We start from the raw sequence: 72,089 nt of genomic DNA, 5'->3' as shown, positions 1-72,089 counted from the left end.
GCTGTGCCCTTAATAAGAATGAGGCATGGATCCAGGAGCCAAATATCACTTACCATCCCTCTTGATGACACACGGGGGCACCTGTGCTTCCTATTCCTACACATTGGGGTTCTGTGCAGTTAGAGCTCATGGTTCTACTCTTTCCCTAAGACCAATGGGGCATAAGTTATGGCTGCTGCTTGGAAGCTTGAATTTCACCTGGGCAAAGGTAATGGTGATCCTCAGCAGCAAGAAGAGGTAAAACTTTTTACACAATGAGGACTGGGAAAAATATGTGTGGACCCGGTGATCTGCTTGGTATCTTTGGTACCATTGTTTACTTATAGCAATGAATGAACACTAGCAGCAAGGCCTTGACTGAGAAATATGAATACGAAAGTCTTAGAACCTCAGGAGTAAATGTTTGTTTCCTACTGTGAGATAAAATAACAGGATGTGTAGAGGTGATGGATAAAGGTGAGACGCATTTTGGATGGATAGGTAAAGAAGGAGAAGGTTAATCACATTTGTGACGCTTAGACTAACTGCACTGGTAGAAGCTATGTAGATCATCCCGCTGACTTTCCTCTTCTGGGGGAAGAGAAGCCCAAGAAAGCCATGTAGAAGATATTTCCCACCCAAACATGAAAGGAGAAGTAGATCTGTGTGAGAAAATGGGTGAGCCGTGATGGTAATAATAGAACACAGTTGAGATTACCCTTCGGAAAGAACCTCTGCGGGGGCACGTTTGACTACTAGTGTCCAGTTCCTCCCTCTTCGGATCTGCCGTGCTGCTCTAATTGGAGACCACATTTCTCCAGGATTGCTCCCAGCCAATAACTGAGCATGGAAGGTATCCTGGACGCAGGCTTTTTCCACCCAGTATGGAATTTTCCTAATGAACAATATCCCACTGACCTGGCTGATAATGTCTCAGAACTGCACTTGAGTCAGAGGTTCTTCCTAGCCAGTCCCCCTTCCTTCCTTCCTTCCTCCTTCCCCACGTATCAGCTCTGCATTGCTGTCTGAGGACTCTCCCTACCTGCTCTTGCCCCCACCTCGCTCATCCTTCGCCAGTGAATCCCTCAAAAAATGTCTCGTACATCTGAGCCCACCTTACAGTCTGTTTTTTGAAGGCCCCAAATGGACATAGCAGGCTCTGAAAGATCTGGACATGAGTACTGAAATAAGCTAACGAATAAAATGCCCAGAGCAATGCTTAACATACAGTGGGCCCTCAATAATTTATTCCTTCTCATTCAGCAAATATTTATGAATCATTTCCTGTAGGCTAAGAGCCACGCTGGGCACTTTCACAGAGACCATAGTTTGTTAGAGCACACAGATAAATAAGGAGGCAATATCAATGCATGCTTTACTTGTTACAGGGGGCAGAAGACGGAGCACCTGACCCAGAGCTTGTGGGTCAGGGCAAGCTCTCCAGAAAAAGTGGTATATAAGCTGAGACCCAAAGGGTATTAGCCATATGAGGAGGATGGCGGATATTTTAGACAAAAACAAAAAATGGAGCTTATACAAAAGCTTCATGGTGAGAGAGAACAGAGAGTCCTGTTGGGCCTTCACATTATTCCTTTTGCCCGTTGATCTTGAAGCTGTACCAAATCCTTCTGGCTTCGTACCTCAAGAAGTACAAACATTCTGTTGATTCATTCTTAGCAATGGAAGGTCCCCTAACTCCGCCTGGACCAGAAGCTACGTGGACAATCATCTAACGTGGTAGCATTAGTAATTACATTTATTCGCTCTTCAAATAATTCAGTTGCTAGAAAAAGATGATGCCGCTTTTACTCCTGCATAGCTGGAAATTCCTCTCTTTTTCTTGACACAGGGATCAAGGTCATCTATTCCCTTCGTTTTTTTTTTTTTTTTTTTTTTTTTTATTCCCTTAGTCTTACAGGAAATTTCAGGCAGGACTCATTCAGCACATTGTATATTAAAAACCATCAGAGCAGCATTTTTGAAGAAATAAATCCCAAAAGGATTTCCTAAGGAAGCACAAAGACCAAGGATTTATTTGCCAGTGCTAGGTAATAAGTGCTACTCACAGACTTGAATAAATCTTGTAACAAAGGGAGCTGATTACCTCATTTACCCCTTCATTCACCAGAATCTTCAAAGCAGTATTGTGACAATACCTTATTTTACTATGAGATTAGTTAGATGAATGTATAAAGTGGAATACACATATATATACACACACACACATATGTGAAAAAATACGTAGTGGAATAGACACATGCTACACGCACACACACAACCCCAGTCTGGGTCCAGTCGTGTGGCGGTTTTGGTTATGTGTTATGCATCAGTTATCTTCTGTGCCTCATGTTAATCTGCGTTCTGACACCATCTGCATTGGTGGGACTGTCTATATAACACCTTTTCCCATACTAGTGGAAGGGGGTCCTTAGTCATTCTGTCTGCAGTTACCTGAGGTCATACATTGATTGCAGAGTGTTTAACATCTTTATTTGTATTTTTTTAAGTTTATTTTTAAGTCAGCTCTACACCCACCGTGGGGCTCGAATTCCTGACCCCAAGGTCAAGAGTCACATGCTCTTCTGACAGCCAGCCAGGTGCCCCCTTTACTTGTATTTTTAAAGTTAGTTTTCCTTCATTGGACATTCTCTAAAATTCCAACTGTCAGTTTTGAGCCCTCTTTGGTATTCACTGTTTCCATTTTTGTTGTATAAATGAGAAGGTTTTATTAATGCCTGAATTATTTTGAGGAAGATATTTCTTAGCAGTTTTGGTATCACCAGGAAAAAATATCTTATTGAATGACATTATGGAAATGAGGATCATTCGTGTTTCACTGTACACTCTTTTTCTCCTGACTACAAACATCTAATGGTTTCTAATTTAGCTCTTTTACGCTGACCAGCTATAGGCTACATATACTTGACACAGGCAAATTTATGAAGCAGAAAGGGCGACAAAACAGATTTGTTTGGCTCAGTTTCTAAAAGCCATCCAACAGCCCTTATTCTTTTTAAAGTCACCCTAGAAATATACGAAAGAAGCACCTCTTAAATTAGTGACCACTATGAGGATCTCTTTCACTTTTGATTTGTTGCAGTGAAAATAAGGCAGCAATATAAGGGAGGTGCACACTTTAAACCATACATCTAATTGAATGATCTTAAACATAATTGTTTTTATACCACTTCTCTAGTCAATTAAGGTTATCCTCTAGAAAATCTTATGTAACAAAAAAGGGTTCACAAAGTATCAACGCCTATACACCTAGCACTTAGCACAACCTCTGGTATATAGCAGATTGTCAGGAAAGTTTGTTCAATGAATGAATGTATGACAGTAATCTTTAAATTTTATGCTCCCTGGGCTGTCATTCTTTGCATTTACATCTTAGTTCCCTTGCTGGATTGTGAGCTCATGGATCATGAGGCAGAGATGTTTTTTCTGTGTCCCAGTCCAGAAGTCAATGCCAGGAACAAAACAGGTGTGCAAAGAATGTGGGTTGAATGCAATGTTGCACAGGTGAGTAGGCGAAATAATGGAAAAATAAATCAATACATATGTGTTTATAGTTGTCTTATTCGGAGCTAAACATACTATTTGGACTTACCTAAAACAATTGGGCATGATGAAACCCTGAGTTATAAATATACTTACCTATTATAATATTTTTTAAGGGGAAATTGAACCTGTATTGTCTCCGTTTGGTTTACAACCATACTGCAAAGGTTCTGTTACCCAACGTTGCACAGTTCTCAGAGGCCACAAAAGTGGGACAAGTAGGCCACTTTTTCAGAACTACTTGTTTTTCCCCCATTCAAATATTTTTACTGATGTATCTAGAAAGACTCCTGTCCAGAAGGATTACTTCAGGCTTCAGAGAAGAAAACAAGTTTGAAGTAATAGGTAAGGGATACAGTCATTATTTGTGGCAATATAGGCTTTTTACTCACAAGAACTTGGGCCAAAACCTTATACCTTACGTAAAAATTAAATCAAAATGTATCATAGATTTAAATGTAAGATTATAAACGTTAGAGGCTAGCATATAAGAAAGTTTTCAGGAGCCCCTGGGTGGCTCAGTCAGTTAAGTGTGCGTTCAGCTCAGGCTGTGATCCCGGGGTCCTGGGATTGAGCCCCGCCATCAGGCTCCCTGCTCAGCGGGGAGCCTGCTTCTCCCTCTCCTTCTCCTGCTCCGCCTTCTTGTACTCTCTTGCTCTGTCAAATAAATAAATAAAATCTTTTTTAAAAAAAGAAAGTTTTCAGAATCTAGAGATAGGCAAAGAGTTCTTGGACTTGACATGCTTAACATAATCCTTAAAAGAAAAAAAATAATAAACTGACCTTCATCAAAATGTTTAAAAGTTTTTACCCCATGAAAGACCCTGTGAAGGGAATGAAAAACCAAGTTATGGACCGGGTGAAAATATTTGTAATCCACATATCCGACAAAGTAATTATACAAAATAAGAATACATAAGAAAAATGCCCTCTCAAACTCAACAGTAAAATGACCAACAATCCAATTAGAAAATGGACAAAAGACATGAAGAAAAATTTTACCCAAGAGGATACACAGATGACAGATAAGCACGTGAAGAGATGTACAACATTACTAGCCGGTAGGGAAATGTGAATTCACGTTGAAATGTGAATCTCCACAAGGAGATGTCCTTACACGTAAACAGCCAAAATTGTGAAAAAAAGCATGGCAGTACCAAATACTATTGAAGATGTGGAGACACTAAATCTCTCATACATTCTTGGCAGGAATGTAAAATACTACAGCTATTCTGGAAAAGAATTGGGCAAGTTCTTTTATAAAACTAAACATACAGTTACTTCACGCCCCAGCAATTGCACTCCAAGTCACCTACCTTGGAGAAATGAAAATTTATATTTACGCAGAAACCTGTAGATGACTATACCTAGCTGCTTTGTTCACTGTAACCAAAAACTAGAAATAATCCAGATATCCATCAATGGATGAATGGGTAAATGAACTATGTGGTACATCCATACCACAGAATAAAGTTAACAGCGACAATGACAACTTGATACAATAAATTGAATGGGTCTAGGGGACATTTTGCTCTATGAAGAAAGCTAATCTCAAAAGGTCTGTGGTATAATAAAAGTATATATTTGTTATTTGTCCCTAGTTCCTGGCACAGAACTCCTAAAACCCTTGGAATTTCCTGAGTGATGGGAGTGTATTTTGTTATTCCTAAGAAGCCCTTTTCAATCACACTTGAAATTATGCCAATTAGGTGACTTAAGGTGGAGGCCCTAGATAGCCTCTGATGGGGCTGGATCCCAAATGAAGTGGTAAGAGGGCTGGGAGGTTTATCCCCACCCCATACCTGTGAGGAGGGAGCTGGAGATGGAATTTTATGAAAACTCTTTTTTTTTTATTTAAATTTAAATTTATTTTTATTTTAATCTAATTTATTTATTTATATTTGTTTTTTAAAATTTTAGTTAGCATATAGTGCAATATTGGTTTCTAGAGTAGAATTCAGCGATTCATCACATATGTACAGTACCTAGTGCTCATCACAAGTGCCCTCTTTAATGCCCATCCCCCACTCACCTCCCTCCATCAACCCTCAGTTTGTTCTTTATCTTTAAGAGTCTCTTATGGTTTGTTTCCCTCTCTCCTTCCCCCTCTTCCCATATGTTCATCTGTTTGCTTAAATTCCACATTTGAGTGAAATCATATGCTATCTGTCTTTCTCTGATTTATTTTGCTTAGCATAATATACTCTAGCTCCATCCATGTCCTTGCAGATGGCAGGATATCATTTTTTTTTGAAGGCTGAGGAATATTCCATTGTATGTATATACCTCGTTTTCTTTATCCATTCATCAGTCTATGGATATTTGGGCTCTCTCCATAGTTTGGCTATTGTTGATAATGCTGCTATAAACATTGGGGTGCACCAAATGGGTGTACTCCTTTACATCTGCATTTTTGTATCCTTTGGGTAAATACCTAGTAGTGCAATTTCTGGATCGTAGGGTAGTTCTATTTTTTAAAACTTTTTTTTTTTAAAGATTTTATTTTCTTTAAAGATTTTATTTGGGAGAGAGCCAGAGAGCCAGAGCATGATCAGGAGGAGGGGTAGAGAGTGAGGGAGAAGGACAAGCATACTCCCCGCTGAGTGGGGAGCCCGACAAGGGGCTCCATCCCAGGACCCTGAGATCATGACCTGAGCCGAAGGGAGATGAATAACCAACTAAGCCACCCGGGTCCCCGTATTTTTTTTAACTTTTTAAGGAACCTCCAAACTGTTTTCCAAAGTGCCTGCCCCAATTTGCATTCCCACCAACAGAGCAAGAGGGTTCCCATTTCTCCATATCCTCGCCAACACCTGTTGTTTCTTGTGTTGTTAATCATAGCCATTCAGGTGTGAGGTGGTATCTCATCATGGTTTTGATTTGCATGTCCCTGATGATGAGTGATGTTGAGCATCTTTTCATGTGTCTGTTAACCAGCTGGATGTCTTCTTTGGAAAAGTGTCTGTCTATTCATGTCTTCTGCCCATTTCTTAACTGGATTATTTGTTTTTTGAGGATTGAGTTTGATAGTTCGTTATCGACTTTGGGTACTCATCCTTTATCAGATATGTCTTTGCAAATAGCTTCTCCCATTCCATAGGCTGCCTTTTAGTTTTTGTTGATTGTTTCCTTCACTGTGCAGAAGCTTTTTATCTTGATCAAGTCCCAAGAGTTCATTTTTGCTTTTGTTTCCCTTGCCTGCGGTAACATGTCTCATAAGAAATTGCTATAACGAGGTCAAAGAGGTGGCTGCCTGTGTTCGCCTCAAGGATTTTGATGGTTTCCCGTCTCACATTTAGGTCTTTCATCCATTTTGAATTTATTTTTGTGTATAGTATAAGAAATGGGTCCACTTTCATTCTTTGGCATGTTGCTGTCCAGTTTTCCCAATACCATTTGTTGAAGAGACTGTCTTTTTTCCATTGGATATTCTTTCCTGCTTTGTCAAAGATTAGTTGACCATAGAGTTGTGGGTCCATTTCTGGGTTTTCTATTCTGTTCCATTGATCTATGTGTCAGTTTTTGTGCCCGTACAATACTGTCTCGATGATTACAACTTTGTAATATAGCTTGAGGTCCAGAATTGTGATGCCACCGGCTTTGCCTTTCTTTTTCAAGATTGCTTTGGCTCTTTGAAGGTCTTTTGTGGTTCCATACAAATTTTAGGATTGCTTGTTCTAACTCTCTGAAAAGCACTGGTGGCATATTGACAGGGATTTCATTAAATGTGTAGATTGTTTTGGGTAGTCTAGACATTTTAGCAATATTTGTTCTTCTAATCCAGGAGCATGGAATATTTTGCCATTTCTCTGTGTCATCTTCAATTTCTTTCATCACTGTTTTATACTTTTAAGAGTACAGATCTTTTACCTCTTTGGTTAGGTTTACTCCGAGGTATCTTACGGTTTTCGGTGCAATTGTAAATGAGATTGATTCCTTGATTTTTCTTCCTGCTGCTTCACTAGTGGTGTATAGAAATGCAACAGATTTCTGTACATTGATTTTGTATCCTGTGACTTTACTGACTTCCTGTATCAGTTCTAGCAATTGTTTTGGTGGAGTCTCTTGGGTTTTCTATATAGAGTATCATATTGGATACCTTTTATTTGCTTTTGTTGTCTGATTGCTGTGGCTAAGACTTCCAGCACTAAGGTAAATAGTGATGGTGAGAATGGACATCCCTGTCTTGTTCCTGAGCACAGAGGAGAAGCTCTCAGTTTTTCCCCATTGAGGATGATATTAGCTGTGGGTCTTTCATATATGGCCTTTATGAAGTTGAGGTGTGTTCCATCTATCCCTACTCTGTTGAGGGTTTTTATCATGAATGGATGTTGCACTTTGTCAAATGCTTTTTCTGCATCTATTGAGAGGATCATATGGACCTCCAAAACTTCAGACTCTGCACTCTGCTATTTATAGAAAACTGGCGTATTGTAACCCTCTCCTTTTCCCCTGCCAATGGTTTTGGGGAATAATTTTCTTGTGCGGTCCTCTGTGCAGGTTTTCATTTTTTTTTTCTTCTTTCTGTGCTTTCTCTCTCTCCTCTTCTCTCTCACCACTCCTTCCCCTGGGTAGTGCCCAAGGCTCTTTTCTCCCACTAATCAACTCTCTGCAGTTCCTACCTTCCACGGGTCATTTTTCTGGTTTGTAGACATGCAGCTTTGTTCTCTAAGACTTCTGATTGATTTTTCGGCTGTTCAGAATGATCTGATATTTATCTAGCGTTGTTTGAGGGAGGGGGCAAGCTTAGGGTTGCCCTACTCCTCCGCCATCTTATCTCTCTCCAGCTAAAATCTCTTGAACAATGAGATTCAGAGAGCTTCTGGGTTGGTGAACAGCTCATTAAGGCACTGGGAAGGTGGTGCCCCAGAGAGGGCCTGGAAGTTTTTCACCCTCCCTAGCCCTCTACCCTTACCCTATGCATTTGGCTAGTCCTGAGTTGTAGCCTTTTATAATAAGCTAGTTAACATAAGTGTTCTGAGTTCTGTGAGCCATTATAGAAAACTATTGAAACTGAGGGAGTGGATTTAGGAACTCCCAAATTTGTAGCTGTCTGGCAGAAGTTTAGGTAGCCTGGGCACCCCATTTGCAGCTGGCTTCGGAAGTGGGGGTAGTCTTATGAGAGTGGGCCCTGTAACTGGTGCGGTCTGATGCAAACTCCATAGTGTCAGAATTAAATCGAGTTGTTGGACGTGCAGATAATAAGAATTGCAGCGGTCTCATACTATATGACTCCACTTATGTAAAATTCTCAAATGATAAAATGGAGGCAGAGGTACATTAGTTGTTAGTACGGTTTAGGGATGGTGTGGGTCGGGGGGGTGGTGGTGACTATAAAGGTGTAGTGTGAAGATTTTTGTGATTGAATAATTCTGTATCTTGATTGTCAGGGTGGATTTTACACAAATTTACACGTGACAAAATGACAAAGTCCTATACTCACATTTCGTACAAATGTTAATTTTCTGGTTTTGATATTGTGCTATAATTATATAAGATTTAACTATCAGGGGAAAACTGTTAAGGCTGTGGTTGCATGGGACCTCCCTGTACTACTGTACTATCTTGGCAATTTCCTGTGACTCTACAATTATTTCAAAATTAAAAGCTGATGTACTCTGTGCTGGCTAAGTGAACATAAAAAAAAAAAAAAAACACCTAGATACTTATGAGAGTAAAAAAAAAAAAAAGTTGAAAAAATCCCTCATGATCACCGTGGACTCCTCCATCACTAAAATTGAATTGCTGTCTTACTTTCATAATTATTTATATGTTTTTCTCCATCCCCACTCCTACTGCCTCAATACAGTCTCCCAGAATTTCTTTCCTTACTTATTACCATACCTTTCCAACTGGGTTCCAGGCTTCCATTCAGGCCCTCTCCAAGCCAATTCCCATTCTGGTGAGGTGGAATTTCAAAAAGATGCATAGTATCATAGCATACTTCCTCGTAAACCTTGTAAGATTCCTCATTGCCTACAGAATTAAATGTCAGTTCCTCAGCGTGGCACCTCATGGAGCTTCCTTTTAAGTCTCATTTCTGATTCTGCTTTGTTACTACCACACGAGGCTAATCGCCCCTGCCTAATCTTAGCCCATACATTTGCTCAGGCTGTCTCCTTTACCTACATAGCCCTTTGTTTACTCTCACAGGCTAGCTGAACATCCACCCAGACTTCAGCTTCGGGCTCAAATGTGCTAGTCCCCAAAATGCTTTCCTTGGTTACTCTAATTTTAATTTTATTTACAAATCTGCATGCGTTTCTTCATTCAATATGGGAAACTGAGTATATGCGAGTCACTGTGCTGTATTCTAAGAATAATAAACACATATGTTCCTTGACTCCCAGTAACTCGTATTTTTATTTAAAAGTATTTACGCTCTGTATTGACACTCTGCCCCATTTGATAAAGGATATTCAAACAGTTATATTAAATGTATTTACCTTCAAAATATCAAGATACTGCAGTTAGAATCAAGGGACTATTGATTAGAATAGTGATAGGAGTAAAATAAACATATAAATTGACTTCAGAACTCTGGTAATAAGGTAATAAAAGGTATTTTACAAATTTGATGTCTTTTACTATCATTTTGGTTGGAGGTGCTTGAGACCATATGTTAACAGATAAATTATAAACCAATCTGGTAAATGTTCTAAAAATGTTCCATACCAGGAAAGATGCTGGAGGTGATGAGTTAATGCATTAAGAAAATCAGAATGTGGGCGCCTGGGTGGCTCAGTCGTTGGGCGTCTGCCTTCGGCTCAGGTCGTGATCCCGGGGTCCTGGGATCGAGCCCCGCATCGGGCTCCCTGCTCCGCGGGAAGTCTGCTTCTCCCTCTCCCACTCCCCCCGCTTGTGTTCTCTCTCTCTCGCTGTGTCTCTCTGTCAAATAAATAAATAAAATCTTTAAAAAAAAAAAAAAAGAAAATCAGAATGTGCTTCTGGTCATAGATGGTTGAATTGTGGTTTGTAAAAGGTAAGGATGGCCCGACGCTTTAAAGGCAGAGGGAATGGCGTGCATAATGGCACAGGTGTATGAAAGGGGGATAGGACAGATTTTAGTATAGTGTGATTATAAGATACAAATAGGTAAAGAGGCTGGACTGGTTGGAGTTAAAACAAGAGAGTTTTATTCCTGACTGCTACCCCCTTGTGTACTAGGTAAGGAGTTTTTATTCTGTCCTTAACTGGCACTCATAAAGGCGTGCTTTAACTCCATGATAACATTCATAACACACTCTTATATTTAGTCGAATTCAGTTTTTTTCTCTCCTCACAAGACTGTGGGCTCTTCAAAGGCAATCAACGCTTCTCCTTGATCTTTGTATACCCAACGATTAAAAACGTTTTTGATTATGTAGAGTCTGTATTTTTTGACTGGCTGAAGCAGAGAGATTTCTGGTCAGGTAGAACAAAAAGACTCCATGATTTTCCTCCCCTTTGTTTATAAGCATTTTGTTTTACCACCTGTGATTCAGGAATGCCATCTGCCAGTGTTTGTGATGGGTGCTAAGATAATAAGCATCTTTATCTGTGCTGCCAACTTCTATCTCTGCTGTGTCACAGAGTAACATGGTAGTTGCTATGGTAGAGAAAGGTTTCCTGCTGCAGAGCTTGTTTTTGAAACTATTTTTACAGATGACTCAGAAACTGAAATTAAATATTTATAACCATTCATTGCCTTGCAGAACTAAAATGGTCCATGTAGATCATCTAGTGTAAGCACCCAATATTTTAGAATTTGAAACTGAGTCTAAAAGAGGCTTAAAAAAAATCACCTGAGTTCATGCATTTAGAGATTCTGAGTTAAGACCCAAGCCCAGGACTCCTAACACTCGGTCCATAGCTTACTTCCAACACAAAGCTTTATGTTTCCTCCACTTTGGGGGTCAGGAAAGCATTGCCATTTATCATGTCCCACTATTAATATTTCTTTCACCAGTGAATTAAGGTCCCAAAGAACACAGTCTTTTTTAATTGGCTGAATGACAGTCAACATTATATTTTACAACCTTCACCCTTGATGCTATCAAACTAAATGAAAAATATCTACAAATAGGGATTTATATTACTTCAGAAAAATACTTAATCAAACTTTCAGGAGGTCTCGGAGGAGGATCTTTGACTTGGGGAGCAGAGAAATATATAGAATTTATTATCTCGGTATTTCTTAAGCAGTAACTGTGAGCCAGGAGTGATGCTAGTCTGTAACAATATAATGACATACAGAGAAGAGTGGTTGCAGGAAGGTAGAAGCAAGTTAACTTTGGAGAGAAAGGACTTGATATTCAGAGAACTGGGTAACAAGAAAATGAAAGATACCCTGCTGATTCTACTGTCAAAATATCATTTATATCTGCTTCCTATGCTGCAATTCCACAACCACCATGCTTGTTGAAGACCTTATCAATTTCTCACGGAATACAATGAAATGCTTTTACTGTTTTCTTTTATCGTCCTTCATATGCTCCATGATGGAACATTGTATAATTAGCATCTCAATCTACCTTTATAGGTCACGGGCATAAATATTGCTCTTTTTTGTTTGTTTTTCCAAATTGAGGTTCAAACCGTGTTCATACATTACTGACGTAGGAAAGATTTTATTACGCCCGAGTTGCACCAAACAACTGTCCTTCTATGTAAAATGAGGGCTCAAGACAGCTATTCTCTCAGAGCCTTTTAAGATCTAATAGTTTATGAGTTGCTAGCTCTCTTACTCTTTCTGGTGATTCAAGTGATATTAAATTCTAGCTCCTTCAAAATTCAAGTAAAAATAAATCCCTTGATGAGAGAAAGATGACTTCAGTCTTACTAAGGTAAGAAGGACCGTGAATATGTTAGGTTACATAGCAGAGGGGAATTAAGTTAGCAGATGGAATTAAGTTTGCCGAATACAAATTTCTCCTGGCAGTCCTTTACTGACTTGATTCCAATGGCTGGCATTCTATATTGGTCTCTTTGAAACTCTCTAAAGATTTACTCTCTTGAGATATCTTAAGGGCTAGGATCTTGGTGAGGGCCTAGAGATGAGGTACCTGACGTATGATTAGCTAGAACACTTTCTTTAGCCACCATGTTACCTTCTTTTGATAATAGCTACCTATTTAGTAAGCATTAGTGCAATCAAAATTTTCTATTATCTATTGACCATTCTTAATTGGGCTTTCTGCTGAGGACAGGAACATTATTTGTTTCCAAAGCATTCTAAAATCATAAACTATCCACAAAACCCTATCTGCTTCTAGAGTATGTATTTACCATTGCGATGTGCACCACGAGTCCTGCCACCTAGGAAGACTTTGCTAACGGAAAATGGTATTTGGTTTGCATGCTATAGAAAAGCAGAGTGACTAGTCTAATTATGATTCTAAAGTCCCAAACAAATCTACATTCCTGCCCAAAGGGTTTTCTGACTACAGGGATGGGAGTGTACAATGTGGACTCCTACCGAGTTTGGTGGGTCCTTTTTCTAACAGGCTCCTGACTATTCTGTACTTCTGGAGCTTATGGTTTATGAGGGTGTTGTATGAGTTTAGGTAGAGGTTTAGATAGGTCAATCTGAGCTTTCCTGGGTTAAGTCCCAATAATGCTCCCTATATCCGATTATTTTACCCACAAAAAAGTCTGGTAGTGGGCGCCTGGGTGGCTCAGTTGGTTGGGCGACTGCCTTCGGCTCAGGTCATGATCCTGGAGTCCCAGGATCGAGTCCCGCATCGGGCTCCCTGCTCGGCAGGGAGTCTGCTTCTCCCTCTGACCCTCTTCCCTCTCATGCTATCTTTCATTCTCTCTCTCTCAAATAAATAAATAAAATCTTTAAAAAAAAAAAAAAAGTCTGGTAGTACCTCTTTAAGGTCTTCTCTTTGGGTTTGATTTAGACATAAGGGTAGCAGGAAATCAATGTCTAAATTAGCAATAGTCTTGTCATGAATAAAGGAGTCCGGAAAGATTTTGAAGGAGAAACATCAGATCCTTTTACTGGGCAATTCCCTTTGCATAATAAATCCCTTTGCCTCAAGTTAGGCAATGTGTATCACAGAGGAGAAAATAATGTTTCTTGGTTAAAAGTCTGAGGGTGATTATTATGGGCTAGAACATGGGGAATGTGTGAATTATTAGAGATACTCACCACCTGAGAATTTGTTGATTCTGAGGGAGATGTTAACAGTGGTAGACTTAAGGATCATGTTATAGTGTTCGTATCAAAATAAAATCTATTCAGATTATCCTTAGATGTTCCGAGAAACTTCTTCTTATGGGTTTAAGGGTAAGAACAGGAAAGTTGGCGTTTTATTTCCCCTTGGGATACCTTTGTTGATAACTCACATCATAGTTTTTCTTTTGTTTTCTTAGGTAACACAGGATAATTTTTTTTCCAATATCTTTTCAGTTTAGAATTTGTATTAGTATCTGTTTTGAGAGACTTCCTCTTCCAGTGTGTCATGACTGGGGTGGGAGCATAATTTTGTTTTCTTCTGAAAGGTCATCCATTTATTTTGAGGCTTATTTTGTCTATATTCTAAGACTTGTAAAATGTTCAGAGAGATGTTGGAGGTGTATAAATGGACCTCTTTTCCATGCTAAAATTTGCTTGCCTTTTAATTCCTTTCCAGCTTCTGGCTTAAGACACTTCACAAAAAGCGAGGTGAGAGATGAGAACATGTATGCTTCACAGTTTATTCTGAATGCTGTAAAGGTGTTAAGATGCTTACCTTTGAAGTCTCCAATGGACTCATTCTTTTTTTCTTACAAGACTGAATCAGAGCCCAGTCTATTTTCATAAGGAAGACTGGAGATAGTCTACAAAAGATACAGTCTAATATTTAAAGCTTTTAAAAATTTCTCTGGGAATGGATTAGGCTTAAGGACTTGAACGGTTGATGTCACAGTTTAAGATTAGATCATCTCTACAGACCCCCTTCTCATAGACTTTGTATGAAAAAATCCTTGACCTTACCTCAGAGCTGCAAAAATTAACGGTTTATGTATACTTGTGATAAACTGATTTAAACTTTTTCTATAAGAAGAAAACTTAAGATCACTTATTTGAAAAAAAAAAGATAAAATCTCACTTTCTAATTTATTTTCTCATTAGTTCCTTCCAAAGTAAGATATTAAAGCTCTGAATGACACCTTTCTCATAGTGAATCCTCTCAGGACATTGTGTAGCCTGTGAAAAGTACAGAGGGAAAAGATGACATTTTTACTTTAAAAGCTTTATTTTCAGTATAACCCTCCCTAATTGAATGTTTTTCTCTTCCTGTTCTATTAAGACAAAATACAAATCCACACAACATTCAGTTTCCAGGATTTTAACATGTACTGTTAATTTATGAAAAGTATTTTGCATAAAGTTGCATGTGTATTGTGTATATACTTCAAGTTCAAGTCTTTATGTTCTAAGAAAAAGTTAATAACATGAAAATTAATAATATCTTTAGTTATAGCCCTAATGAGTTGAGTACTGGCATTGGTGTCAAAAAACGCAATTCAATCAAGTAAATTTGAAGATCTAATTGGCTTTATTAAGTGATTCATGAACCAGATAGCATCCCATCTAGCAAGCAGAGAGATGGTCCCAGGAGTTGTACGAAATGGAAAGTTGTTATAGCAGGAGGGAGGCGCAAGGAATGATTAGCAAAACAAAAGAAAGGATTGTTTCCTCTTCTTTTGGGAGAAGGGAAAGGCAGGTTTGGTTTTGTTTTGTTTTGTTTTGATCATACAGATGACTTCACTAGTGCTAATCAGGAAATGTCAGATTAACTCTTAAAAGGTGTGGTGACTAACATAACATAATAAAATTAAATTAAAAAACAAAGTAAAGGAAAAAAAATAAAATAGAGAATATATTTGCTTCACCAAAAAAAAAAAAAAAAAAAAAAGAAAAAGGTCACATTCCTGGGAGAGGTTGAAGCTGATTTAAATTTTGGTTTGTTGTTGTGGCCAATGACTCCATTTTGGGCTTTAAAACAGTGTTAAGTGCCATTTTATATATTTCCCTCTATATTCTCTGTATTATGCTAACCAACCCCTGAAGTAATGGAGCCACTCTTAAAAAGGAAGAAAGAAAAGTGAAGGGGAACCAGAATATGCCACCCAAAATAGGACTTTTTGTTATAAGGATTATTTTTGAACCAATTTTAGAAACAGCAGACACAGAGGAAGCTCTGAAAACTCAGTAAAAGTTACCATTTTGTTGTTTTTTTAAAAAAAAAAACAGTTGCCTTTTATTTTTTATTTTATTTTATTTATTTTATTTTTTTAAGATTTCATTTATTTTTCAACAGAGAGAGAGACAGCGAGAGAGGGAACACAAGCAGGGGGAGTGGAAGAGGGAGAAGCAGGCCTCCCGCGGAGCAGGGAGCCCGATGCAATGCAGGACTCGCTCCCAGGACCCTGGGATCATGACCTGAACTGAAGGCAGATGCTTAAGGACTGAGCCACCCAGGCGCCCAAAAGTTACCATTTTGTAAGGGACATTTACATTTATAAGAGAAACCTCCATTTGTAAAGATGTCTCCTCCTCTGTACCAGGAGGAAGAAGAGAACTCTAAATCTGTAGAAACTTATCAGTGGGGAAGGCCCCCAACTTAAACCTGCATAACAACCTTACCCTTATTTACCAGGCTTTTCCTGATAACCTCCCATGACTGGCCCCCCTACCCCCAACATCTTTTTTTGTCTTTATCTGGAGATGGTATTTTAGGTGGTGGCTTGTGCCATTTCAGGGAGTTACTCAGTTTTCCTGGGTCTCTCCCATGGATACAGGAGGGATCCATGTTATTAAGCTTCTGTTTGTTTTACTCTTGTTAATCTGTCTTTTATTATGGGCACGGGGTCTTAGCCAAGAACCTAGAAGGGTAAAGGGAAAATTATTTTTCCTCCCCTACAAAAGGAAGGGAGGAAGGGAGGAAGGAAGGAAGGAAGGAAAAAAGAAAAAAAGCTTGGCATTGCAAAGCTATTTTTGTTAAATCACATACAAAACTACATAATGAAACTGAATAGAAGAAATTTCAAATTCTTGAATTAGTATTACTAATGAGCAAAACTGTACAGTGAACAATTATCAGGTTATTCCCTTTATTGGTCTTTATGCTATTCATATTATTGAATAAATTGTTAACCCATTAATCAATTATGATTAAAATTATCAGGTGGTTTTTACCAGCACTAATTAAATACTGTTGTGTAAAACATGTCTATCCAGAGAAGTAATACTCTCTCTATATTATCAAATAATTTAGCTAGAGTATTTTAAGTAGTAAATTATGTGTCAAGCAGTCAAAATGAATTTGAGTTTAAAAGTAAAGCATGGGCGCCTGGGTGGCTCAGTTGGTTAAGCGACTGCCTTTGGCTCAGGTCATGATCCTGGAGTCCTGGGATCAAGTCCCATGTCCGGCTCCCTGCTCAGTGGGAAGCCTGCCTCTCCCTCTGACCCTCCCCCCTTCTCATGCCCTCTCTCTCTCTCTAATAAACAAATACAATCTTTAAAAAAAATAAAAGTAAAGCATATTTTCTGGGATGCCTGGGTGGCTCAGTCATTAAGCATCTGCCTTCAGCTTGGGTCATGATCCCAGGGTCCTGGGATGGAGCCCCGCATCAGGCTCCCTGCTCAGTGGGGAGCCTGCTTCTCCCTCTCCCTGCTGCTGCCCCTGCTTGTGCTCTCTCTATGTCAAATAAATAAATAACATCTTTTTTTAAATAATTTTTTAATTGTTATGTTAATCACCACACATTACATCTTTAGTTTTGGATGTAGTGTTCCATGTTTCATTGTTTGTGCATAACACCCAGTGCTCCACGCAGAATGTGCCCTCTTTAATAGCCATCACCGGACTAACCCATCCCCCTGCCCCCCTCCCCTCTAGAACCCTCAGTTTTTTTTTCAGAGTCCATTGTCTCTCATGGTTCGTCTTAACATCATTTTTTTAAAAAAAAGTAAAACATATTTTCCAAGCAATGAACTTCAATTTCTTATTTTGCAAATATCTTATTTTAGGAATTGGAGCAGTCTCAGGGTTTTTATTTTCATTACTTGTGTTTTATCTTTTTGTACCACATGAATAAATTCTTTTCCAACTAGAAAATTCAATTTAAAAAATTCTTTTAAGAATTTGGTATAAAAATTGATTGATATGGCATATTAGTTTTACTATGAAGTAAGCTGGCCTGTCATACCTTTAAAGAAATGCAAAGAATGGCAGAAAGTTTTCACAAATCTTGTATCTGATATGGAACTTGAATCTAGACAATATAAAACACTCTATAACTCAATAATAAAAAGAAAAACAACCTAATTTAAATATAGGCAAAGGATTTGAGTACACATTTTCTAAAGAAGATGCACAAATGCCCAATAAACACATGAAAAGATGTTCAGGATCACTGGTCATCAGGAAAATGCGAGTGAAAATCATAAATCACGCTCATTAAGGATTGCTATAATAAAAATGACAGATAATAAATGTTGTGAAGATGTGGAAAAATCAGAATACTCATACAGTGAGAATGTAAAATGGTGTAGCTTCTTTGGAAAACAGTTTGGTGGGTCCTCAAAAAGTTAAAAATGGAGTTACTATGTGACCTTGCAATTTCCTTTTTAGGTATATTCCCACGAGAAATGAAGACATGTTTACATAAAAACTTGTACACACATGTTTATAGCAGCATTATTTATAATAACAAAAAGTGGAAATAATACAAATATCATCTGTTCAACGAACAAATAAAATGTGGTATATGCATACAATGTAATATTATTCATCCATAAAAAGGAAAAAGTACTGATGTATGCTACACCATTAATAAACCTTAAAAATATGCTAAGTAAAAGAAGCCATCACAAAATACCACAGGTTGTATGATTTCATTTTTGTAAAATGTTCAAAATAGTCAAATCTATAGGGGCAGAAATTATATCATAGGTTGCCTAGTGTTGTCTAGTTTGTGGAAAAATTGGCAGTGATACTAATGGGTCTGGAGTTTTTCTTTAGGGTGATGAAGATGTTCCAAAATTGAGTGTGGTGTTAGATGTACAACTCTGTGAATATACTAAAGATGATGAAATTGTACCCTTGAAGAGAGTGATTTGTAGGGTATGTAAATTGTTTCTCAATGAATTTTTTTTTTTAAATTGCATTTGTACTGTGATATAGAAAAATCACTCCTGAAAGATATCCATGACCTAATCCCTGGGATCTGTGATTATATCACCTTACACGGCAAAAAGGACTTTGCTGATGTAATTAAGTGAAAGATCTTGAGATGGGAAATTATTCTGGATTATCCTTGTGGGGCCCAATATAACTAGAAGGGAAAGATGGAAGCAGCATATAGAAGATCAGAGGGAGAAATCTGAAGATGCTACGTTGCTGGGTTTGAACATGGAGGAAGGGGTCATGAACCTCTAGAAACCTCTAGAAGCTGGAAAAGGCAAGAAACAGATCCCCTTCTGGAGCCTCCCAAAAGAATGTATCTCTGACAACACCTCGATTTTAGCCTGGTAAGACCCACTTCAGACTTCTGACCTTAAGAACTGTGAGGGAATACATTTATGTTGTTTTACACCATTAAGTATGTGGAAATTTGTTACAACATCAATAGGAGATTGATGCAGATGCTATGTGCCCAGTTTCTGTGCTATGTTCTGGTGATACTGTGGGGGTAAATTACCATAATAGGCTTTCTGCCTTCATGTTGCTTGCAGTGTAGTAGTGAACAAAAGTAATTTTGAAACTGATAAAAACATTTATTATTCTTCTCACATATAATGGTCTACTTTGGAATAGCTACTAGACCAGAGATTCCAAAACTTTTAAGGCTCAGGGACCTTCTACGCTCTTAGTATTACCGAGAACTCCAAAGAGCTTTTGTTTATGTGATTTCAATCTCCTGATATTTACTATATGGGAAATATAAAACAAAACAAAACAAAAAAAACAACATTGTGAAGTCAGATTTTTTTTATTTTTTTAAAGATTTTATTTATTTATTTAAGGAGAGAGTGAGAGAGCGAGAGAGAGAGAGCAGGAGTGGGGAGAGAGAAGCCGAGTCTCGGCTGAGTAGGGAGGCTGACGCGGGGCTCGATCCCAGGACCCCGAGATCATGACCTGAGCAGAAGGCAGACCCTTAACCATCTGAGCCACCCAGGCGCCCCTGAAGTCGGATTTTTTTATTATGTTAATCACCATACATTACATCATTAGTTTTTGACGTAGTGTTCCACGATTCATTGTTTGCGTATAACACCCAGTGCTCCATGCAGTACGTGCCCTCCTTAATACCCATCACCAGGCTAACCCATCCCCCACCCCCCTCCCCTCTAGAACCCTCAGTTTGTTTTTCAGAGTCCATCGTCTCTCATGGTTCGTCTCCCCCTCCGATTTACCCCCTTCATTCTTCCCCTCCTGCTATCTTCTTTTTTTTTTTTAACATATAATGTATTATTTGTTTCAGAGGTACAAGTCTGTGATTCAACAGTCTTACACAATTCACAGCACTCACCATAGCACATACCCTCCCCAATGTCTATCACCCAGGCACCCCATCCCTCCCAACCCCCACCACTCCAGCAACCCTCAGTTTGTTTCCCGAGATTAAGAATTCCCCATGTCAGTGAGGTCATATGATAACATGTCTTTCTCTGATTGAAGTCAGATATTTTTAAAAGATTTTATTTATTTATTTGAGAGAGAGAGAGAGTATGAGTTGGGGGGGGAGGGGCAGAGGGACAGAGAGAAGCAGACTCCCCTCTGAGTGTGGAGCTGGAGGCTGGAGTCAATCCCGGGACCCTGAGATCGTGACCTGAGCCAAAGGCACATGCTTAACTGACTGGGCCACTCAGGCATCCCATGAAGTCAGATTTATTGTGGCATTGTTTACATTCATTTAACTAAATTTTTTAGTGAATAGTTCTGAGGGTTTTGACAAAGGAAATCATTCATGTAACCACCACTAAGAGATAGATATACAACACTTCCATTACCCCTAAAAGTTTGCTCTGCTGCCCCTTTGTATTCAATTTCTTCTACCCCTGGTCTTTGATAACCATTAATATGTTTCCCATCTCTATAGTTTTGCTTTTTCAGAATGTCATGTAAATGGAATGATATCTGCTTTTCTGTCACTTAGCACAATGCATTTAATATTCATCTGTGTTGTTATAAAACACAAAAATGTATTACCTTAAAGTTCTGTGGATCTTACTGAGCTAAAATCAAGCTCTCAGCAGGGCTCTACTCCTTTCTGTATGCTCTAGGGGAGAAGTTGTTTCCATGCCTTTTTTTTAGCCTCTAGAACCATCTCTATTCCTTGACTAGTGGCTCTGTTCCTCCATCTTCAAAGCAGCAACGTCATATCTCTCTGGCCCTTCTTAGAGCTTCACAGTTCTCTCCGGCTACCACCAGGAAATGTTTTCTGCTTTTAAAGACCCGTGAGAGGGGCACCTGGGTAGTTCTGTTGGTTAAGCGACTGCCTTCGGCTCAGGTCATGATCCTGGAGTCCCGGGATCGAGTCCCGCATCAGGCTCCCTGCTCAGCGAGGAGCCTGCTTCTCCCTCTAACCCTTTCCCCTCTCATGTACTCTCTCTCTCTCATTCTCGCTCTCTCAAATAAATAAATAAATCTTAAAAAAAAAATAAAGACCCGTGAGATTAGATTGGCGTGCCTGGATAATCTTGGATAATTTCCCTATCTCAAGGTTCTTAACCTTATTCACAAGTACAAGTTCATTTTATGATGTAGGGTAACATATTCATGGGTTCCAGAGATTAGGACATGCACGTCTTTAGAAGGTCATTTCTTCTGCCCATCACAAGTTCCTTTTTATTGCTGAGTAAGCTATTACATATATATGGTACACTGATGTACCATAATTTATTTTATTTTTAAAAAGCTTGTTTTTTTTTAAATTCCAGCATAATTAACACAGTGTTGTATTAGTTTCAGGTGTACAATATAGTGATTCAACAATTCTATACATTAGTCAGTGCTCATCACGATAAGTGGTGTACCATAATTTATTTAGCTGCTTACCAGTTTTTGGGCATTTGAGTTGTTTTCACTTTGGGTTGACTATGAATAAAGCTCCTATTAACATTCTGTGGATCTGTGTTTTCTTTCTTTCTTTTTTTAAAAAAGATTTTATTTATTTATTTGACAGAGAGAGACACAGCGAGAGAGGGAACACAAGCAGGGGGAGTGGGAGAGGGAGAAGCAGGCTTCCCGCGGAGCAGAGAGACTGATGCGGGGCTCGATCCCAGGACCCTGGGATCATGACCCGAGCTGAAGGCAGACGCTTAACGACTGAGCCACCCAGGCGCCCCTTGGATCTGTGTTTTCATTTCCATTGAGCAGATACTTGGATAATATCTACATAATTGTATTTCTTAATATCACCAATCTCAGAAGAGAGTTTAAGCATTAGGAAGTTTATTTTGTTCATTTTCAAGAAACTGTTTGCTAAATACCTGTATCTGACTAAGGCATAGTTTGTCGGTTGTTATTATCAAGTTAAAATGGTGTGCCATGAAAAGAAATAACTAATTCCGCTTGCAACTAAAACAATCACACAAATGTTTTTCCTTAAGACAACCATCATACTTCCATATGCAGAAGTAGTTTATGTGTACTCTTCATGTGTTACACAGAACATTAAAAGTCATGAACTCGTGGTCAAGATTTAATTAAATTAGTAATTTTCCTTGCTTCTTCAAGGATATTCTTTTTTTTAAGATTTTATTTATTTAATTGATAGAGAGAGAGACAGTGCGAGGGGGAACACAAGCAGGGGAAGTGGGAGAGGGAGAAGCAGGGTTCCAGCCGAGCAGGGAGCCTGATGCGGGGCTTCATCCCAGGACCCTGGGATCATGACCCAAGCTGAAGGCAGTCGCCTAACCAAGTGAGCCACCCAGGCGCCCCATCAAGGATATTCTTAACTGAACTTGACTTTTCTTTGGAACCACTGCTGTAATTCATGCCCAGGCACCAGAACTTGATCCACCTCTGCTTTCACAGCACCAGTGCCAATATCCACACAGTGAAAGGGCAAATAATGTCTTACTACTATTCAGAACCTAGTTTTAACCTCACAGATCCCCTGAAATGGTCTTGGGGACCCCTAAAAGCCTGTAGGCCACACTTTGGGAATAACTGCTATGAATAAATCATTGTCCATAGACTCCTTAAATGTAGAGGTCATTTTCACAAACTAATAAAACACAGTGATTGGCAAGTATAGAGAAATGCCAAAGTACTAAAAGTATTTAATCTGTATTTTATATATCTGACATTTCTAATATCTTTTTTATTTTGGTAACTGAGATGATGTCAGGGTGATGTTGTCTAGCTTGTAATCATGATTCAGTTACCATTTGTTGAAAAATCCAATGTAAAAATGCCTTCTGGGAGGTAATGTTAGTATCTTTATTTTATAGATGAAGAGTTTTTAGTTCAGGGAAGTGAATTTCATAATATGGAGTGAGGTCAAGATTTAAAGCCAAGGCTGTCTTAATTAAATACCTGGGGTTATTCTGCTATATCATGTTTTTGTCCCATAATATAAATAGTAATTCTGGAAATGAAGGGGGGATAATAATAGACGTCGACAATTACATGCACATATCAATATATTTCTATTCCATTTTATATATAAAATATTGAATTGATCATTTTATATGAAAATCAGCTAGCCTCAATGAACTTTTCCATGGATGTCATCTTAAATTTCTCTCAGGATATGTAGTTCAGTTTGAAACCTGAGGTTTCTAACAACTGTCATTTGATTTATCCAGTCACAAGTTAGCAAAGTCAAAATTGATTAATTTTTGTCACTGTTCTGTCATTAATCTTCCCAGTGTTTCCTAACTAATTTCCTTATAATTTGTTTCTGGAAATTGCTGGTGGTGGAATTATGTTTGAGATCTCCCAAAAGAGAATTTCATTAAAATTAAGAACTGAGGTTGAAGAAATTTATTTACATTGTTTAGAGACATATTGGGGTCACATTTTCCATGAATCCAGTTCATCTCCAGGCAGCGATGGCCACTGTCCTTCTCGTACTGGCAGAATTAGATAGGACATAATGTTTGGTTGATCCAGTGTTTTGTGATGTTTTTTATGATGTCTTCATGTATAGCAAAGTCAGTATTACTACAATTCATTACTCATGGGTCTGTGCCAACAGCCTACTCTGTATCATGGTGAGTTGCAGGGTGAGGAGTTGGGATGATCAGCTGAATAGAATTCCTTCCATGCTGAACACTCTAAACCAACTCCAACCTTGAATTTCTTATCCTACTTCTATGACTGTCCCTTTCTTTGTCTCCTGGGGTTATCTGATTTCATCCATACCTTAGATGTGGATATTGGTATAGTGGAAAGAACACCGGGCAAGCAGTAGAATGACTTGAGATCTGGCAAATACTGTAATCTAGGGTATGTCTCTGGGCCTCAATTTCTTTAGCTGTCAAAAGAAAGGGTTGGGTAAAATGAACTAAAGTCCTTTCTAGCTCTGTCTCTGTGAGTGTAAGGAAAGAGGAAGGAAACTTGTGATACAACATACACCTAGAGAATTAGTCAAATTAGGATCTAAAAACGATACTGTATAATTGCTCTTTTTCGATAATCCTGGTCAGAATTATTGGTCCAGCTTATGGTAAGGTCATAGAGAGATCCTTTTCCTTTGAGGTTGCTCATACAGCATTCTGTATACTATGTTGTATTCAGCTAACTGTGTTTAAAACACCACAAACATGAGGGATCAGTTTAATGGATGAACACATCAGTTTAACAGTAATTTAAAAATATGGCAACTTCCCAGAATTGTCCAAATGGATTTGTTTCTCTTTAATAATTCTGCTAACCTGATAAAGGTGTAATCTGAAATTGAAAGCATCAATAATAGAGCATCAAAATATTTATTTAAAGCTATTTTTTAACTTCACGAAAGCTCATACAATAGACTTTAAGAGAATATATTAAGGTGATTGTGAGCCAGAAGTCCCAAACAGATTAAATTATATTCAACGGTTATGCTAACCAAATTGAGTCACTGTTTAGAATGTTGTCCTTTTTGAATGTACAGTTTTGGCTGCTAAAAATGATAGAACACAAGAGTGGGGGAGCTAAGATGGTGATGTAGTAGGAGGGACCTTGGGCTTGCCTCACCCTCTAACACAGCTAGATAACTATCAAATCATTCTGAACAGTCAAGCAATTGACCTGAGGACTGATACTGATTGAACAAACTGCACAACTAGAGGGAGAGAAAAGGCTACTTCCAGGAAGGTAGGAAGTGTGGAGACGTGTTTTGGGGGAGAAATAGATCGCAGGTGCTGCTGAGGGGAGCGAACCCTGGTTGCAGAGAAAGGTGAGAGAGAATGGAGCGCACAGGGATACACACAAGGAGAACGCTTCCCCAAAGCCGTTGGCTATAAGAACAAGAGGGGCTGAGTTTTGTGAGTTTTTGCAACCAGTGGGGTTCAAAGACTGGAGATTTAGAGATCCCTGGGCTTTTCGGTGATAGAGGCCTGAGGACACAGCAGCCCTGCTCCTGGAGAAGAGATAGGGAAACAACCCTGGGGCAGATGGTGCCATCTGAGCATCACCTAAGGGGCAAGGGAGAGACTGTTCGTACTTCTTGGAGCACATCTGTGAGAGATGGCATTGCCTCTCGGGGACAAACGAACCAGCAGGTGCCATTTCCCTTGCCTGCCCCTCAGCATAGATGCAGAGACACCTTCTGAGTGCAGCTAACTGGGACACTGGCTGTTTAGGTGGCTTGCTCCAGATCCCACGCCCCTGTGCTCTGGCGTGACTGCCCTTCTGGGTCAAATCTGCATCAGTCCCAGCACAGTGAGACCCTTTCCCAGAGGACCAGTATAGATCCCTACCACACCAGGTCTCTGAAGTTTGGAATGTTAAAAGTCAGCGGGCCTTGCTAGGGTAGAGCCCAAGATGTGCTGCACTGCTCCAGGCAGGTAAGTGACCCAGAGACAGACAGTGTGAAATCAGGGATCTGAAAAATGCCTGTGATGCAGGAGGGAAAATCATTCGCTCCTCTGAAACTGCTTCCCTGAGAGAAGTCAGATTCCCCCCTCCAGGGACAAAGTAGTGGGCTGGTGCCATTTTCCTTCCCCTCCCTTCAGCATAAACCAACTTCAGTAAGAAGCACACGACCAACACTGGCTGCCTAACCTGCTTACTCCAAGTCCTGCCCTCCTGTACTCGGCTGCAACTATTTTTCTCAGGCAAGTGTGCCTAAAGAGCAGCGCAATGGGCCCCTCCCTCAGAAGACCAGCACAAACACCCACAAGCACCACGTCTATGGACCATTGCGTTCTGCAAAGCTTCAATTTCAGTAGAAATAACATCAGGTCTCAATTAGCGAGCAGACCAGAGCACACCTACTTAAAACTCACCACACTCTGGCCAAGGTCCAAACACTCCCCACTGCAGGCAAGGAGAAACTCTGCAGAAGACTGACCTGAGGCATAGAGCAGCCAAAACACAGCAGCAGAGTGCACACAGCACACGCCAGAGACACTGAAGCACCAGGCCCTGGACGTTATATGACCTCATTCTTCATAATGCCATTCAAGACAGGGATGACCACTAGTACTGGAAGTCCTAGCCTCAGCAATCAGACAACAAAAGGCATCTAAACTGGCAAGGAAGAAGTCAAACATTCACTATTTGTAGATGACATGATACTCTATATAGAAAACCCAAAAGATTCCACCGAAAAATTGCTCGAACTGATACAGGAATTCAGTAAAGTCACAGGATACAAAATCAATGTACAGAAATCTGTTGCATTTCTGTACACCACTAGTGAAGCAGCAGGAAGAAAAATCAAGGAATCAATCTCATTTACAATTGCACCGAAAACCGTAAGATACCTCGGAGTAAACCTAACCAAAGAGGTAAAAGATCTGTACTCTTAAAAGTATAAAACAGTGATGAAAGAAATTGAAGATGACACAGAGAAATGGCAAAATATTCCATGCTCCTGGATTAGAAGAACAAATATTGCTAAAATGTCTAGACTGCCCAAAACAATCTACACATTTAATGAAATCCCTGTCAATATGCCACCAGTGCTTTTCAGAGAGTTAGAACAAGCAATCCTAAAATTTGTATGGAACCACAAAAGACCTTCAAAGAGCCAAAGCAATCTTGAAAAAGAAAGGCAAAGCCGGTGGCATCACAATTCTGGACCTCAAGCTATATTACAAAGTTGTAATCATCGAGACAGTATTGTACGGGCACAAAAACTGACACATAGATCAATGGAACAGAATAGAAAACCCAGAAATGGACCCACAACTCTATGGTCAACTAATCTTTGACAAAGCAGGAAAGAATATCCAATGGAAAAAAGACAGTCTCTTCAACAAATGGTATTGGGAAAACTGGACAGCAACACGCCAAAGAATGAAAGTGGACCCATTTCTTATACCATACACAAAAATAAATTCAAAATGGATGAAAGACCTAAATGTGAGACGGGAAACCATCAAAATCCTCGAGGCGAACACAGGCAGCCACCTCTTTGACCTCGTTATAGCAATTTCTTACGAGACATGTTACCGCAGGCAAGGGAAACAAAAGCAAAAATGAACTCTTGGGACTTGATCAAGATAAAAAGCTTCCGCACAGTGAAGGAAACAATCAACACAACACAAAAGGCAGCCTATGGAATGGGAGAAGCTATTTGCAAAGACATATCTGATAAAGGATGAGTACCCAAAGTCGATAACGAACTATCAAACTCAATCCTCAAAAAACAAATAATCCAGTTAAGAAATGGGCAGAAGACATGAATAGACAGACACTTTTCCAAAGAAGACATCCGGCTGGTTAACAGACACATGAAAAGATGCTCAACATCACTCATCATCAGGGACATGGAAATCAAAACCATGATGAGATACCACCTCACACCTGAATGGCTATAATTAACAACACAAGAAACAACAGGTGTTGGCGAGGATGTGGAGAAATGGGAACCCTCTTGCTCTGTTGGTGGGAATGCAAATTGGGGCAGGCACTTTGGAAAATAGTTTGGAGGTTCCTCAAAGAGTTAAAAATAGAACTACCTACGATCTAGCAATTGCACCACTAGGTATTTACCCAAAGGATACAAAAATAGTGATTTGAAATGATCCATGCACCCTGATGTTTATAGCAGCATTATCAACAATAGCCAAATTATGGAAAGAGGCCAAATGTCCATTGACTGACGAATGGAAAAAGAAGAGGTGGCATAGATATAGAGTAATACGGAATATTACTCAGCCATAAAAAGGAATGAAATCTTGCCATTTGCCATGATGTGGATGGAGCTAGAGAGTATTATACTAAGTGAAATAAGTCAGTCAGGGAAAAACAAATACCATATGATTTCGCTCATATGTGGAGTTTAAGAAACGAAACAGATGAATGTAGGGGAAAAAAGAAAAAAAGGGGGGCAAACCCTGAAACAGACTCTTAATTATAGAGAACAACCTGAGGGTTGCTGGAGGGGAGGTGGGCACAGGGATGGGTTAAATGGGCGATGGGTATTAGGAGAGGTCTTGTTGTGATGAGTGATGGGTGTTGTATGTAAGTGATGAATCACTAAGTTCTATACTTGAAACTAATATTAAACTATGTTAACCGGAATTTAAATAAAGACTTGAAAAAGAAAAAAAAAACCCACAGAGTTACTGCATTGATCCAGCAAGTATCCAATGCGCCCTGTACGTGCGGGGCTTTACTGGAGCCCAATGAGTGCCTATAGTTGCTCAAAATTCCATTTGCTAATGGGCTAGGCAGGTCTGGCTAGGATTATTACATGATTGTGAAAAGCTCAGTGCTAGTGGCGTTTCACTTAGCAAGGAGTTTTTAGAACTATTATCAGTTCTTTGAAAAATATTTGTTTTTATAATATTCTGTTCTGCATGGAAAGAAAAAACTACTTGGAAAGAAATCAAAAGTTAAATGACTAAAATATAGGAGAATGGCTACTGTCTCAGCTTCCTGGGGGCTCTTTTTTTTTTAGGTTTTATTTATTTGAGAGAGAGTGAGACAGAGCACAAGGGAGAGGGAGAAGCAGGCTCCCTGCTGAGCCTGGTGTGGGGCTCGATCCCAGGGCCCTGGGATCATGACCTGAGCTGAGGGCAGACACTTACCTGAGCCACCAAGGGGCCCTGATGGGGATTTTGATATTGGACTTTACTCACTTTCTACTAAGCCAGACAGGGAAAAACAAATCAACATGGCTTCAGTAGAAACAAGGACCTCAGCATTAAGTACAGGGAATTTCAGGGAGTTAGGAAGTTACGAACAGAATCTTCCCTTAAAAAGGTTTCTACACAGGACGCCTGGGTGGCTCAGTCTTTAAGGGTCTGCCTTCGGCTCAGGTCATGAGCCCAGGGTCCTGGGATCAAGTCCCACATCGGGCTCCTTACTCATTGAGGAGCCTGCTTCTCCCTCTCCCTCTGCTGGTCCCCCTGCTTGTGCTCTCTCTCTCTCTCTCTGACAAATAAATAATTAAAAATCTTTTTTTTTAAAAAAAGGTTTCTACACAAGGGAAGTGCTAAATTAAACATAATCCACATGTTGGTTTAATGAGAGCATTTCCAGTTGTCTTTGTGGCCTTATATTCTGTTTTGTTGTAGCCTCAGCAAAACTATCACAGCACTACTGTAGATTACTGTGAAAATTTTGAGAGGAGAAATTTGAGAATATGGAAGAGATGATTTCATAAGGCTATAAAATTCTGAATCAGAAATCAAGAGGCATTACAGTCACCTGAAGAATAAGGTTCATCTCTAATCAGAGCATATAGATACACTGAAGCATGGACCAAAACCATGAGCATAACACCATGCAAGTCTGTGCTTTCAAATTTTAGTGGAAATATTGCCTGTCAAATCCATTAATGTTAGCACATGTTAACATACATACATCTGGCATATGTGTATCAGCCCCGAGGTACATAGAGTCAGAGAAAACAAGTGGGCTCATTTTGAGAGAGCTCTAGATAAAGTAGCATCCTTGGGGAAAGTTGAGTTTCACTTTAAGATGAGAGATGGAGAATGTTCAAGGAAACTGCTAACTGTGATGTCAGAGTTCTAGCAGGGTAGGAATGTGGCAGGACAAAGGAAGTTCCCAGCAGTGTGTTGGATACACAGAGAAGAGAGTAGAGCTCCCTTGGAGCTTGTGATTTGGATGATGACCCAAAACAAGGGATAGGTGAGAAATATTAGAATTAGTTCTAAACTAGGCCAGACCTCAAGAGGTTTGATAACTGGCAAGAGTGACTCAAATTGGATTTAATTGGTTACTATGTTTTGTGACAAAGCCGGCAAGCAGGCTGGGGACTGGGTCTTAGTGATATCCAGGATACCTGGCATGGCTGTTTCCTTGTGCCTCCTGCTCTCTCACGCAGGATAGCCCAGAGTGTGTGGGTTGGTGGGCTCCTTAGTTTGAGTTGAGGGACCACAGTGGTCAAAGGAAGGTTTTGAAGTATTATTAAAGTGTAATAAGAAGTAAGTGCAGGTGACACAACACAGGTTTGAACTGCGTGGATCCACTTATACATGGATTTGTGTTTGATCAATACAGTACAATACTGTAAATGTATTTTTTCTTTCTTGTGATTTCCTTAGTAGATGTTCTTTTCTCTGGCTTACTTTACTGTAAGAATACACTATACAATACATGTAACGTACAAATGTGTGCCAATCGACTGTTTATGTTATTGGTAAGGCTTCTGGTCAACAGTAGGCTGTTAGTAGTTAAGTTTTGGGGGAGTCAGAAGTTATATGTGGATTTTTCACTGTGCAGGGGGTTGGCACTCCTAACCCCTGCATTCAAGGGTCAACTGTATGTTACTTTGAGATGGATTAATCACGTTTTGTCATTGTAAGTGCTTCGGCATTTGCTAGAGAGCCAGGTAGATTTACGAGTGGCTTGCCAAAGTGGGACAGCAATTGTCCAATGACCTTTTAGAATATATTAGTTGTGTAGTCATTTTATTTGTTATTTCCATCCAATCACATAGTGCCTTTGAAATAAACATCTATTCCGTGGTAGTAACAACATGGCAAAGTAGACAATTTAGAAGAGATACTCAATTTTGTTGGAATATAATTTTTATATTATTACTATTACATTAATATTGAATTAATCAGAAAGTTTGGAGAGTGTTCAACAGTTTGATCAATTAACTTTTTCTTAAAGCCGATGCATACAAATAACTTTGCTGCAGTGCTACTTAGGTCACAAGCGTGATATTCTCCTGCATGCCTCCAGACAGAGAAATCAAGTATTATTCTTCAAGCCTTCCTCATTTTGATACCAATTTGGGGGCTTGATGAGATAGAATTTGAGTACTCTTTATGTGATAATTATTTTGTGTGCAATACATTATGCTCATTTTTCTATGTGATCATTACCATTACTTTTAAGTTTCAAGTCTTTTGTTGTCTTATGGCTTCGTATTTTAATTCTTTAATACACCTGGAATTCATTCTATAATATGGTTTGAAGGGAGATTCCAATTTTATATACTTGCTAAAATGTTGACAACTTGTCCTAAGCAGTGTGTATGTAACAATCTACCTTTTTCTACATTGATTACTGATGGTCTTGTAAATTATCTATTACAGGCGCCTGGGTGGCTCAGTCAGTTAAGCGTCTGCCTTTGGCTTAGGTCATGATCCCAGGGCCCTTGTGAGCCCTGCATCGGGCTCCCAGCCTGCTTCTCCCTCTCCTCCCCGCTCACTCCTGCTCTCAGTGGCTGCCTCTGTCTTTCTCTCTCTCAAATAAATAAAACCTTTAAAAAAATAAATCATCTATTTAATTCCTGGGCTCTGTGTCTCAGGTATCTGTTCATTTTCATTGATTTTCAATCTCTTCTTATGCTAGTTCCTGACTCTGTTAATTATTCTCTCTTTATGTGGTAATACCAGGTAGGGTTAACTCCCTGTTCTTGCTCTCCTTTGTGAAGTTGTTTTAGCTTTTCTGTGTCTCAGGTATCTGTTCATTTTCATTGATTTTCAATCTCTTCTTATGCTAGTTCCTGACTCTGTTAATTATTCTCTCTTTATGTGGTAATACCAGGTAGGGTTAACTCCCTGTTCTTGCTCTCCTTTGTGAAGTTGTTTTAGCTTTTCTTACAGTTGAATTCTAGAATAGTTTTGACAAGATTTAAAGAAAAAAGATCCTGCTCAAGTTGTTATTGTAATTGTACTAAATTCATGAATAATTTAATAAATACTTGGCATTCTTACAGTATGGCGCTTTCTTTTCAGAAATCATGAATTCTTCATGTTTTCAAGTCTTCTTTCAGGTCTATCAATACCATTTTGTACTTTTGGTCATAATGTGCCCCACTTCCCAGTCTTGTGTTAACGAATATTTTGTTGTTGTTATTTCCACTGGACACAGGACTACCCTAGAGATAGCTTACTTATTCTCCCAAAGGTTGCAGACTTAGAGACTGAAGGATATATTATTTCTTCCTGTGTCTACTAGAGGTCTCCAGGAAGAATCAAACAAAGCATTTGTGCATACATTAGAACACTATATTGTCGAATACACTTCAGCAGTTCATTGGTTTTCTGAGGAAATATTTTGCATTCTCTCTGCAACAGTGATTTCACTTTCTTTTTAAGTTAAAGTATTTATATTATAAAAACTTACAAGTGTAACAGTATAGGGACCTATTGGATAAATTAAAATACATCCATTAGAAGAAATTATTATTAAACCATTATAATTTGTTTTTCAAGGAACATTTAATAACAAGGTGGATAACATATACTTATCTCACACAGTACTTTTATATCACTGAAGCTAAAGCAAAACATCCTTTTCATTGGGTAAAAACGGCCTGCTTAATGTGTGTACATTGCAGTGCAATTTAAAAAAGCACTAATTTCAGAACTTCAGAATTTTAGGTGTCAGTGTTCTCTCTTTTTCATATGGGAAAAGAAAATGCTTTTGAAAATTATTTGAGGCTTGGACAAAAATTCCGTCGCTATATTCTTAGGATCACTTGTGGAGTCTTCATGATTCCGATGACACGAGGGAAGCTTCAAATTCAACCGTTTAGAGAAGACATTCCAGCTCGCCTGATCTCATCAACCAGGAGTATGTTGGTGGCAATCACAGTGCAGGAGTGGAGAAGCTGTTTCTTTACACAATAGTTATCCCATATGCCTACTTCGGCTGCTACCATTGGCTCACCTGTGTTTAAGTCCACACGCACAAGTTGACCTGATTCTGAATGTTCCGCTTGAAATTTAACTAGTGTTTCCTGAAGGTCGAAACCAGAGTTCTGAGCAAGTACCTTGGGAATAATGAGTAATGCATCAGCAAACGCTTGAACTCCCAGTTGGGCCCTGCCCTTCACACTGGGCTTGTACTTAATCAAGGCTTCTGCCATTGCCACTTCCACTGCACCTGCACCCGGAACTACACAACCATCATCAATAGCATTTTTAACAGCCCTCAAGCCATCTCTTACTGCATCTTTGATTTGAGTGAGTGTGTGCTTATTTGGTCCTTCGATCAATGTGACAGAGCGAGGATTGTTACATTTCTCAATAAAAGTGAAATTCTCTTCTCCCAATGTATATTCATAGACAAGTCCTGCATATCCCAAACAATCAGGATTTAGGTCATCAAAGGAATTTAGAGCTACTCCACCGCAAGCAAGAGTCAGCCTTTCCATATTTCTCCTTTTAGCTCTACGCAGAGCTACTATACCTTCTTTTGCAAGTGCATCTAAGGAAAAGGGGTCAATTCCCTTTTGATTAATAACAACGAATCCTTTATCTGAATCACCACAGACTTTCATTTTCAGTTCTATTATTTTTTTTAACTCTATCTTCAATGAATTTTCTTTCAGCTTTTACAAGTTTCTCTCTCTCTTCTGCACTCTTGTAAAAAAAGCCAGAATTCACTTCTGTTTTCTCATATTCCAATGACACATTGCATGTTAGGATGTATGCATCTTCTACTCTTTTTTTCATATCTGGATGCCGTGGCCCATGGTCCAAAACAAGACCTCTGATTAAGCTTGTATCAGTTTCAGATTTATATTTCATCTCCATGATCTCAACCATGAAGAGGTCAATAGGTTCATCTTGTTTTTTAATGGCCAAAATGGAGTCCACTACGGCCTCTGTTAAGACATCAGCAAGTTCAGCATGCACTTTAGCACGGAGAGATGTTCTGGCCACATCTATCAGTGTTTCCCTGTCCATTTCTTTGCTTACTTTGACTTGTTCCAAAAACTGAAGTGCCTTTTCCTTTGCAGCTTCAAATCCTTCTGTTATTATTCTGGGATGAAGACCTTCAGAAATGTAGAGATCCGCCTGTTTCAGTAGCTCTCCAATGATTAGAACATTGGAAGTGGTACCATCACCAGTTATGTCATCTTGGGCTGTTGCTACTTTGGCTATTAAGGAGGCTGTTGGGTGTTGAATTTGCATTTCATGAAGCAGCACGTGGCCATCTTTAGTAAGCTTGATGTCTCCAGCACCAGAAACAAGCATCTTCATGGTGCCCTTAGGCCCCAAGTTGGCCCTCAGCATGTCCTGCAGGCCCCGGGCCGCGCTGATGTTCACCGCGCCAGCGCAGCCTGGGCTCGGGCCACCTCGGCCTTGGGGTTCAGGGTCTTCACGGCCGCCACAGCTAACTAGCACAGGGAGAGGAGAAGAGCCGGCGTGCGGAGGGCCCAGAGCCCGCTCAGCGTGTCCAGCAGTGATTTCACTTTTTAAAATACAAATATACCGTGAAGTTAACAGAATCATGAAAAACATCTTAAAGAACAGAACATTTCTCTGACATTAACAGACTTCATATAACTTCCTGATAGTAATATATCTTTGCTGGGAGAAATACAAAGGTACTACTATCATTCATTCTTCCGACAAACATCAAGAGGGTGCCCTCTGCTATGCACCTGCTACTTCCAGAGTGAGGGACTGGGGACAAAAAGGAAGGGTCTTGCAAACGTGAGTAAAGTGTACTTGCCAGGGATGTAGAGGCCAGAGTCTAGTGGAAGTGACAAACACATTAGCAATAGATGATTCACTTTGTGATGTTTTTCACAGAGGTAGTACAAAGTGCTCTAGGATTATAATAAAGGGAAGTGTTAGTTCTGAAGAGAGGAAAGTCTTCTATATGATGTGACATTTGAACTGGCCTTCCAAGGTTGAGTAGAAATTATGTGGCTGAACCCAGCATGAGTGAGATTTAAAACGAGCGTGCATTGATGTATTCATTTGCTCAACAAATATGTACTGAGTACTCACTGTGTGTGCCAGGCACTGTTCTAGGCACTGGAGATGCAACAGTGCAAAAGACTGATAAAATCCAAGCTTGCATTAAGCTCACGTTCTGGTAAGGGTGACTTACATTAAATGAACAGATATATGTAACATAATATTAAGTAGTAAGTATTCTATAAAGAAGAGAAGATAGTAGAAAGAGAGCACTGGAGTGGGTATGTGCATATATTACTATTTTAGACAGAATGGTCTTGCAAGGACTCCGAATAAAGTAAGGGAGCAATGCAAGCAAAGATCTGGGGGAGAATCTTAGTAAGCAGAAGGACTATCAAGTGAAAGCCTGCTGTAGGAACAAACCTGGGGGCATATTCAGAGAATAGTAAACAAATCAATGTAGCATTTAGATACCTGGCACAAAGTTTAGGGTAGGTTGGGGACAGAATAAGAAGGGTCTCGTATGCCACACCAAAGTGTTTTAAATTTTTCTCTCTTTTTCTGGCTCTATTGAGATAGAATTGATGTATAATATTGTGTAAGTTTAAGGTACGCAGCATGTTGATTTGATACATTTATATATTGCAAAATAATTACCACCATAGCATTAGCCAACACCTGCATCATGTCATCTAATTACCATTTCTTTTTGGTAGTGAGAACATTTAAGATCTATTCACTTAGCAATTTTCAATTATATAATACAGTATTATAAACTATAACCACTGTGTCTTTCATTAGATCCTGAGAACTTAATTCATCTTATAACTGGAAGTTTGTATCTTTGACTGATATCTCCCTTTTCCCCCCTACCCTCAGCCATTGGTAACTACCATTCTAGTCTGTTTCTGTGGGTTTGGCGCTTTCAAATTCAACATATGAGTGATATCATATGGTTATGGTATTTTTCTTTCTTTGTCTGACTTATTTCACTCAGCTCAATGCCCTCTAGGTCCATCCTTGTCACAAATTGTAGAATGTCCTTCTTTCTCATGGTTGAACATACATATATCACATCTTCTTTATCCATCCATTGGTAGATACTTTTTTCCATGTCTTGGCTATTGTAAATAGTGATGCAATGAACATGGGAGTAGAGATATCTCTTTGAGATCTGATTTTCATTTTTTTTTTTTTGAGTACATACTCCAAAGTGGGATTGCTGGATAAATGGTATTTCTAGTTTTAATTGATTGAAGAACCTCCACACTGTTTTCCATAGTGGCTGCATCAAATTACATTCCCAGGAACAGTGCACAAGCATTCCCTTTTCTTCACATCCTTACCAACACTTGTTATTTCTCTTTTTGATCATAGCCATTCTAATGTTCTATGTCATTGTGGTTTTGATTTGCATTTTCCTGATAATTAATGATGTTGAGCACCTTTTCATTAATTTTATTCTTTAAGTAGAGGAAACCATCACTTGTTTTAAAGCAAAGTTGGTTGGAATCATTGTTGATAATTTGGAATGTGGTTTAGAACAAGAAAAGATTGGAGGCAAGAAATCAAGTTAAGAAGAGTACATAATATTGGCTAAGATGTTCTTGGCCTAAATTAGGACAATGGCTGTGGTATGAGAGAAGAATGGGTGGATGTGAGATGTTGTGCAGAAAAACTTAATAAGAATGTACACATTCTGAGAGCAAGGTTTTTTGTTTGTTGCTTTTTTTGATCATTGCAATATCCTCAAGCATCTAGAATACTATCTGCACATGATAGATACTCAATGACTCTCTATTGGAGGAATGGGAAATTTGGTGGCTGACTAGGTGTTTTGGAGGAAGATTAATGAGAAGTATGTTTGAGGGAGTAGTAGAAGATGATGCTGAGCTTTTTCTAGATGAGTGATAAGGTGGAAAGTGACGCCAGCAGTTAAGGGAGGCAAAACTGAAAATAAGATGGCCTGGGAATGTGAAGGGGGAAAGGAAGAAGAATCGTGCCTAATATCTTTTGTGTGAAAGTGGTTGGAATGATTTCTTATAATCTGTGTATATTGTGTGATTAAATTGTACACCTCTAGAATGCCTAGCTGCAAGAATTTTTCAGCATGGGCAATTTCACCTGGATAATCCTGTGATGTGCTGAGGATCCTCTGGGGGAGGAGTGCAAAGAAGCAGAATAATGGATGCAAGTGGCAAGCCAAGGAGATGAAAGTTCCTTCCACTCGTTGGTAATGGTTAGAGAGTTGAGAAAGAGAAACAAGTACCTCTAACATTTTGGCTTTTATACACTATTAATACAAAATAATATATTTAGCTATGAAATGAGAGCCCCGGTTGATGGGCCAGGCCCCAGTCTCCAGAGGGACTCAACAGCCCACTTGCATGTCGGAGTAAATGCAAGGAGGACTTACTTCTAATCATGCTGTGTGAAAGCCGTCTCCTCTAGTTCCATTAGCTTGTACCACCTATTAATCCCCGCACCAAGGACCTCGACTTGATGTTGGATTTGCTGGGAGGAGATGACTTTTATGCACTGAGCTCAGAGAATAATTTAGCACTTCCCAGTTAGGGTAACAGTTTCTCCTACACTTGATCTTCGCCAAAAGGCCGAGAAGCGATGGGTAACAGTTTCTCCTAAAGACAGACTAAAATGTGAAAGGGAGAACATCAGAAAGTGATTAGATCTTTATAACCAGCTTTACCTCTCCGGGTACTATCTCAACCAGGCACTTCTTGCCTTTGTTCTGTTGGGAAAAATCTTTTAGAATTACAGTTTTAGAAATGATAGCAGTAAGAAATATATATATATATATATATTTCTATATATGCCAAGGAGAGTTATCGTTTTCTAAAGTACTTTACTGTTTGAACTTTGATCTTCACAGATATGACTATATGGCAGCCTATGAAGGCAGAGCACTGGGGAAACTGGTAAACAAGGAAGGAGAGGTGGCAGTAAAGGAAGGAGATGGCTTAGAGCCCAGGCAGGACAATGTCACTGTGTTTCCTACGCAGCTTCCCAAACCAGCCATTCGGGCAACTGACTCTTTTGAGAACCATGAGAACACAGTGCGCCCTCAAGCTTCTCTTCAGTTCCAGGGATTCCAAGAGCTTATCAAAATCCCCCCAGATGATTCATCCACTGATGTATACAACTTTAACTTTTTGTTGTCAAATGTGAATAAAGACAACCATGAAGACCATACCCAAAAAACCATCTCAAGCTACAGCCCCTCACAGTTCAGTTGCCTGGGCTTGATGCAGGATCAAATGATGTGTAAAACAACCAACTCCTATCAGATGACACAAGTAAGAAGCATCCAAGCAGAGGATGGAACCTGCAGCAAATGGAAAGAAATTAGAAAACCATATGTAGTGAAAAGAATGCCAATTCGGAAAGCACCTCAAGCCACTCCAGATCCAGTGCCTGAGAGAAAAAGAACAGCTCCTATTAACCCTGCATACACAATTCGCAAGTCAAGAGTTGCTAGCAGTGTCCACACAAGACCATACAGGGATAGGGTGATTCACTTATTGGCATTGAAGGACTACAAGAAACCTGAACTGCTTGCTCGGCTTCAGAAAGACGGCATCACCAAAAATGAAATGAACTCCCTTGGAGAAATTCTGCACCAAGTAGCCAACCTGAATACTCAGAGTTTTTCATATACCTTAAAGGACTGTGTTTTTAAGGAGCTCCAAAAAGACTGGCCGGGATATAATGAGTTAGAGAGGCAGTCATTGGAGTTGGTGCTTTCCAGAGGAGTAGATGCATTTCAGAACGCGACGGGTACCAATTCCACAGAATCTTCTGTAGGTTCTAGTACAGCTGGAACATCCCAGGAACAGCTTTCCAGTGCAGGTGTTGTTAATTTGTTGAGGAGAAAAGTTAGAATATCTCGCCTGACAACTGCAATACGGTCAACACCAAATGGCCGTTTGAATAACACCAGAGCAAAATCTGCTGTAGGGCTCTCGGGCCATTCTGAGGCTATTGCCCACTCCACCCGTCTTCCGCGGCCCACAGCCCGCTTTCCCTCCTCACATCCTCCTCAGCCTGCATGCTCCAGCAGCAATTCCTGTGGCAATGCAGAAGGACCTGGGGCTCCAGGTTCACGTGTTGCCAGCTTTAGTCAAAATAGAAAAATCTTTGTGAACCAGTGGCGTAAACATCCTCCCTTGAAAATTTTACCCTCTATTTCAGTTCAAGCGATGTATCCAGAGCCTGTGGAGAAAAAACCTTTGATGTCTGATAAGAAGTCTGAATATACATTTGTGGAACATGAAGCAAAGAACCGAGAGTACAATGTTGAGATGATGGGGAGACAGAAGACAGATCCAGAAAGACAAGGTGAAAGTGCAAAGCCAAACTCAAACGAAGTTAAAGAGGTTTGCACTGCTTCTGGGAAGACTGGTGGTGCAGCCTCCGGGCTCCCAGATTATTTGGCTAACTATGTCACTATAGTTTCCTCTGAGCAACGTCAGCAGTATGAGCAGGAATTTAGAGCAGAATATGATGAATATCAGAGCTTGTATGCCAAGATGCTGACTTTAGCTAGAATATTTATTAACCTTGATTCAAAGAGGAAGCACCTTTCTCCAGATTCAAAAGAATATCAGGATATTAATAAAATAATCTCTCTAGAATATCAGAAGATGAGACAGATTAATCCCAATTATTGTGCGGAAAAACATAGATGCCAGTATCTTTATAACAAGCTGGTTCACATTAAAAGATTAATAAATGATTATGACCAGCAGCGTGTAAAATCATAGCACTGGAACAGAGCTAGGATCAGAATAAATAAATATGAGCTTACTTATTTAACATGCTGAATTGCTTGCTCTAGGATTCTAAAGGGATAAAACCACTTTGTTGAAACAGTATTACCATTTTAAGTTTTCTTCCTTTTTATGTTCCTTTTGATTTTAGTTTTCATTTTTGATTTTTTTGTTTATTTGATTTTATGTTGACTTATGTTTATTTTAATTTTATGTTATTTTCATTTTTCTTTATTTACTTTTCACTTCCTTTTACTTTGCTTTGTCTGTACCTTCAAAGCTGTTTCATCTGATCCCTTTTACACATAAAATGTGTGTTTTCACTCCCTTTTTAAAAAAAATATCAAGAATCCAGTGTCTTTGAATAAAACTTGTACACATTTAAAAAATAAAAACTTATAATGAGTAATATGAAACGCTAGTGTCTTTTTTTAATCTTTAATGCAAAAGCAACCTTAAAACATAGACATTTAGAAATTTGTGCAAAATACCACAATTTCTTCAAACAGTACACATTTTCATTTCATTAAGTTTATTTTTGACCTTGCTTAAATATGTTACTTGTATTTATCTTGGGGAATACACGTGATGTGGTCAAACATGCAAAGACTTTTGAGAGAGAGGGAGCATGTGAGTGGGGAGGAGGGACAGGGAGGGACAGGGAGGGAGAGAATTCCAAGCAGGCTCCACACCCAGCGTGGAGCCTGATGCCGGGCTCGATCTCACAACACTGAGTTCATGACCTGAGCCGAAATCAAGAGTTGGACGCTTAACTGACCGAGCCACCCAGGCGCCCCCAAACATGCAAAGATTTTGAACTAACAATTCAATTAAGTTGTCTTTTCAAAGTACTGTCATTTCAAATAGGAAACATGTTTACAAATCTAAGTATTTTTTTGGGGGGGAGGTGCCGAGGGAGAAGGAGAGAGAGAATCTTAAGCAGGCTCCGTGCCCAGCATGGAGCCCAACCTGGGGCTCAATCTCAGGACACTGAGATCATGACCTGAGCTAAAATCAAGAGTCGGACATTTAACCAACTAAGCCACCGAGGCGCCCTACAAATTTAAGATTTTAAATATTTTCCCAAATTTGAGTATTGTCTTTATTAGATATTTGTCTCCACCATCCAAAAGACAATTGGTACATACCAAAGAATAAGTTGCATACGCTAGGAAGCCTAATGATAAAATGAAAACTTACCAACCGAACTGGGAATTAGAACATTCCCAATACCGTTGCCAATCCCTTTGTTTTCCTCTCATCTACCCTGTGTCCCTGCCTCCCCCAAAGTGGTAAACACCTCCTCAAGTTTACATTTATCTTTCCCTTGCTTTTCTTTTTGAATCCTTCCACTATATTTATAAGCATCCCTAAACAGTATAATGTTCAGTTTTTAAATCTTTATGAAAATGATGGCGTACTATATGTAGTCATCACCTCATTTTCTTCATTCTTATGCTTCTGGGATTTCTTTATGCTTATGTATAAAGCTGTAGCTTATTAGGTTTCTCGCTTACATGTTGGGTCATCATGTGACCTCAGCATCATTTAGTTATCCATCCTCTTGTTATTAGAGATTGGGTTGTTTCTAATTTTTTGTTATTACAAGCAATGTTGCTGTGAACACTTTTTCATGTTTACCCCTTTCTATCATGTGTGTGCTTATTTTCATGTGTTTTCATTTTCTATGTCTTTTAAACCCCACAGGAATTTATTAATGTCTTTGTATGGTCCAGAGTTATTTAGGTTTATATGCATTTTCCATTGCTTCTCAGGCTTTCCTCCATTTTCTTATTTCTGACTGAGATGATTTTCTTTTTTCTTCAAAAGCTCCCTTTATCCTTTAATGTAGGGTCTTCTGGAAGTGAATACTTTCAGTTTAGTGTGCATGTGCTTTTAACTGATCTTTAGTTTTAAAGGACAGGTTAACTAGATACAGATTTCTAAGCTGCTGGTTACTTTTGTTGGCAGTACAAAAATATAATTCCATTTTTGTTTGGCTGTTTTATCCACGTGGAGGGAATTAGCTGTCAATCTCGTTGTTCCTCCTTTGATGGTCACGTGTTTCTACCTATGTGTTAGGTTTGTCTTCTTGTCTTTCGTTTTCAGCAGTGTTACTGAAATGTATCTAGTTGTGATTTTTGTTATTTATCCTGCTTGGGGTTCAGAGTGTTTCTTGAAACCATGGCTTGATGCAGTCCATTGGGCTTGGAAAATTCTCTACTAATATATCTGTAAGTATTGCTTCTCCACCATGCTTTCTCATTTTCTTTTCATTTTCCTTATGTCTCTTCTGGTCATTTCTGTAATTCCTATTTTTCCTCTCCATATTTCCATCCGTATATTTTCTCCTGACCTAACTTCTAGCTCTCTTATCTTTGTGATAGGTACCATGTTTTGTCACAAGAAAGTTGTTTCTTTATAAATAATATTGGAATAATTCAGACTGGAGGTAAATGGACTTAAAAGGGGAGATGGAGATGTTAAAACAAAAGTGCAACTAGAAAATGTGCATAAATAATTTCACACCAAAGAAATAGTATTTAAAACAGTATTTGAAATCACTGGCTTGCTTCCTAATTTTATTTTTGTTACTCTCATAAATGCTATTTTTTGAAATATAAAACATCCTACCTACCTACCTACCTACCTACCTACACACCATACAGCTAGCTAGCTAGCTAGTTAGCTATATTATCACACAGCAGAATGTTTGGTGTGTACTGGACACTTACTAAATGGCAGTTGCAATTAATTACTATTATTCTGTTGTGTAATACTGCCGCAAACTTAGCTACTCAAAATGGCAGGCACTTATGTATTGCCACACAGTTTCTGGTGGTTCCTCTGCTTCAGGGTTCTCATGATGCTGCATTTAAGATGCTGGTCAAGGCTGGGGTCTCATCTGAGGCTCAACTGGGGAAGGATCCACTTCCAATATCACTTCTGGAGTTATTGACCTGAATCAATCAATTCCTTTTGAGCTTTGGGCTAGAGCCTTGGTTGCTTTCAAGATGATGGTCAGACATAGAATTCAGTTCCTTGCCATGTGGGCATCTCCCCTATGGTGCAGCTCACAACTTGCCAGTGGGCTTTATTAAAGAGTCTGCTAGCAAGATGGAAGTTACAGTCTTATGTAACATAATCACGGAAGTGACATCCTATTACCTTCGCCATACTCTATCGGTTAAAAGCAAGCCACAAATTCCGTCCACACTCAAAGGGAGAAGATTATATAAGGATGTGAATATCAGAAGGTGGGATCACTGGGGGCCATCTCAGAGTCTGTCTGCTGTAACTATCATCATCTTTAAAAGGGGGCCGACTCTGAGTCTGTCTGCCACAACTATCATTATCTTTAAAAAACTCAAGTAATTCTTTTCATGTAACCATTTTCAGTATTACCTCTTTTAACCAGTTTATTACATCATTCCTCACATTACTGTGTGAACAAAAAGACATTCATTTTCTTATAAAACACCTGTAGACAACCCCTGCTCTATAAAATATCAATTCGTACAATCAGAATATCTCCCAATTTAGGTCTCAAAAAGTCATATCACAGGAGATGGCCTTTGAAAAAGTAAGCATTTTGATTCAATGTTCTTTTAAATCAGTATATATCAATATTATTAAGTTACTAGCATATGTTTGATTAAAACTCTCCCTCGCTTTGAAAATGAAAATACCATTTTCATTTACCGACTGATTCCATTAAAACATCTTTCTGAATCATCTTTACTCATCAAAAGTTATGAGTGCCTCTGCTACATATTCATTTATTAGCATTTATATTTGTATTCCCTACAAGTAACCTCAAAAGTTATCTTACATGTTTTAGTACCTCTGTGCTGTTTCTCAAAGGGCAAGGTGGCTTCTTTTGCTTGACAAGGCATATGCTTTGACCTTCTTTTTCCATGATGACCAATAGAGTATGTCAAATTCAGCTCAAAAAGCTCTATCCAAGAGTGTCCAACCTCTGCACTCTCTGCGTCCTTCTCCCAAGTCATAGCTGCTCTGATTGCTGCTGCCCTCATATAGGAATTGTCTTGTCCCATAGAGGGGCATATCCCTCTCTACTCGGTTACAGGGGCTATAACTGAACAGGAAAGTCCTGCCAGAAGGGACTGTTTGGAGGTGTCAGTGTTTAACAACACAATACTAAAGGTTCTATTAGCTAAGATACTGGGAAGCCAACAACTGCCTGGAGGGGTGGGTTTCACCCGACATTTGGAACAAACAAAGGTAGCATCTTCATGGACAAAGTGTTCTATGGCAACTGGGAGGAAAATTGGATCTGAGTGCCAGGCAGTAGACTGGGTGCTTGAGAAAACTGGTTAATAATACAGTTCCTGCCTTTGGGCAGATTTCTTAGAGCATGTAAAGAGATAATTCAGTATACTGCTATGACTGGGGGGAAGCTGATGATGTTGGGTAACAAGGATGGGGAACAATAATCATAAGCGTTGTCTATCATGGAGCATATTCCAGGCACTACACTCAGTTCTTTATCATAATTTTCTGACTTAAGTCTCATCCCAGTGCTGTGAGATAGGTATTACTATGTCAATTTACAGAAGAGAAAGTTAATGGCTTGTAGAGTTATAGTGTTTTGACCAAAGTTGCGGGACTAGGTAATGAGACCTGAGATTTAAACCCCTTTCTGTCTAATTTAAAACTTCTACATGAGGAAGTTCAAGCAGGTATGCTACTGACAAATATTCAAATGAGTAGATAATCAAAACAGTAACAAAGACTCATTGCCTTCTATAGCATTGTGGCAGGAGACTAGGTTCTGAATTCATAACTAGGGTTGAATCTTGACTCTTCCACTTCCTATATAACTGGAGAAATTACACAATAGCTCTGGAGATTGGTTTTCCTGTGTGTATTTTGGTAATAATAATAATGCTCATATGATTATTGTGCCTAGTGCAAGGTAAGCACTCAATAAAAGAGCTGATCTTGTTATGATTACTTTCCCCTGTTAAACGTGGGCATGTGTGTATTACAAATCAGAGGGCAGGGGGATTAACTTCAAAGTTATCAACAGAACAAGGAATATTTACTATGACTTGGGATCCACAGAGAAACACTTAAGTTAGAAACATGGAAAAGATATCAAATGTATTGTCTGATGAATTCAGGTGCACGAGGTCTCTGAAGTCAATATAAATTTGTGGTGGGAAGCTTCCTCTAGGCTATACAGGTACAATAATAAAAACAGATCTTGTTCTAGTTCATGACCAAAACCTAAGCACACATACCAGCCAGGCATTTTCTTACAGTGTCACATCACCTCTTAGAAGCAGAATGATAAGTTTGACAGTCCAAGTGATTGGTGACTCAGAGGACCAGCATTCTATTTTCCTGTGCCGAGGTTTCTCATGGCAGTCATATGAGGGGAATATGTTGATCTGACACTGTAGTGATGACCACATTAGACAGAAGAGCTTTTATAGATGTATTATCTGTGTGGGGTGGCATGAGAGACCATTAATAGTAGCGGTAGTCGAAGCTATGAAATAAGAGAGTATAATTGCTAAGGAAGACCATGAGTCAATGACTTGTTCTGTCCTGGGAAAGGCACCAACATTTAGAACATAAAAGGAGGAACAGAAGTGAGCAGAATGGCCAGAGAAGAAAAATGGAAACCTCAATGCCTGGGAGCCAAGCAAGAAGGTAATCCACAGTTTCAAATCATACAGAGAAATCAAGATACTTAAGTTCAGCTCCCCACAGAGCAGCATGAAAATGCAGAACTATGGGAATCCTGCATGACTGACTAGGATCCCGGCTCCTTCTCCAACACAAATCAAAATTATACATTGATTCCAGCTCCAGAAATTTTCAATGTATTTGCTTAGTTTAAAAAGGTATGGGGGAGGCACCTGGGTGGTTCAGTTGATTAAGCATCTGCCTTCAGCTCAGGTCATGATCCCAGGGTCCTGGGATGGAGCCCTTCATAGGGCTCCCTGCTCAGCAGGGTGTCTGCTTCTCTCTCTGCCTCTCCCCCCTGTTGGTGCTCACTCTCTCTCTCTCTCTCTCACTCAAATAAATAAATAAAGTTTTTTAAAAAATTGTGTGGGGTTGCCCGGGTGGCTCAGTCAGTTGAGCGACGAATTCTTGGTTTTGGCTTAGGTCACGATCTCATGGGTTGTGAGAATGCGTCCTGTATCAGGTCTGCACTCAGTGGGGAGTCTGCTTGAAGATTCTCTCCCTCTGCCCCTCTCCCTACTTTCTCTCTCTCTCAAGTAAATAAATAAATCTTTTTTTAAAACAAGCATTGAATATCTGAATTCCACATGAAATTTTCAGTAACTTAGTCACTGACAAATGAGTATTCTTAGGTGGATTAGATCTTTATGTAATAAGTCTGGAACGTTTGGTGACATTATCACCTCCATCTGAAAGATATAAACTCATGGGATATTCAACTGTTCATTTTCATCTGATAGATTAGGAAGCATTTCTCAGAGTAGATGATTTTTTTTTTCAAAGTAGATGATTTTGATGCCAAACTGAAATTTATTTGATGTTCAGAATGTGTGTGCTGGTTTTATTTTATATAATGATAATCAATTTCAGTGAATGATGAATCTGCTCTGTTTATCTTTTAGGTTTCATCAAACTTTCACTTCATTCTTTTGATTAAGAAATCATTAATAAATGTTGGCACTATTATCTCTACAGTTTTTACTGTCACCAACATACATTATTTTTGTGGGTTTTGCTGGTGTTATATAATTGGAATGAAGTAATGTTTTAGAAGTCCTGAGGCCTAAGTAAGAAACAAAAAAGTATTATTAACTATCTAATTTACAGAAAATAATTTTGAGATATTAGCAGAATATACACCTATTATACTATGTGGGTTGCTAGTCACATATTTGATATTTTCATTTTAATTTCTTGCCCCTTAAATTGAGATCCTTGTAACATTGGTTGAACGTATTGTTTCTCTTATGTTTTGTAAGACTTTAAAGCATTTGCCTAATATGCAACCTCTTTTTAGTCTAAGTCCATGCTTCCTGTGCAAAATATAACATTAGAATTTTAAAGTTAATTAATTCCCAATTTCAATTGGAGTAATCTTTGGCAATAACGCAATGAAATTTTCTTCTATTTTCTCTTCAGGCAAACATGAGTCTTTCCCAGGTATAACTGAGGTTTAGAATAACATCTCTTTGTTGGTCTAACACGCTCTCCCTTCAATGGACTACCTGTCCTCCTTTCAAGAAGATGAGATATCGAAACCTGACTTAAAATCACCCTTCTCAGATCCATGTCCTTGACTGCCATTTGTCTAATTAGGTGCTTACTTGATACAAAATTGGCTTTCCTCATTCGTTAAAGGTGTTGAAACTGAAAAGCGTGTTTCTGCCTTTTCTTTTCACAACATCTCAAATTAACTTCCACTAAAACATAAAACAGAAGAGAAGTAGTGATGGTCTCACCTACCTGTTCCAGTGACACTTCTTGTCAAATAAGGAGTGACTTTCAAATTGAGATGAAGTATCTGGCACAGCTAGCTCAGGAACAATTGGTATCACTATCTTGAATCTTCTCATTGCTGCACTGGGTTCTGATAAGGATAATTCAGCTTCAACGTAGAGATAATTGGTAACCTTGCTTCCCATGAAGCCATCAGAGAACCTTGGTTACTTTGATATGACAGACTTCTAACACCTTTTCATCTATTTCTCACAGCAGAAGCACATATAAACCGTACGAACATGTTAAACAGCTAAGCATTGTAAATTGCATCTTTACCGAACTTCGGATGGTGTAGTGTGAAGAGCCTGTGTATTTGGGCTTATTCTTCTCAAAGTACTTTGAAAGTGGCTATAATTCACAGGATCCTGTATATATGGTTAATTCCTTAATGAGAGATTGATTAATCAAGTCAGCATTAGATTAATAAAATATGCTACACAATGTTATCATTTTCCTTAACAGATCTCCATGGGACATGAAACTTTTGATACTGACCTGTAAAACTCAAAAGGTAGACTTATGCAATCAATTATTTAGTGATACCGTGGCTTGGGATTTAGAGAGAAACACTTGAGTTAGCAACATGGAAGAAAATCAAGTGGACTGTTTGATGAACTCAAGAGCCTGAGGATTCTGAAGGCAACCCAAAACTGAGAAGAAAAATTTCACCTACCCTATACAGATGAAAGAATAAAAACAGGTTTAGTTGTAGTTTGTGACCAAAACTTCAGCAAACATTTTCAGTCAGGCGTTGCTGACAATGTCATACTGGCTCTTGGAAGCCACGTGATGAAGTTGGCAGTCCAGTTGACCGGAAGCCCAGAGACCAGCATTCTATACCTTTGCCAGATTTTCTCAAGCAACTCGTCTACCCTGTCTTTGCATCAGCTTCTTCTGAAATGGGTCTGAAAGGAAATGCTGTTTCTAAATTATTAATTATTATTAATTATTTGGAACTGTATTCAATGTCATGAGTACAGCTTATTACTTTGTGCTTATCAGTGGATAGTCTTTGAGACAGGACTAAAATATTTTACAGATGAGAAAACCAAAACCCAGAGAAATCAAGTGATTTGCTTACTTTAGGGTTTCTTCATCTTGGCATGCCCGACATTTTGAGATGGATAATTCCTTGTCACGGGGGTGGAAGTGTCCTGCACATTGTGGAATGCTAAGCGGCATCTCTGGCCTCTCTTTGTTAGATCCCAGTAACAAATGCCCAGTCAGAACTATGAAAAATGTCTCCAGACATTGCCAAATATTCCCTGGGGGGCAAAAGAGGCCCAAATTCAGAACCACTGGCCAAAGTAACACAGAAAGATGGTGGCAGGAGTTAGAAATGGAATCTAGGCCTCCTGACCCCTACTCTGCTGTTATTCAGCTGCACTGCCTTTCACATGAATTGGTTCTTAGAGTGAAAATAGGTATCAGGTTAGGTCCCCTTGCCTTGCCAAGAGATGACCTTCTCTGGAGTTGGTACGTGGCACTGCTGTGTTGTAAGTTCCGCACTAGCATAATGAAAACATGTAAATAGAAAAACGCCAAGTTGACATATGTGAGTGATCTACTGAAAGGAGACCTTGATTATTTACAATTTTTAAAGTATAAAGCGTGTGTCTCATTAATGATGAACATATTCAGCGGTGTATATCTGACAAAATTAGGCATCTGACAAACAGCAAACACTCATTTCAGTATGCAGAAGTCAAATCCAATAACCACTTCATGAATTTTTTTTTTTTTTGAAATTACAAAGCTACTTTTAATACTTTGGGTTGAGCCCCACAGGAATAAAAAACACTGGGAAGGGCGGACCCCCTCACCTCCAGGCGTGGCCCAGGGGAAGAGAGGCTACCTGAGGGGAAGGAAGCACAAAAGGGACCCACTGCAGACTCAGGGCAAAGGGAATGCCATCGGTGCTGGGACCTGTGAGCACTACAGGAGAAAACGCGAGCGTGGTGGGACTGGCTCCAGGCACACAGGCGAAGGGCAAGAGGGTTGGACACGAAGCCACGAAGCTACTTGGGTTCCTCCTTCTTCTCTTTTGCCTTTTTCTGCTTCTGCTGCATGATCTCCGAGTCCCTCTGCTTGCGGGCGGCAGCAGAATGCCCGTCATCTCGGCGCTGTCCTTTAACCGAGTTGCTCTGCTTTTTCATAATCTTCTGGCAGGCGAGCTCGCGCTGCTTACCGCGGGTCATGGCAACGGCAGCGGCTCCGGCCTGCCTCCGGTGCGTCCCCTCGTTCTGTCCGACGTTGCAGGCCTCGCCCCCTTCTCCAAGCGTCACCACTATTTTTTTTTGGAAATACTTGGTTCTTTTTAATCAGCTATTGATGGTATAATAAAATAAATTTAAGTGGCACCAAATTTAAACATTTAAAATAGTTCACTGAAGGATGATCTACAACACAGTACGTTAAGCCTAATTGTCAAAATGACACCTCTGTTTTTGCAAGAAAGAAAAACTAAAGGCATGATCAAAATTATGACCGACACTTTGGGTTCATTTGGACACTTATATAGATGATAGTGATATAGTGATAAATTTCATCTATATTAATAGTTGAATAGCTTTATCAAACATACAACTATTCTAATGATATAAAAACAAGTTTGACAGAGGACCTATAATATCCAGGGGATGAGACTATGACACCATATAGGCCAATTTTAAATAGGGCAGTCAGGGAAAACTTTACTGAGAAGTTGGCATTTGAACAAGATTTACAGGAGGCAAGAGAATATGTCATTCAGATATCTGGAGAAATAGCATTCTTAGGCATAGGGAAGGGCAAATGCAGTAGCCACAAAAGAGAGATAAGTTTCTGAAATGTTTGGATAACATCTGGGACACCAGGGTTTCTGAAACACAGTAAGTAACTGAGTTGTGGGAGAGATAATAAATAGATTATGTAAGGCCTTATAGTCATGGTAAGGGCTTTGGTTTTTCTGAGTGAGATGAAAGGACACTAGAAGGTCTTATGTGGAGGAATGTTATGATCTACTTAATTTTAGAAAAATTACTCCAGCTGCTGTGTTTAGAATATACTATAAAGAATAAGAATCGAAAGAGGGTCAGTAGTGAGGATGCTACCAGAATAATTCAGATGAAAAAGAGTGGCAGCTTGCTTTAGTATAGAATGAGTGGAAGAAGCGCAGGAAATGATTAAATTGTGGGTATTCTGAAGGTATATGAAATATATTTTTCCTAACAGGTTGGATGTGGCATGTGAGAGAGTTGATGATAGCTGCAAGTCTGGGGCCTGAGAAATGTGAAAGATGGTGCTGAGATGGGGAAACCTGTGTGAAAGACAGACTTGGGGGAAAGATAAAGACCATGGTTTGCCATTATCTGTCCGAAGAGCATATATAAGTTTGCTCTTATATATGAGATATATATATCTCATATATAAGATGAGATATATCTCATATATATGAGATATATATATATGAGATATATATATATCTTTATATATATATATCTTTTATATATATATATATCTATATATATATTATATATATATATCTTTTATATATATATATCTATATATATATCTTTTATAAGTATATAAAACTTATAAAAGATTATAAGATTATAGATTTATAAAACTTATAAATTGGGGGAAAATAAGGAGGGGAGAGAGAGACAGACAGATAGATAGGAGGTCCTGGAGGAGAGGAGAGGTCCTGGATGGAGATATGTAGAGATATGTATTTTGGAGTCATCGGTGTATAGTTACATTTAAAACTGCAACACTAGACAGGATCAGTAAATAAGTAATAGAACATTCAAGAAATGAGCGCTGAGGTACTCCCACCCTTGGAAATTTGGTAAGATGAGGAGGAATTGGCTAAGAAGACTGAAGAGAAATGACCATTCCTAGTTCCTCCCAAGAGGTTGGCTGAATGTAGACCTCAGTTTCTTGCCATGTGGGCATCTCCATGGGGCAGCTCACAACTCGGCAGCAGGCTTTACTAAAGCTAGCAAGGGAAAGAATCTGCTAGCAAGATGGAAGTTATAATCTTAAATAACATAACCATGGAAGTGACATCCTATCAACTTGGCCATACTCTATTGGCTAAAAGCAAGCCACACCTTTAAAAAACTCGGAAATAATTTTTTGGAGATAGCCATGAAAAGAATGCTAGAATAGCACGGTGTCGTGGGAGCAAAGTGAAGACCCTGTGAAAGGAGAGATGACCAACCATGTCAGATGCTGCTGGTAGGGCAAATAGGATGAAGAGCGCCACAACAATTGGGTTTAAATACACGAAGGTTATCTGTGACATTGCCTACTCCAGTTTTGGTGTAATGGTGGGGTCGATTCTGCCTGGAATGGGCTCAAGAGAGCATGGGAGGAGAGGAGTTGGAGGTCTCAAGTGCAGTCACGTCTTTTGAAGCACTCCGGCGTTAAGAGGACCAGAGAAGAAGAGTGATAGCTACAACAGCTTGTAGGGTCAGACGTGTTTTAGGAGACACTGTAGCGGGTTTGTATGCTGCTGGGGAAAATCCAACAGAGAAGGAAAGGAGAATGATTCTGGAAAGTGGGGATAATTGAAAGAGTGATGTTATTTTCTTTTTAACTTAAAGAAATAACATACTTTATTTGAAAAATTCCAAGTATGCTTCAAATGCAAACTGCCCGTTTAGTAAGCACCCACAGAGTTCCAATCGTTGTACAGAACGTTAAAACACTTGTTTGTACTCTTTTAGAGCAAAACGGCCTAGTCTGTTGCACTCATTTTTGCATGGCATTGACATTTTAGTTCCAGTGTCATATAATGACCAGTTCTTCAAGACTTGCTCAGGAAACAAGTTTCTGATCCCTAGACGTGGATCATGTCAACTGTTAACACTTAACGTCCTCTCCCTCCGAAGCCACCACCACCTCCTCCTCCTCCGAAGCCTCCACTTCCACCTCATCTTCCGCCTCTGTCACCTCCTCCCCTCCCCCCTCCTTGGCCTCTCCTGCCCCCATCTCCTGGAGGTCCCTTCTCACCTGGAGGTCGTGGGGTAAAAACCTCTGCGGTGGTAGCAGTTTATTCAGGTCTGTATAGAACTTCTGCAGGTTTTTTTTTTTTTTTTAAAGGAAAATGCCTTCATATTTTCTGACAACTTCACGGAAAGATAAAAACCTCTAAGTTGCCCAAATATTTCATCCACTCTACCAAGTCGTTCTTTGTTCTCTAAATAAACTGGAGCATTGAAATAAGGCACCTTCTTTTAGTCTGTAGTACATTTATAAACTGTGTTGTCTTCACAGGGATGCGGGAACTCTCCTCATAGAACGACATGTTCCAGAGGTCCTCGGTCTTGGCCTTTGTTAAAGCCTCCATGGCCGCGAAAGGGTGATGCTATTTTCTAAGTTAGGGTCTTGGGGAAAAGTAGAGGAGATAACTTTAGAGCAGAGCGTGGACAATGTGCCAATATTGACAGGAAGAAAGGCCTAGTGTATGTGTATATTTATGGGAAGGGACATGATATATATTGTGATAGCTTGCAAAGTCCTTTTCTGAACTTCTTTCTTTATCTATCTGTCTGTCTCTCTCTCCCCTCCTTATTTTCCCCCAAGCAATGTTATCAGCCGAAAGTGAAGGTGGAGAAGAAATTGTTGGATATCTGAAACGGAAGGATAATGCAGAAAATAGGTTTCTATGACAGTGAGGGAAGGAGTGAATTACAGAAATATACTACAATTGCCTAGCAGCATTCAGAGCCTTGCCTAACCTTAAGAGGTTTAGAATGGCAATCTTTCTGGGTTTCCAGAAGTAGAGGAAGACCAGTTATATCGATGTCTATCATATGGATGGACTGTGGAATTTAAGCTAGGTAGAAATGAGTGAAAAGTTACTAAGGGTAATGAGCCTTGGCGGGGAGAGGATAATTGGAGCTGGGGTACTGGCAGAAATGAACTGCAGATATAGAACATAGTAGACAGAATGAGATGTTTGAAACTGAAGCTATGGGGTGGTTACATCTTTGGTCCTGACGGGTCTAGCATATACCCATGGGAGTAGGGGGATAAGATAAGGTGAAAAAAAGAACATTTGGGAAGAGGAAGTCAAATGAAATTTCAGGGTGTTTGAAGAATTACCCATGTGAATAATGAAATTACCATGAATTATGGCTGGGGTAGTATTAGAGAGTGACCGTGAGCTAAGAGATAAAATCTCCAGAGAAGGCTGGATGGAGGGCTTGGCCATTTTCAAGGTCATTACAAAGACAGGGTGTTGACCACTCCCCGTTGTAGCCGTTTATAGATATTTGAAGCAAGGAGATTTTGGGGAGGGAAGAAGGAGAATATAATTAAAACATCTTATAGATAGTTTGGTGGGGGGGACTTGGCCATTTTCAAGGTCATTACAAACAGAATGTCGACTGTTAATTCGGTATCATCATTGTCCTCCAAATACCCGAAGCCATTAAGGCTAATTTTAATCACTTACCAAATTGTAACATTTGTTCAGATAATCAATTAATTGTTTAGTAGTCACCTGTGACTGACCTGGAAGTGGATCATTAAGTGTGGAGATTTTCCTCAAAGTGGAAATAGAAAAATGAAAACTGGAATCCTTATGTTAGCTGAAGAATTTGACAATCCAAGGGAAAGTGATTCAATGAAGATCATAGTGTTAATAAGTAACAGAGCCAACAATAGAGTAAAGCTGACTTAACGTGGACAGATTGAGCCACAAAGCAAAATAAAACAAAATAAAAGCGACAAGGGCAGCAATAACAACAAACAAAAAAGAAAACAGGATGGTCTGTTAAATTGGGGATCTCACACAAACAATACATTTTTTTTTTGGTAGTAGTATGTCTCAAATATCGCCACAAAACATTCTTGTACTTGTTGGCAATGCTGTCCTCAGGAAGTCAGTTCACTGGTTGTCTCTGCCTCTGTCCCTGTTGCTACAGAGCCTCATTGTATAAGTTATATGGTGTGTGCGTGCGTGCGTGCGTGCGTGCGTGTGTGTGTGTGTGTATTGGGGGAGGGTCATAAGAAAAATGGTTTGTATTTTCTTTGTGCTTAAGCATAATACCTTTAGAGTATTTTATGAGAGTTGAAGGCAATTATAACTAAAAGTCAGAGAAGCCAAACAGATGTGACCGGTAAAGTATTTGTTTAAAGGCTGCATCATCACACCAAGTATACATCTTTCTTATAAGGACTGCTTCTTGATTCTCTTTCTGATAGTCTAACAATTCAGGAATAGTTGCAATTTCTGGGGAGAGGAGAAATTTTGTTGCAAGGTCGGGCAAGTATAACTCCTCTTTGCCATTTTCCTTGCCATGGTTTTTTGTACTGATTTAGAATCATGTTATTAGCCCAAAGAGATACTATTTATAAACAAGGACAATAAATGTGCACTAACCAACATACGTTTTCTACGAAACCTTTTTCCAAAACCATTGCCTGATCTCTTTCGGTGACAGAACCTTTGGTTCCACAGCTATTCAAATTATTTCTAAGTGACTTACCACATCATTAGAGATTACAACTCTCTCCTGGACAAAATCAATCCGTTTTAAATAGGAAATGATTTGCTCCCAGATTAACACAACATTAACATTTCAAACTATTGACTAAAAATGTCAGCCTTTCACATTTTAGATAAACAGACTTGCTGGCGCCTGGGTGGCTCGGTCAGTTAAGACTGTGACTCTTGATTTCTGCTCAGTCGTGATCTCAGGGTCCTGGGATCGAGCCCTGCATGGGGCTTTGTGCTCAGTGTTGAGGTGGAGTCTGCTTGTCCCCCTCCCTCCCGGTCCACCCCTCCCTCCCCATCTGCCCTTGCCACCCCCACTCTCTAATGCGTGTGTTCTCTCTCTCTCAAATAAATAAATAAATAAAGTCCTTTTTTAAAAAAAATAGACTTACAGTTACCAAAATGATGAGGTGGCCAAACTGTCGTGGGTTTCTTGTTATTTTCCACAAATGGCAAAATGGCATTTAAAAAAAAATAGATATGAGAAACTTTATTTCCTTGCTGTTAATTTGGCTCTTCTCATATGCTCTACTTAATTTGAATTGGACTTGGTTATTAGGCACCCTCTTCCTAACATCCTCCTATAAATTCTCAATCTTTTCTTAAGATGCTTTAAAAATGGTGATCATTTACAAATACAAGAAAAGAAGTCACATAAAGTAATATTCAAATATTAATTAGCCAGTTAAAAACGTCCATAAAAATGAATTAGTATCTAAATTGCCTAGTGGTATTAGTTAGGTTTTTAGAAATTGATATTAGCTTTCTTAGGTTGATAATAATTTTCTTTTTACTCCTGAGTGCATATACTGTGCCATTTATTTCTCATGATGAAATTGTGCAATTATTCTGAATGTCAAAACCGAAGCTCAGATTGTTAGGTAACGGGGGGTGGGGGGGTGGTGCCTGTGTGGTGCAGTCGGTTAAGCATCCAACTCTTGGCTTTGGCTCAAGTCATGATCTCAGGGTTGTGGGATCGGGCCCATGTCAGGCTCCACACTCAACACAGAATCTGCTTGAGATTCTCTTTCTCTCTCCCTTTGCCCCTCCCTCCACTCATGTGCGCTTGCTCTCTCAAATAAATAAATAACCAAATAAATAAATAAAATCTTTGGGGCATCTGGGTGGCTCAGTTGGTTAAGCATCTGCCTTTGGCTCAGGTCATGGTCTCGGGGTCTTGGGATAGAGTCCTATGTTGGGATCCACACTCAGTGGGGAGTCTGCTTCTCCCTCTCCCTCTGCCCCTCCCTCAGTTCATGCTCTCTCTCTCTCTCAAATAAATAAATAAAATATTTAAAAAAAAGAAAGTAAATAGCAACTAGGTTGCTAAAGAGCTGTACAGAGATTACAACTGCTATGTTTTCAAGGCATTTTTTTTAAAATAACTTTTTAAATAACAGGGGCGCCTGGGTGGCTCAGTTGTTAAGCATCTGCCTTTGGCTCAGGTCATGATCCCAGGGTCCTGGGATCGAGCCCCGCGTCGGGCTCCCTGCTCCGCGGGAAGCCTGCTTCTCCCTCTCCCACTCCCCCTGCTTGTGTTCCCTCTCTTGCTGTCTCTCTCTGTCAAATAAATAAATAAAATCTTAAAAAAATAAAATAAAATAAAGAAAGTTAAGTAACTGGTCCAATAACATGTAGCTGGCAGGGCTGTCATACAAAGTCCAAAGCCTGTGATCTGTTTGCTGGGGAGTTACACAAAGCCTTTGAAGAAGAACTCAATATTGATCAGTGATATATTTTGTAAGGTGTTTTTTGATTATTCTGAAAAAAATTACTACTAATAGACAATAACTTATTTGTATATTGTTTTACCATTATCAGTGTACTTTCACTTATCTACCTTAGAGTGTCTCAGTTGTGTTCTAAACTCATATCAACCATCAGAGATAGACAAGGTCAGTATATTTAGCTCATGCTACCAACAAAGTAGCCAAGAGATTAAATGCTGTTGCCAAGGTCATAGATGAAGTAACAGAGCCAGGAATCAGGTCCAGACCTCTTGCCTCTAAGATCTACTACACCGTGCTGATGAGGCCCTTTGGATGCCATCCTCACTCACTCTGCTGGGGCTCTGACAAGAATGCCTTCGTTCCTCCATTTGGTTTCTCATACCCCATGTTGGGCCTCTCTTCCATGGTGATGCCCACTCCACATTCCTCTGGCTCTGATAGCCTTCTTTATGCCACATAGCTTCTTCCAGACTCCAGGCCTGAAAACCTGCCTTGCTTGTCTCATCTCGTTCTTTAGGACCGAGTTGTTCTGGAACAGAGGAGGAGGCGAGTCTCTAAAGGGATATGGTCCCTGAATGAAGGGAAGCACGCAAAGACAGTCTTCACCTTTACTTAGTTTTTCTTGTGCAGTTTGCTGGGAATAAGTAGCAGTCTTACTGGACTGAAGCTATAGGAGTCAGGGTCTGAGGCTGCCAGAGTGAATGGATACTGTGGGGGCAAATCTCTAGAGAGGACAGAACCACACAATGGGGCTTCCTCAATCTGTGTTTCTCACAAAATATATAGTTGGCTCACTCCAGAGCTGCACCAAAATAGGGTGAGACTCCAAGGGACTCAGCAGAGGTTAGCAACTAGGATGCTAAAGAGCTGTACAGAGATTACAACTGCTATGTTCTCAAGGCATTTTATTTGTATAATTATTTGTTTAATATTTTGTTTTCCTTCCTACGTGGAAGAAAAACTATAGAGCAGGTTTTCTCTCCCATCAACTTCTGGATTTCTTGGGCCATATTAGTATAATGTAGATATCATATATTTTCCACTATGTCTCTTCAACAATCATTCTTACATTGACATTGAGTTTTATAACCAACTTAAATTTGCTTTACATTTGAGGCTTAACCCTAAACCTCCTCAAAAGCCGTTGCTAATTGTAAACTCTGTGCAGCTTTCTTGAGGTCAGTCTTCTTAAAATCATAATTCTGCCTCCATGGGTTATTCAAAGTGTGTGTGTGTGTGTGTGTGTGTGTGTGTGTGTGTGTGTGTGTGTGTGTGTATGTGATGTCGCATAACAGCCTGATTGGAGTAATGGCAAATGACATGACCAAGCAATGCACAAGCAGATAAATACAAATAACCAGGAAGCATATGCAAAGTGCAAAGTGTTTAACCTGATTAATTATCACTGGAATGAAGATTAGAACAACAGCTATCACATTTGAAACATCAGAAAGTAGGGATGCCTGGGTGGTGCCAGCGGTTAAGCATCTGACTTCGCTCGGGTCGTGATCTCAGGGTCGTGCGATGGAGCCCCAGTTGGAGCTCGGCAGCCAGTGTTGTCTGCTTAAGACTCTCTCGTCCTCTCCCCTGGCCCTCCCCCACTAAAATAAACAAATAAATCTCCTCTTAAAAAAAAAAGAAACATCAGAAGATAAAAAGAAAAGTGCTAATACTAAGATTGGCATGGATATGAGAAAATGGGTCCTTTCATACATTGCCAGGGGAAATGTAAATTTGTACAAGGTTTCTGGAGGACAATGGGACAAAATGTATCAAAGTTCTTAATGTGTTTGTATCCATTTTTTTCTGGTGGGGCTATTGTAAATATTATAAATATTGTTGCTACAGACATACTTTAACATATGCCCTTGGTTCAAGAATTTCTTCTAGGGTAGCAGCTCTCCAACACTGGACCTCCAACACCTTAGGACCTCTTTTTTTTTTTTTTTTAAGATTTTATTTATTTATTTGAGAGAGAGAGAGTGAGGGAGGGAGAGGGCACAAGCCAGGGGAGGCAGAGGGAAGGGGGAGAAGCAGACTCCCCGCTGAACAGGGAGCCCGATGTAGGGCTCGATCCCGGGACCCTGGGATCATGACCTGAGCCGAAGGCAGACGCTTAACCCACTGAGCCACCCAGGCGCCCACCTTAGGACCTCTTTAAACTCTTGTAAATAATTAAGAAGAACCCCAAATCTGTGTATATATAAACATGCCATATTAGATAGTAAACTGAAAAATTGATATTTCTGTCATTTCATTTGAAAATAACAAACCCATTACATGGTATTAAAATATTTTAATGAAGAGTAACTATGTTTTCAAAACAAAACACAACAAAAGCAATGGGGAGAGGGGCATTTTTTTACATTTTGCAAACCTCTTTTTAGTACGTGGATTAAGAACAGCCAGTTAAATCCACATAATCTGTTTCTGTACTCCATCTACCACAGGATATCATTTTGGTTGAAGTAATTTTCTCTCATATATGCATTTGAAGCAATAAATTTCCTTTAATAATGCTTTAACCACATTCCCTAAATTCTGATACGTAGTATTTTCATTAACATTCAGTTTGAAATATTTTATAATTGTCATTATTGTATTTGTGGCCTGTGTTTCATTTAGACCATTGATGTCTTCAAAATAAAAGTTCAAATTAAGTTTTCCAAAATCTCTAAGTAACTTTTAGGAAAAATGTGGCTTTCATGTCCATTTATTTTCAGGGTTACCGTTTTCCTTGTTAATTTCATATTTTCTCATTAGTTATTTGGTACTAAGAAGGTGTGGGGACATTTTGTTTCACAAGATGTCTGTGTATCAAGTCATCACACTGTACACCTTAAATTTACATATGTTATATGTCAATAATATCTCAATAGAGCTGGGGGAAAACGGCAGCAGGGGATATGGTCTGTGTGTATAGACCCAACTTCTTTAGTTTCTGGAGTGTTGGACTGAATAGCCTAGCCCACAGTTGTTTTTGTTTGTTTGTTTGTTTGTTTTTTAAATACCTTTAGTAGCTTTTTAATTATTAGGGCTTTTTTCTTCTAAATTTTAGAAATTCCATTTGGCTCTTTTATAAATACCAATAATCTTTTTAAAAAGAATATCCTTCTTCTCTTTCATGTATTTCATTTTAAATTTTTTAAATCATGTATTTTATCTTTTATTTGTTTAACTATAAATACACTAAATTTTAGATTTTGTATTAGATAATTCCATTAAGTATAGATTCTGAGCTACTTATAGAGTTTATTGTTTCTGCTGATTCTGTTTGGAAGTGGGATATATTCTGGCCTAGTATGTATTTGGGGACGAAAAACTCATAGAATCCAGCTCTTTTTGTGGAGATCCTAAAAATTCTGAGTTAAGGACCCATCTCTCCAGAGGACATTAGCATTTGTTTCTTCCAAGAACACCAGGATGCTACTCGATTAAAAACACTTGATTTTAATTTCTTGTCTTTTTTCCCCCATGCTGCGGGAGGGATGTAAATTTGAACCCCTTTGCCTGCCTAAGGATTGATCGTGCTAATGTTAGAGGAGTCAGAGGAGACTTCTTTTTCACTTAGACTCCAATATGAAACAAAGTTCTTTATTATCTTTTTTTACTATCTTGGGGATTTTCTCCCAAGTCCATCTTTTCATGGAAGATGTAGGCTTTTCAGAATCCCAAATTTTTTACAGAGGATTTTAGCCTTAATTCCTTCCTATGAGGCTCAAGGCTTGAAGCCTTTCCTTCACTTGGCTGGTTAATAAGTCTCTTGCTTAGGGGCACCTGGGTGGCTCAGATGGTTAAGCATCTGCCTTCGGCTCAGGTCATGATCCCAGGATCCTGGGATGGAGTCCCACATCGGGCTCCCTGCTTAGCGGGGAGCCTGCTTCTCCCTCTGCCTCTCATGAATAAATAAATAAAATCTAATAAAAAATAAAAATAAGTCTCTTGGTTATCCAGATAGACAAACACCTGCAGAGAGCCACAACAGACGCCACGTTAGCATCAGTTTCATGTGCTGGTTCTTGGCTCCTTCCATTTGATTCTTCATTAATGTATTGTGAGTTTGGATATGCATTAAATTGTGTTTGATATTTTATCTGGCCTATCTCTCCATTTTATACTGGAGTGACTTTAAAGTCTAATATATTGCCAGAAAGAGCAGTCTCATAAAGATCTTTTAAAAGACACTATCATGAGTATATTTTTCAAGGTTGTGGTGAAGGGAATGTCCTCTCAACTCCCTCTGGGGGTATAAGTAGGTACACCTGGGAAGGGCACGCAAAGCAAATCTTTCTCATCAGGTTCATTCCATACATTATACCTCGGAATTGCTAACATTTTAATTATATTTAGCATGACTCCCAGTACTGAGACTTGATCGCCAACCGACTGGGCAAACAGAAGTGATCTTAACTTTCTGCTAGCCCATCTGCAAAGGACACCTGTATTGATAATTTTGACCCAATATAAAAATGCTTTTCTTTTACAAAATAGGAAAGTCCTGTAATCTATGTTGTCTCTGACTTGTGTTCTAGCATTAAACTTTTTAATTAATCTCCCAGAGAATACTGGGATCTGGCTCTATTATTAGACAAAGAGGAGCACTGGCTTTTCTCAGGAGGTAGCTCCCCAGTGATAGTGTTAGGCTCTGCAAGGAAGAGGGTGAACAGGACACTTCTATTTGTTAAGGGAGTCTGGGATAATTTGGCTGTGGGAGTTTGGGTTTGGTAATAACCCTGAGACCTCTGTATCTGTTGATATTACCTTTCCTATTACCTATATCCAACTTGTTCCTGTTCAATGCCATAACATTCAGTAGAGAATTAGGGAAGCTGGGGGTTTAACTGAAATTATGATTTGGCAGCTAAGAGGATCATACTACGTATTTGGTTTTCCTCTTACTCAACCCTATAAATGCAAGAGACAACAGATTCATTTAGCATGCTCATGATAATATAAATCCCTGCCTTGATACTGGAATTTAGGGATTTGAGAATCTTGATCTTTTTCCATAAAGTGTCCAGAGCTATTGGAAGCAGCCATCTGTACCCCATGGTCCTTGAATTTCTGCATATTGTCCTAAAAGTGACAACCACTCCCCCAAATTTTACCTTCAATGATTACCACATTCTAGGTGCCCAGATGCCTAATTTAATAATCTACTTTGTCATTGTATGACATGGGCTACTGGGTGAGTATCCATAAATATTAGAGGGATCCTTCACAGCATTCAATCCACGCTAAGCAAGACAGTTAATCCCCGTTTCCTTGCGTTTCTGGGTATCTGTGGCATGCCACACATTCATTGTAATAATCTTAGTATTGCTTGGAATTCTTGGTTGCAAACAACAGAAACCAATTCTAGTTGACTTAAGCAAAGAAGTCAAGGGTATTGAAGGATGCCAGTTTCCTCACAGAACTGACATAAGGGAGGGAGACGCACCCTCAAAATATAGATAGGAACCAAGGGAGATTAGGGTTTGCCTTCAAGTGTGTTTATATGATAGATAGCTGAAAACAAACTAAAAAAAGACAAATGAAATGTATAGTGAGTAAAGGCATGGGTTTAAGTCCTATGATGTCATGTCAACAGGAATTGGTCAAGCAGTGGAGCGAGTAATTTCAAGAAAGTCAAAATGAGGTTCAGGAGAACCAAACCAAATAGGATTCTAGCATATGTACAAAGTAAGCGGGTATAGGCCACAAAATAGGAGCTAAAACCAAATTGGAAAGAGGCAGATAGAAATGCAGTTCCCACAACAAGTTGGCAGGTTTATGTAAAGAGCATATCAAGACTATGACTATAACCAAATGGCAAAGATTTGTAAGCTTACGTTCTAATCTCAGAATAACCACTCTACTTTGTATAAAAAGATAGTGATTGCATAATGGAAGTCAGAAGTTGAGTCTACTTGATAGTTCTCTTGGTATTCCAGCAGTTGGCCACAGCAGATAAAACACACACACACACACACACACACACACACACACACACACACACACAAAACTGCAAGAGGTTAGGTAAATTTAGATCAGAATCATAACTTGGTTTTGATATTAAAACTTCATTACAAAGAACCATAAAGTACTAAAAGAGTTTCTACTGTATTTGGGGCAAAGCTTGGGCATTTTGGCTTTTAAATTTCATAGTCTTCCTTTCTAGCTAAGTTTTTCAAAACATATTCAAGCAAGTACCCATCAATAATTACCACCTGATTTCCCATTTGAACTTTCCCTAAGTAGATAATGTCCTTAATATCTGTCATCACCATAAGCCCCCTTATTAACCTGGAGAGGGAAAACCGGTGAAATCATGGTCTCTTTTCTTCCTTTGTCCATTTGTACAGTTTTGTCCAATTAGAAGAGACCTTTGTGGGAAATGATTATATTTTGAGCTCAAAACATATTTGAATAGTATAGATTTGGGGGAAAATCATCATTGTTTTCTCAACATCCATGAACTTACTCTTCTAAAGAGCAAATATAAAACCTATTTTAAATCGGAATACTACTTTCAATAAGCAAAACTGAAAACCATGTTAAGTTTAAAATCTAAATTCAAAAGCATCATTCCTGTTTCAATCTGTCAGTATTGATATATAGGTTTGCCTCAAGCATTCTGTTTGACTTTTTCAGTGTCAACCTCAAATGTCATCTTTTCTAAGATTGATATTAAAAATTTAACTTCTTTCTGGGGCGCCTGGGTGGCTCAGTTGGTTAAGCGACTGCCTTTGGCTCAGGTCATGATCCTGGAGTCCCGGGATCGAGTCCCACATCAGGCTCCCTGCTCAGCAGGGAGTCTGCTTCTCCCTCTGACCCTCCCCCCCTCTCATGTGCTCTCTCTCTCTCTCATTCTCTCTCTTTCAAACAAATAAATAAAATCTTTTAAAAAAATTTATCTTCTTTCTTGCCAAAATGATAAAAAAATTGTAAAAAATAACTTAAGATTTGTTGGCTTTGTCCAAAAGCAAAATTAAGATAAGATTAGTGATTTTAGGTTTTATCACTCTGTTGTATCTTAGGTCTTTGGAGAAGGATAATTTAGAAAGTTTAGTTTTCTCTATGGATAATCAAATCTAAAGATTAAAAATTGTATGTTACAGCATTTATCATACTGTATTGGTATTATATGATATGAGCTGTTTGGAAAGAGGATATAGAAACCAACCTTCGATATGTATCCCAGTGATCCTTGCCTCTTATATTTATGCCCCTGTGTCGTCCTCTCCCAAGTGAATCAGGGCTGACTCTCTGTAACCAGTAGAATATGGCAGAAGTGGCAGTTTATGACTTCCAAGGTTGTTACAAAAAGCAATGTGGCTTCCACATTTATCTCTTATCACTCACTATGGGGAAAGCCAGCTGCCATGTTAGAAGAACTCTCAAATAGCCCCGTGGAGGAGCCCATGTAGACAGAAACAGTGCTCTCTTTTCCTTAGCCAACACCAACTTGCAAGCCATGTAAGTGAGCAACCTGGAAAGCTTATCTCCCAGCCACAGTCAAGCCTTCAGATGATTGCAGCCCTGAAAGATATCCGATTTAGAGATGCAACCACAACTGCCCAGTGAAATACTCCTGGAATTTCAGACTTAGAAAAACAATTAGAGATAATCAAAACTTATTGTTATTTTAAGCTATTAATGTTTGGTGGTATTTATTACATTGCAATAGATAACTAATCCAGAAGGGAATGCATCTGACTTATTACCGAGAGTTGCAACCAAGAAATGTTTTCTTTTTCTGTGAATGAATAAATGAATTTCCATAGAAGTAGAGAATCTCCAAAAAGAAATGCTGATTTATAGTGTCAACTCCTCTGTCAGAGGCACCTTTGGTTGGCCTTTGGAAATGTGACTCACTAGAAAAAAAGCCCCTGCTGAATCGTTCCCAGTCTATCATACACAGTTAATATTAGCAATGCAAACAGAAACAATAATGCTAGTGTCCTCTTCTTTACCACTCCTGTGTTATCAGGATGTTTCATTGGCTGAAGTTTACTAAGATGACATAATATTTAGGATTCTGGATTCCTTTGTAGTCGCAAGGGTGTTTGCTCATTTTATGGGATCAATCTCCATTTGCCTGCATTTGTCTTCTTCTCAATTAATCCTCCTTTGTTATTCGAAAGTTAAACCATTTTATATTTTTTTTTTAAAGATTTTATTTATTTATTAGAGAGAGAGAATGAGAGATAGAGAGCACAAGAGGGAAGAGGGTCAGAGGGAGAAGCAGACTCCCCGCCGAGCAGGGAGCCCGATGTGGGACTCGATCCCGGGACTCCAGGATCATGACCTGAGCCGAAGGCAGTCGCTTAACCAACTGAGCCACCCAGGCGCCCGAAAGTTAAACCATTTTATAAAGCAGTATTGTAGGTAGAGGAAAATCTGCCCATTTTTTTCTCCCTTTGACCTTATAGAAGATAACCATTGACAAACCTTTTATTCTAATGGAAAATTATTCCAAAGCTATCCTAATAAGGCTGCTTATGAAATGTTACATATAGCTTATTAAAATCTGCCAAGTCCTTCCCCATGACAGCCATTTAATAATTTTGACTGAATAAAACAGTCAACAAGCAACCAATTCTCTGATGTTTTGTTTTGTGTTTATATTTCCTCCTATACTGATTCATCTTGGACTAAGTCAACTGAATTGACTGGATGTTTTAGTGTCATATATACATAGTGCTAATGTTGAGGAGCAATGGTAGTCTGAAGTTTTGCCTTATTTGTATAAGATTTTTATTTTTATTTATTTTTTTCTATTTAAAGAGTATTTGTTTATTCATTTTTTTAAGTTTTACTTTAAATTCCAGTTTGTTAACGTACAGTATAATATGAGTTTCGGGTGTACAACACTTCCGTGTGACACCAGGTGCTCATCACTGTATCAGATTCTTCAAGGAAATTAATGCACTAACCCAAATAATTTTTCCTCTTCTCTTTATGGAAAAGTTGTGTATCATCCCTATGCCAAGTTTTAAAATTTTACTATATATTTATGTGTTTATAAATAATATGTGAGTTTATTGTGTTATTTAAAAATTTACATAAACTCGATAGTAGCTAATAAGCCTAATAAGAACATAAGGCTAATAAACACTACATTAGCCTTTGTAGATGATGATAGCTTTGCCTCTTCCCTTCTAATTCTAATATTTTTTTCTTGTCTTATATTATCTAAGCTCTCCAGTATTAGGTTGATAATGATAATATTAGACCTACTTTTCTTGTTCCTAGCTTAGAAAGGAATGTTCCTGTAGTTGCACCGTTAAGATATGGTGTTTACTATAGATTTTGGTCAATACCCTTTATCATGTGAAGGATGTTCTTTCCTTTCCATCCTTAGTTTGATATTACTTTTTACAAAATCAATAATCTATTGATACAATTCAAAGATTTTTTCTTCTTTAATATGGTAATGCATTGAATTAAATTAGTAGATTTTCTTTTGTTAAATCATCTTTGCATTCCTTGGTCAAATCTTTTTGGTCATGATATATTATTTTTTATACGTTGATGGAATCACTTTACTAATATTTAGTGTTTTGGGTCTATACTTACCATTGAGATTTGCTTATAATTCTTGTTCTTCATCTGGTCCCTGTCTGTTTTGTTTGTTTATTTTTTCAAAGATTTTATTTATTTATTTGAGAGAGAGAGAGATAGCAAGAGACAGCACAAGCAGGGAGGAGTGGGAGAGGGAGAGGCAGACTTCCCGTTGATCAGGGAGCCCGACGTGGGGCTCCATCCCAGGACCCTGGGATCATGACCTGAGCCCAAGGCAAATGCTTCACTGACTGAGCCACCCAGGTACCCTGGTCCTTGTCTGTTTTGATAACAGGTCTGTTCTAGTCTCATAATATGATTTGGAATTTTCTATGTGTGCGTGAGGGGGACGGAAGTAGTTCATTGCCAGGCTCACAATTGCTGGAATCTGTTGGTATCCTTTGGCATGATGGCATTCTCTAGGGGAATGCAGGGCAGTCACACAAGTGGCGGTGGCGGGGGGTGGGGGTGGGGTGGGGGCTTACATGCTCAGCTGTGAGTTTTCTAGGAAACAAAGTGGAAAGTGGTCAGTCATTTTTACCTTGGAGTATGTGTAGTGTTTAAAGGTATGGGCTCTGAAAGCGACTGTCTGCTTAGTCCCCAGCTTCATCACTTAATAAGTCTACATCCTTAGTCAAATGACTTAAACATACTGTATCGCAGTTTCTTCATATATGATGAAGAGAATCTTATAGTACATACCTCATAAAGTAGTTGTGAATTGTAAATGAGCTGACACAGGGGCGCCTGGGTGGCTCAGCTGGTTAAGCCTCTGACTCTTGATCTCAGCTCAGGTCTTGATCTCAGGGTTGTGAGATCGAGCCTTGTGATGGGCTCTGTGCTGGCCATGGAGCCTGCTTGGGATTCTCTCTCTTCCTCCTTTTCTGTCTGCCCCTCCCCCTCCATCTCTCTCTCTCTCTCTCCCTCTCTAAAAAATAAAATAAAATAATAAAATAAAAAAGTGCTGACACAATGAAATGCTATAGTACCCTCTGGCACATAGTAATTACTTAGTGAATGTTAGTTCTCCTTCTCTACCTCTTTGACCTCTTTCTTTTCTTCCACCTTCTTCCCATCACCCTATTCACTTTCCCATTTTTAGTATAGTGCCCCTAATATCAGTTGTGCCTGGTGTTAGTCTCTTTGCTTTCACATCTCCAGAGAGTATACTCTTCTGCTAGGTTGATGGAGGTTTAGTCACCTACTTTCTGTGGGATACGTATGTGGACCTACTGACTTTTAGTTAATTTTCTTGTTTTCAGTTCCACTCATTTACTCTTTCAATTCTAAACCATTCTGGGATTCTGTGGCCTGCATAAGCTGGCTTCTTGGCTTTCTGAACAGCTGCTACCTTAAATCAGCTATTCCCGTTCTATATGCTTTCAAAACTGTGTTGCCTCCTCTCCCTTTTTGTTATATGTTTATACCTTTTTAATTCTTTTTTTAAAAAAGATTTTAGTAATATATTCACATAGTTAGCAAAACAGTATAGAAGTAATTCAATGAAAATCTCATTCTTCTCCTGTACATGCACATTGCTCATCTCACTATTATCAGTTTCTTACCAATCCTTCCAGAGTTTTATTAGGCAAAAACAAGCAAATATGAATATTCTTCATATTTTTCTTATTTTCTATTATGAAGAATGTAGCACATACACTCTACATACGATACTATTGGACTTTGCTTTTCCTTTTTAAATCTCACATTCTATACTGAAGATCTTTCCTCATAAGTAGATACAGAACTCTCTCATTCTTTCTTTCTTCTTCTTTTTTTTTTTTTTTGAATTGCTGTTGAGTTCTCCATTGTATGATTGTACCACAGTTTAATTTTTCCTTATAGATGGACACTTGGATTGTTTATTTTCTGCATTGTAGCTAATGCGGCAACGAATAATTTATACTTTTCTGATATTTAATTCATGCATGTATGTCTATAGAATAAATTCCCAGAGGAAAGATTGCTTCATTAGAGGGCAGATGCATTTGTAATTTTAATAGATATTTACAAGTTGCCCTTCAGGGGAATTTTACCATTCTGCACCTCTATCAGCAATATATGGGAATGCATGCTGCCCCGGCCTTGCCAACAGAATTGTCAAACTCTTAGATTATTTGCCAATCTGATAGGTGAAACATGCTATCGCAACAAAATTTTATTTTCTAATTTGTATTTATCTGATTTTGAGTGACACTGACCACCTTTTACATGTTCAATGGCAATTTGTAATTTCTGTGACCTATTTGTTCGTATACTTTGATCATTTTTATTGGATTATCAGTGTTTTTAATACGACTTTAGAGAGATAAGGCCTTTGTATTTAATATGATTTTTAAGTTATTTCCAAATATGTCATTATTATTTGATACTGGTTTTTTTCTATGCAGAAGTTAATGGGGATTTATGTATATACATATTCATACTCCACTTCATCAATCTTTGATAGCTTTTGAATGTAGAGCCATTAGAAAGATTTTCCCCAGTCTAAGGTTGTAAAGAAATTTGCCCTCTTTTTTTCTGATTACTTTTATCTTCTTATTTTTTAAAAAGAATATTTGGCACATGTAGAGTTTATCATGGCATCTGATATGTGAAGTAGATTCAACTTTATTTTTTTCTTTATATGGCTGCCATAGCTATTTCAAAACCATTTACTAAAAAGTCCTTTCCCAAACTGATATATGATGTCATTCGCATATAGATCTTTGTGTATTTCTGGAACTTCTATTTTGTTGTATTCTATTTTTGTGCCCTCTATGTTATTTCTCATGATTGATGCTTTATATAATTTTTTCTATCTGGTAAGGTTAGTTTCCCCTCATTGATATCCCTTCTCAGGACTCTATTATACATCTTTGCTGTTTATTTTTCTATATGAACATTACAGTCAGCTTGTCTAGTTCCACCCAAAAAACCTATGTATAATTTTATTTAACTGGTGTTAATGAATTAACAATCCTCTAAGCAGAAGCGACATCTTTTTGATAGTGAGTCTTCCCTCCTAATAATGTGGTGTGGTAAAGATATTATATAAAGGTTTAATTATAAAACTAACCCTTAAAATAATATGTAACTTCCTAACTATTAGAAGATTATAGTTAAAAAAAAAAAGAGGCCACATAATAAGATACACATTCAAATGACAGAACAAATACCGAACATATCTGCCATATCATTCAACTTAATTGGATTAAATTCACTTGTTAAGAGAAAAGAAATTTATACATATCATGAAATCAATCCAACTCTATAATGTACATAAGAGATATTTTAAAAATATGATTTAAAAGGTTAAAATTTAAATGATGGGCAAATACACAAGAGTAAAATCTTGAAAGTTCGCACAAGGAAAAATTTTTTGTAACTTTATATGGTGACTGATGGTAACGACTTACTGTAGTGTTCCCCGTGTGGTCTATCCAAATACTCAGTCATTATGTTTACACCTGAAACTAATATACTGTTTTAAGATAATTAGACCTCAATAAATAAAAGGGGCAAATATACACTAGGTAACTAGAAACAAATCAAGATAAAAAGCTTCTGCGCAGCAAAGGAAACAGTCAACAAAACAAAGAGGCAACTGACAGAATAGGAGAAGGTACTTGCAAATGACACTACAGACAAAGCACTGATATCCGAGATCTATAAAGAACCTCTCAAACTCAAAAACCCAAAACCAAATAATCAAGTCAAAAAATGGGCAGAAGGCATGAACAGACACTTCTCCAAAGAAGACATAGAAATGGCTAACAGACACATGAGAAAATGTTCAACAGCATTAGCCATCAGGGAAATTCAAGTCAAAACCACACTGAGATACCACCTTATGCCAGTTAGAATTGCAAAAATTAACAAGACAGGAAACAATAAAGGTTGGAGAGGATGTGGAGAAAGGGGAACCCTTATGCTGTTGGTGGGAATGCAAACTGGGGCAGCCACTCTGGGAAACAGTGTGGAGGTCCCTCAAAAAATTAAAAATAGAGCTACCCTATGATCCAGGAATTGCACTACTGGGTATTTATTTACCCCAAAGGTATAGATGTAATGAAAAGAAGGGCCATATGCACCTCAATGTTCATAGCAGCAATGTCCGCAAGAGCCAAACTGTGGAAGGAGCCAAGATGCCCTTCAACAGACGAATGGATAAAGAAGATGTGGTCCATATATACAATGGACTATTACTCAGCCCATCAGAAAGGATGAATACCCAACTTTTACATCCACATGGATGGGACTGGAGGAGACGATGCTCAGTGAAATAAGTCAAGCAGAGAAAGTCAATTATCATATGGTTTCACTTATTTGTGGAACATGAGGAATAGCGTGGAGGACATTAGGAGAAGGAAGGGAAAAATGAAGGGGGTGGAAATTGGAGGGAGAGACGAACCATGAGAGACGATGGACTCTGAGAAACCAACTGAGGGTTCTAGAGGGGAAGGGGTGTGTGGGATGGGTTAGCCCGGTGATGGATATTAAGGAGGGCATGTACTGCAGGGAGCACTGGGTGTTTTATGCAAACAACGAATCAGGGATCACTGCATCAAAAACTAATGATGGACTGTATGGTACTAACATAACATATTTTAAAAAAACCCCAAAACTCAGGTCTTAATATCTTAATATTAAATAAACTCAGTGTAATTCAAGCCTCCAAAACATTAAATAAGACAAAGAAAGACACTTTATATGCTACACATATAATTAACAAGAAATTTTGTGTGTGTCTATGTGTGCATTTTCCTGAAAATATTCTCTTCACTTTCATTCTTGAATAATATCTTAGTGGGTTGTAGAATTTTAGGAAACCAGTTATTTTGCCTCACCATTTGGAAGATTTATTTTCTATAATCAATCACTGTTCTCCAGCACTGTTAGTGACATTGAGACAGCTATTGTTGGTTTATCACTCTTTTGTAGATAAATTGTATTTTTTCCAGTTACATTTCAGTGTTTCTATTTGTTTTTGTTGTTATATTATGTTAAATGTGGATTTATTTTTGTTTATCCTAGTAGGCTTAAATATTTTGTTCTTCCCTCCAAGAAAATTGTTTATGTCATCAATTCAGGAAAATCTTTCATTCATTCTTTCTATTCTCTATTTCTGGGATTTGATTAGAAGAGTGTTAATTTTCTGATTTTTACCCCCATGTCTCTTAACTTCTTTTTTAAACATTTTTTTTAAGTAGGCTCCACACCCAGGCTGGAGCCCAACACAGGACTTGAACTCATGACCCTGAGATCGAGACCTGAGCTGAGATCAAGAGTCAGATGCTTAACCGACTGAGCCATCCATGGTCCCCCATATCTCTTAACTTCTTAGTTTACTTGTTTTCCCTCCATTATGTATTCTGGGTAACTGAATCATATGTAGCTTTCTGTTCAATATTTTCTGTTCATCCATGTCTGATGAACTTTTAATTTTAATGATTGCATGTTTTCAATTTTAAAAAATAATATTGTTGTTTTCTGTATTTGCCTGTTATTCTTCAGTGAGATTCTACATTGCAGCGGGTAAGGCCAGATTCTGTAGCTAAACTGCCCAGTATGTATTATGTTTCCACCATTTACTAACTATGAGAACTCAGTCAATTCACTTCCACTCTTGATGCCTCCATTACCTCAGCCATAAAATTAGGATATAAGTGGTTTTCTGTTGTAGCTAATCTCTTGATTTACTCAGTGTACCCTACCTGTCTTTCAGCTCTTTCATTCTTTATATAACCAACTTCCTCATTAAATACCTTTATTTACTATTTATTTATTTATTTATAAAGATTTTATTTATTTATTTGTCAGAGAGACAGTGAGAGAGGAAACACAAGCAGGGGGAGTGGGAGAGGGAGAAGCAGGCTTCCTGCTGAGCAGGGAACCCCAGTGCACCAGACTCAGGCTCGATCCCAGGACCCTGGAATCATGACCTGAGCCCAAGGCAGATGCTTAACTTCTGAGCCACCCAGGTGCCCCTAAATTACCTTTATTTTAAATAATGGTTTCTGTTTTCTTGGGTGAACTCAGCTCCTTTTGTTTTTTTTTTTTTAATCCCCTCTTCATTTTTATCACAGGAGATTTCCATTTTTTTCCTTATTAAATTCAGCTATGCATTGTTTATAAAATTGTCATATTTTCTTTAGTATTTCTGGATTTCTGTCATGAGAGGATTTTCAGGCTACCTTTGTTGGGCATTATTGCCAAACCTGTGCATTTGTATTATATATTAGGTACCAAAGGGAGTTATTGTCATGCTCTTGTCAATATGTTACCCTCGT

The 72,089-nt window shown here is 38.8% G+C and overlaps 3 pseudogenes; 1 reads left to right on the top strand and 2 right to left on the bottom strand.

Annotated features, from left to right (window-relative positions):
• Positions 1-32,637: 32,637 nt before the first annotated feature.
• On the bottom strand, positions 32,638-35,455 carry LOC114199021 (T-complex protein 1 subunit zeta pseudogene; annotated as a pseudogene).
• A 2,201-nt stretch (positions 35,456-37,656) lies between these two features.
• On the top strand, positions 37,657-39,549 carry LOC114199020 (RNA polymerase II elongation factor ELL2 pseudogene; annotated as a pseudogene).
• Positions 39,550-48,976: 9,427 nt separating this feature from the next.
• LOC114199026 (small EDRK-rich factor 2 pseudogene) lies at positions 48,977-49,279 on the bottom strand (annotated as a pseudogene).
• Between the last annotated feature and the right edge of the window lie 22,810 nt (positions 49,280-72,089).

This window comes from Eumetopias jubatus, unplaced genomic scaffold (genome assembly GCF_037043125.1).
Source record: "Eumetopias jubatus isolate StellerSeaLion01/CBP00866 unplaced genomic scaffold, mEumJub1_p1.0 scaffold_11, whole genome shotgun sequence".
In the NCBI taxonomy this organism is placed as follows: Eukaryota; Metazoa; Chordata; class Mammalia; order Carnivora; family Otariidae; genus Eumetopias; species Eumetopias jubatus.
The sequence above is the reverse complement of the archived record's forward strand: the minus strand, read 5'-3'. Positions and strand labels throughout refer to the sequence as shown.